The sequence below is a fragment of the Wolffia australiana genome, chromosome 10 (assembly GCF_029677425.1).
Source record: "Wolffia australiana isolate 7733 chromosome 10, ASM2967742v1".
NCBI classification, from domain to species: domain Eukaryota; kingdom Viridiplantae; phylum Streptophyta; class Magnoliopsida; order Alismatales; family Araceae; genus Wolffia; species Wolffia australiana.
Genome location: NC_135844.1, coordinates 3396250 through 3467629, shown reverse-complemented (window position 1 = coordinate 3467629; position 71380 = coordinate 3396250). Strand labels below are relative to the sequence as shown.

The 71380-nt window shown below is 37.3% G+C and overlaps 5 protein-coding genes and 3 non-coding genes across 11 annotated transcripts; 1 reads left to right on the top strand and 7 right to left on the bottom strand.

The window, feature by feature from the left end:
- Positions 1–936: 936 nt before the first annotated feature.
- TOP6B (topoisomerase 6 subunit B) lies at positions 937–9202 on the bottom strand. 3 transcript variants are annotated; one of them, XM_078582288.1, is made up of 19 exons: positions 8941–9201; positions 8752–8804; positions 8574–8671; positions 8284–8389; positions 8057–8194; positions 7248–7299; positions 7000–7064; positions 6295–6401; positions 6115–6217; positions 5552–5637; positions 5279–5475; positions 2892–3007; positions 2729–2814; positions 2354–2426; positions 2155–2246; positions 1933–2071; positions 1742–1836; positions 1341–1479; positions 937–1226 (listed from the first exon to the last, which is right to left on the bottom strand). In XM_078582288.1, the coding sequence occupies exons 1-19, from the start codon at positions 9041–9043 to the stop codon at positions 1077–1079; spliced, it is 1998 nt and encodes a 665-aa protein (XP_078438414.1). In that variant the 5' UTR covers positions 9044–9201; the 3' UTR covers positions 937–1076. The 3 variants fall into 3 exon arrangements, 2 of the variants coding, with proteins under 2 accessions (XP_078438414.1, XP_078438412.1); XM_078582286.1 differs by having other exon boundaries at positions 1341–1500; positions 8941–9200; XR_013582865.1 differs by lacking the exon at positions 937–1226 and having other exon boundaries at positions 1447–1500; positions 1742–1841; positions 8941–9202.
- A 10718-nt stretch (positions 9203–19920) lies between these two features.
- LOC144708708 (Thioredoxin superfamily protein) lies at positions 19921–22646 on the bottom strand. Its single transcript, XM_078582132.1, has 2 exons — positions 22470–22646; positions 19921–20558 (listed from the first exon to the last, which is right to left on the bottom strand). Exons 1-2 carry the CDS (start codon positions 22606–22608, stop codon positions 20311–20313), a joined length of 387 nt encoding a protein of 128 aa, XP_078438258.1. The 5' UTR covers positions 22609–22646; the 3' UTR covers positions 19921–20310.
- Positions 22647–26807: 4161 nt separating this feature from the next.
- LOC144708828 (transcription termination factor MTEF18, mitochondrial-like) lies at positions 26808–28994 on the bottom strand. 2 transcript variants are annotated; one of them, XM_078582271.1, is made up of 2 exons: positions 28673–28994; positions 26808–28509 (listed from the first exon to the last, which is right to left on the bottom strand). In XM_078582271.1, the coding sequence occupies exon 2, from the start codon at positions 28498–28500 to the stop codon at positions 26995–26997; it is 1506 nt and encodes a 501-aa protein (XP_078438397.1). In that variant the 5' UTR covers positions 28501–28509; positions 28673–28994; the 3' UTR covers positions 26808–26994. The 2 variants fall into 2 exon arrangements, with proteins under 2 accessions (XP_078438397.1, XP_078438396.1); XM_078582270.1 differs by having other exon boundaries at positions 26808–28994.
- A 9255-nt stretch (positions 28995–38249) lies between these two features.
- LOC144708472 (large ribosomal subunit protein eL6-like) lies at positions 38250–40274 on the bottom strand. The gene is made up of 4 exons (XM_078581829.1): positions 39949–40274; positions 39744–39850; positions 38592–38773; positions 38250–38503 (listed from the first exon to the last, which is right to left on the bottom strand). The coding sequence occupies exons 1-4, from the start codon at positions 40200–40202 to the stop codon at positions 38348–38350; spliced, it is 699 nt and encodes a 232-aa protein (XP_078437955.1). The 5' UTR covers positions 40203–40274; the 3' UTR covers positions 38250–38347.
- LOC144708973 (small nucleolar RNA SNOR75) lies at positions 38911–38994 on the bottom strand. Its single transcript, XR_013582922.1, has one exon. It is a non-coding gene; the product is annotated as a small nucleolar RNA SNOR75 (small nucleolar RNA).
- On the bottom strand, positions 39177–39260 carry LOC144708975 (small nucleolar RNA SNOR75). The gene has a single exon (XR_013582924.1). It is a non-coding gene; the product is annotated as a small nucleolar RNA SNOR75 (small nucleolar RNA).
- LOC144708974 (small nucleolar RNA SNOR75) lies at positions 39474–39558 on the bottom strand. The gene has a single exon (XR_013582923.1). It is a non-coding gene; the product is annotated as a small nucleolar RNA SNOR75 (small nucleolar RNA).
- A 5223-nt stretch (positions 40275–45497) lies between the features above and the next one.
- On the top strand, positions 45498–48164 carry LOC144708786 (uncharacterized). The gene is made up of 2 exons (XM_078582221.1): positions 45498–46796; positions 46905–48164. Exons 1-2 carry the CDS (start codon positions 45498–45500, stop codon positions 48162–48164), a joined length of 2559 nt encoding a protein of 852 aa, XP_078438347.1.
- Positions 48165–71380: the final 23216 nt, after the last annotated feature.

The window sequence follows — 71380 nt, the reverse complement described above, 5'->3', positions numbered from 1 at the left end:
CTTAACGTTATCGGTCGTCGAAAACTTAATCATTATGTAATCGATATCGTTATCAAACTTAACGATATCGATATCCGATATCGATATCTGCTTAACGATATCCGTTATCGTTATCCGTTTTCTATCCTTAACCGTTATCCGTTATCAATATCCGTTGTCGTTATCGGACACGTTTCGGACTTTTCCAGATAACGGACATCATGATATCCGATAACGGATATCAGATACGGATATCGTTAGAAAGACCCTAGTCGGTCGCCTTCAAAATCTAAACACATTCAAACAATAAGATAGATACACCACTTTTCTTAAATACAAGAAGCTGGGGACCAATCACAACCATTTAAAACGAATCGATGACCGCTAATGAACCAGGCAAATCAATTGGAAATAAGGACAAACTACGACGGATCCTGTTAGGTCATGGAGGATACTTAGTAGGGTTTAAGCTAACTAATGGGCCCGAGGCCTTGTACTCTGTAATAGCCTAACCCTAGGAGATATTAATAAAAATAACTACTTCAGGCCCAACATGGGCACTTAACTTCCCACTAAGGGCCCATTAGTGTAGGCCCAGTAGGGCCCATATATTAGGCCCAGTAGGGCCTAATATATGTTGGGCCTGACCACAGTCAGGCCCAACTCTCCAACGGCTGAAACCCAGCCGTTGGAGAGTCCAGCTGCTTTAAAAGCAGCTGGACCTCTCTGTTTCAAACAGTCATATATTCAAAATATATGACCGTTGGAAACAGGGAATATTCCTTAGGAATATTCCCTTTCTAACAAGTGAAGTTTTTCTTCTATAAAAGGGGGCCCAGTTCAGCAATAAAAATTATTCCTTCTTGCCCCAAATTCTTCTCTCTTCTTTTTTCTCTTTCCATTAATCACAGATCCATTATCACAGAAGCTTTTGTTATTATTCCATGAAACAATTCATTGAACCCGAAGAACTCTCAAATTTATTACATACCTGCCATAATTTTCAGACCAGAACGGTTGTTGGGTTCTGAAAGCCTGAAGTACATAGACCACATCATATGAAAAAGAAAGCACCAATAAAACTTGAATGGAGGGACTCATTGGATGAGCCTGAAAACAAAAACAGGCCCATCAAGTTGGACGGAGGCACCTTGGAATTTTTCAAGGGGGCAAATATAAATGGCCTCTCGAGGCTCTTCTCGGACTCCCTTTTGGGTGGCATACTCTAGAGCCATCTCATAATCAACCTGTATAAACAATACTCCAACATTCATTAAAATATCCATAGATGAAATGATGGTCTTCATTTAAAATTGACAGTGCAAGCAATATGTGGGTTTTGGGGGGTTTATTGTTTTTACCTGCTCAACATGCTGAGTGAGCTTCTCCCTAAAGTTTGACTCGGTCAGCTCGCCGGTTTTTACCTTCCTTATGATCTCATCATCCTCGAGTTGTCTCTCGTTCCCCGGTTTTAGTTTCTGGAGGACCTCCATAATTGCCCTTGAAACATCAGGAACATATCTGAAGATCAAGTGACATCATTCTTTTAACTAGAAGCAGAAGACTTCAACAGGAGGAGATGCAGTAAAATAAACAGAAATAACGTTCATTTAGATTAGAAAAAACTAACTAAGCATGAAGTCTGCCGAAAACCTGTCAGGGGTATTTCAATCTTTTGTCCTTCGACAACTTTTTGACAGTATTCCCAAAGAGGGGCTACAATTTTTTATAAAGGCTACCATAATATCACTCAAAGAATTACCTAGTTAAGTTTCTTTTCCTCTCTTGCCGCTCGCGAGCCTCAAGCTTCTTCACAATTTTTGACTTAAGCTGGAGACAGCATTGTTTTATAGCAGCCTGCACTGGAAAAAAAGTGTTAAGAACAAGCATGCATTGTAAATGGTTTTTCTTTTTTTAAAATTTTTTTTAGCAATACAATGGAAAATTAAAGACCTTCACAGCAGAGGATATCTCACTGATATCGTCCCCAATATATTCCTTCCCTGTTCCTTTGAAAGGTATTTTTGTGCTCACAATACTGACAAAAACCCCGATTTTGTCTTGCATCTGATTAATCTTGTAGCTGTTCCAGCTGAAAATAAAGTTCAGAGTTTCATTCCTGCAAACGAAGATTCTAATGATTTTCTGAGAATTAAGTCTTGGATCTGAACTGACTTGATCCTCTTCATAGCAGTTCTAGTGACAACGTCTGCACCCTGCTCAAAGAGAAGTGGAATCCGGTTTCCAAAGCGGAAAATATTCAGACCCTGAAGAAATAAAAATAAGAATTTTCATTCAGGGTTATGATCGTATAATCGGGTAATAAAATGCATCAAGAGATTATAGAAATCAAAAGAGCAAAACATTAACTGACTTGTTTTACATCTTTCCCTCCAAGGCTGACCCCTGCTTCCACTATGAATGGGTGGCCTTCAAAAACCTGCGGGCTAAGCTCAAGAAGATACAAATCACATTGTTAGTTCTCTTTCTCTTTCTCGTAGTTCTCTCCTGTCTTAGTTCTCTTTCTCAGTCTTAGTTTTCTCTCTCTTGATCTCTCTTGTTATCTTTCTCCAGTTCTCTTTCCCTGTGTTAGTTCTCTCTCTATCCAGTTCTCTTTCTCTGTCTTAGCATTCTCTCTCTCTCTAGTTTTTTTTCTCGGTCTTAGCGCTCTCTCTCTCTCCTCGCTCTTCCAAGTTTAGACCCTGAATTTGTATAGGTTGGCAATTGTAGTAGAAAAAAAAATAGAGACCTGCTCGCAAAAGTTGCAACCATGTCCGGATGCAGCTCTTTTATAATCCCAAGACGAAGATTGTACTCCCCAGCTGGGCTCAGACACTGTAAGATAACCTAAATTTAATAGACGAATGTGGAATTAAAAAAATAAAATATTAAGAACATGATTAAGCCCTCACATCGCCACTTGGATCATCAAACTTTGCTTGACGGAATAATTGGTGGATGCGAACAATTTGCTGAGACGTAAGACCTTTGACAGGCATCTTGGCGCTAAAGTCTGGACCCATTTCTCCTGCAGAACAAAATGATGCACACAGACTCCAGTAAACTGATAGAAGCCTTGACAGTAGGGTACAGCAATCCAGATCAGATCAGCATTGAGCTATCCAACAATAAAAAAAGTCGATATGTAGTTCGATCGATCATTTAAAAATGATCATTGTTTTGATGGTGCCTGGATTCTGATCGTGTGATACGGGCCTTCCTCGGACCTACCTGGAGAAGAGGAAGAAGAGAAGAAGCCTAACCGCTGCCACGTCAGACAACGTGTAAGGCTACTTATAAGCGGAGATCCGCACCTATAAATAAGGAGGAAATAAGTCATTCTGACACTTCTTGAAGTCGTTGGTGGCAACCAAGGCTGAGCGGGAGATCCTCTTCCTCAGAGGTGGATGAAAGCGATCCGCCTGGTCTCCATAGTTATCTTCCCTTTCAATCTACTCTATCTCTCCATCTCTCTCACTCTGCTGACGGAAGCTACATTGCTGGTGGATCAAATCTCATCGATTTGATCCTCTGGATATTTCTGGATTCGCTAACTTTTGGTATTTTCTTTAAAAACAACATCATACATCTATTAAAGTTTCGTCATACATCGATATTCTCCGGAAGGATCATATCATCATGCCTATGGGCTGATCTGATATAGTCACAACGCTTGGCCCTAGATTATTGATCAGATCAAAATATTCAATAGGGTCCATCTGTTAGTGGATTAAAGCAGGAGAAGTTAGTCCGATGGAGCACTGCCATGTGCCAAGAAGGAAAATAAGGCGGTGGAAATCAAAGTGGATACCTAAAATATTTCCCTTTTCACAAACATTTCACGTGGCTATGGCGCCCACGAATTATACGGTCCAATCTGATGATATGATCCACAGTTGTATTGCCTCTCAATTGACTATCTTGATTTATCTACCTGGCTCAGTCGAGATAGACAATCAACCCCATTGGGGCCGATTTTTGACCGGACTGTCAAAATACCCATTGAGATTGATAAGCACTTCGGCAAAGCTTATCAAAGGAGGAGGTACAGACGGATGGTAAAAGAAATGGCACGTGCAAATCAGAGGCCACAGCACTGGGAGAAGCAGTTATGTCAGAACTGGAGCAGTCGGAAGGCTAATTACCCACTGTCAGGAGATCTGGATCAGATCTCCACGTATTTCCGTGTCCGCATCCATTCGTTGGACGATTTCTGGAAAATATTGAGTTCAGTATCTCTTTTTCTACATCAATCGGTTAGGAAGCATTTCAACCGGCAGATCTTTCTTGTTAAAGTGCACACTGTAACAGGGATCTTACAAGAATCAAGAAAGAATAAGAGGAAAATAGGAGGAAGGAAGAGAAAAGGATAAGATAAGAAACTAGAATCACCTAGACCTCAAGAACTTCCGAATCGGGAATTCTTGCCCTCACGAATTGCCGATACAGCTACTTGTGCCAAGAGAACCGCAAATTTATCATTCATTAAAAGGTAGGTCTAATGACCTCACAAGGGGTATCTATAACCCCGAGATTACTTTCAGAATAAGTTATTCTCAGGATCTTCTGACCAGATCTTCTGTTGGACCTCCTATTAGGATCGGCAATAGATCCATCAGATTAAATCAAAGAAACCAAAGAACATGACTTGATGGAGATGTATATAGATGAGAGAGTTTCCTAAGAGGAGGTATGGATCCATCAAGGATGATCCAGCTGAAGTTGACGAGCCTTCATTGTCCGCATCATTGGTCTGTGCCATAATGAAAATAGCACGTAGGAGGGCAATGGCAAAATAGTCATCCCCATCTTCGTAGCGGATGATGACTAACCAACAATGATGAAGATGGAGGGATTAGCTTCTCTTGTTAAAGTTGATGAGATGAAGATGATGAATCATCATTGAACTCATTATTCATCTGAACCTGGATGATGATGGCAATGACAAGATCATCATCATCATTGTTACTCTTCACGAATATGATGACAACAAAAAATCCCACAAGAGCTTGTGATGAATTTTGAACAACGGTGACGACTTCATCCAGGGACCGCAGACACTACCTCCCAAGGAGGAAATTCAAGAAAAGGACATCAGATTGTCCCTTAAACTGATGGAACTCATATCTTTCTAAAATCATGCATTAAAAAAAAAATCTCAAACATCAAAAGCAGCAAGATTTTGTTCATACGAATGAGTAAGGATAAAGATGGACCATTAAAGAGTAAGAAAGCAAACTAGGAACTATGTACAAAAGCAAGCTCTGGAGATGTGATTAGTGATATATCAGGGACGTACCAATTAATCTCTCAGCATGGGTTTTCCCAATATTCACAAATTCATGTTGCAGAAACTGCAGAAGATTTTGTTTTGAAGTCTCTTGAGTAAGCTGCTTGATAAGCAGGATATCAACAGCAGATGGATGATACTTTGTTTCCATCGGAACTGGAGGCATCACATCAGTTCGACGAGCAAATCTTATTGAGATATTCTTGCTGCAAATAAAAAATAATATGAAACTAAGATAAGGAACTTATGTTGAATAGGAGGAATCTAAAAGTCAGACCTTACTCTTCGGTTTCAGCTATGAATCTAAAGACGAACTGAGAATAGGGCGTAATCACAGCCAGCTGGCGCATGTAATGGAGAATCTTTGACTGAAAATAAATCATAAAATGGTTAGGTTTCGTGGTACAAAAAGGTATGGTTCGCTGTCTCAGGACAAGCTGTCATCGTCTTCATCACAAGAGTGTATGACAGGGATATTTTTCCAGTGAAAACAGGATGAAAAAGACAAGATGACGAGTGGATAAAAAACAGAGACAGAGAGATGGGAGAAAAAGGACTCATGGGAGGAGCGATGGAGAGAGAGAGAGAGAGAGAGAGAGAGAGATAAAGGAGAGAGGATGACGACTGGGTTGACCATGAGGACGATGGGTACAACATCATCCTCATTGCGAAAGAGTGATGATGATGATGATGAGTTCATCATCATCATAAAGTTTTGAAGAGTGACGAGGAAGAATATTCACGGCCCCTTAATCATCATTGTCAGGGACACCGAACACTACAAAAAAAAATTGTTCCATAGTATTTGGAAAACTCTATGAAACAGATTGCAACAGTCAACCCACACGATATGTGGTCCAATTCCCTTCAATGATAACTTGGATCTCTGCCCCATGCCACTGGTCCTTGTTTTCTCTCTTCTCGTGCGCATGAATATGTGGAATGTTTCTGAAAAAGATTTATTGATGTTGAATCAAAAGTAAAAGAAGAAATAATAAATCGTATAACTGCAAGAATGAATTAACCTGTGGATATCAATGTCCAATCTACAGAACGAAACATAATTTTGGCCTCTTAGTGAGGATGAAATCTCTATGGGTAGACCCGTACTCATCTTGGACCAGATTAATGCCTGTATCAGACTGAAGATAAATCCCGTGAAATCTAACAAGGGCAGCAATAAATTAAAGAACTGGAGACACCAAAAATAATGAAGAACCTTCGGATGGGCAAGAAATGATACCATATATGCAGTTTGCATTTGAAAAATAAGACAAAGTCAAGTATTGAAATAGTTAAGGAAAGCCCAAAAAGAAAATTCATTATTTTAGAAGGAAACCTCATGAAAAAGTTTAAAGCTCTTTGTTATAACTCTCAGCCACGGAATTCTAGTTTTTAGTTTTTTATTTATTTACCCCATATGTTAGTGTTTTTGTAAAAGTGCCTTTATAAAGCACGTTGTTTGTCATATTATGGGCCCACTTAATGTGAGCGGCTCATCCTGTAACCCTACATATCGTGAGGACTTATCTTTGAGTTTATTAGTTCTTTTGTCCAAACCTCATTCCTTAGCTAGGGTATCCACGTGTCGCAGCCGGGAAGGTTGCAGAGGTTCTACGCCCAACAATAACCCTAATGCATAAATGGTACTAGGGAAAACAGGAATGACCAATCTAATACAAAAAAAGAAATAGGGGCGCCAACAATAATGAGAAGGTCGAGCCTCTAACCATTTTTGCTCCTAATCCAAATTTTCCTCGAGTCTGCTTCAAGCCGTATTTTGTCCCAGAAAGAACTGGAAACGGATAAAAAAGTTTTTACTCAAACATTAAACACGATAGAAAGATTAATTAACACAAATCATAGCTGGAAAAAAGAGGAAACAATCAAGCATAAAACTGATCCCATCGCCATCACGTCTGATCATTATCGGCATGGAGATTCATTAATTAAAAATAAATTGGTGCAAAATACACACCTACGCCAAACATATTAGGGATGTCATCATGAGCCATTCCTCTTCCATTGTCCTACACCAATGCAGTCAGAATCCGAGTCAATGTGCAATATAAATGACGCCCACCACATTAATCAAGGAGTTCTCAAATCTTCACACGTTCATTGTTAAAGAAACATTTTCAACGTCACCAATTATTACATCACGAATGGTGAAACCTAAGTTATGATCTTATAAATGCTCAAATGCATCAAAAAACGAGCACGTTATGTCATTCATTCTCCATTTCCACATCAATTGTAGGTTTCGGTACAACCCAATGATGTTGATGTGCCATAGATGACAACATTGACAACTCGTCAATTTGCCGATGATGTCGTCAAAAAAGTTGTCAATGTCAACGGTGTGATCATTACTGGTTGACACCGGATTGTCTATTTGAGCCATCCTGTTGACACTGGCATTGATGCCATTTTATGTGACATCGAATTTAAGTCAACTATCAACGTCAAGCGTTCAGAACATCCAGTCCCCAGCAACCACCTTGGAAGCTGTAAACTTCAACAGTCAACAAGAGTTGATAGTGTTTACAGGCACCGAATCATAATCGTATGGCATTTCTTGATTTTTTTTAAGAATGTAAGGAAGACCACCCGGTGCAGGTGATCAACCTGATGCTATTAAAATATTAAAAAAAAATCATACAAATTGTGACTAAATTGATCCTCTCTTCACCCCCCTCTAAAATGGTATGACATTCATGTCTTCACATCATGGATGACACTATCTGTTGATGCCGTCATGATGAATTGATTTTTTTTAAGTCTTACCTTACAAGAAACTCTGAAGAAAGAGGCACCTCCTCGGCCTTTTGCCCCTTTCCCTTGCGGGGTTTCTTTAAGTTTTTTCCCCAATTGTGCTTTCTTAGCTTCAATTTCCATGGCACGCACTTCTTTTGCGAGACGTTTCTGAGGAAAATTGAACACGAGAGAGAAAATAATTTCATTCTGTTCCTGAGTGATTGAAATTTGACGATAAACGATCCAAGGAGAAGTACCTCACGAGCTTTGGCAGACTCAAAATCATCATAAAGTTCTTCGTCGACACGTTCACGGTCCACAAGACCAATCATGGAATTGTATCTACTCTTACTGATCTCTTCTCTGTCGTGAAATATAATCAAAGCAATGGAATTTAAAAGCACCATCCAAGATCATGAAATGGTGATTTTAAAATGTCATGTTGCTATTTCCTGAGATCTAAAAAATTTTCAAAAAAAAAAAACATTTTTTATGGAAATATTCAAGAGCTAGAGATCAAGAATCAGGTAGAAACTAGACCGCATACATGGTAATCTCTATTTCGGGAAGAACAGATATGGACTCTGCTGAATCGAGAGCGTTCTCCACGAGCTCTCGCATGGTAGTGTAGAGCGACTTCCCTGGCTGGATATTACCATACAATTCAAATTATACCACAACATCAGACGATTGAGTTGATTTCCGCAGTGGAAGAAAAGGCTCACATTGTCGAATCCAGCGATGTTCTTGTTCTCAGCGAAGAACTCCGCCGGGGACTCTGAAGTTGCGGCAGATAAATCACCAAAAATTAAAAATTAAAAAACATCAACTTGCGTTTTCATCTTCAACTATTTCAACCAAAATGCAACAACAATTTCAACGAGATTCACCGATTGAGAGATGAGGAAACTTACTCTGTTTCAAGACACTTCCCTTCCCTTTCTTGGCGGGCTTGGAATCGGATCTCTTGCGCTTCTTCTGCTCGATAGGACTCTCGTCATTGCCTTCCGAATTCATGAAATTCGGCAGAAATCAACAACGATCAACAGATCGACAACACTCAACAGATCAACAACGATCAACAGATCAACAACAATCAGCGGATCAACAACGATCAACGAATTAACAACAATCAACAACGATCAACGAATCAACATCGAGAGATCAACTCGCCTCGGTAGGGTTCTTGGAGGGTTTTTCTTCTTCTCGATTTGGGCTCTTCACGGCCCGGCCTATTAAGGCCCATTAACGCCCGGATGACATACAGAACGGGACGGAACGGAACGGATGATGGACGGGACGGGACGAACCGGATGACAAACGGAACGGAACGGGATCCAATCCGTCATTCTTCCAGGTTCCAGTATTAGAAACAAAAATCCCCGTCCCGTTCAGTTCCCTTCCGTCATCAAACCCCATTTAATTAGACTAACTCCTGTCCATTCCGTCATCCGATACTTCCGACCTCTCCGATGACAAGCCAAGAGGCCTGTTGAGTATCATTCCATCCGTCATCCGCTCCCAAACCTCACTTCGAGTTAAGCTTTAAAGACTAGGGTCTGGTTCCTGTTCAGCTAGAAAGACCCGTAAGTAGACTAAGTTATTTTTCTATTATTGGCAAAAAACACGATGCCAGGTACAACCAACCCCAAGGTTGTGCCCGCAGACCTCTCCAGTCGTGCCCTGGACGCCACCCAGGGGGTTTTTATCTATTAAGTGAATTGTTCTTCAGCGTTTGTAGGCTTGGAGCGAGCGTAAGTAGACTAAGTTAACTCTGAGTGGCTGACCAGATCACCCTACCCTAGGGTTTATGAATGGGACGGGACGAGTTTTTCATCATGACTTGTCTCGTCTAGGTAATGGGTTGCTAGAGTTAGGGAGGAATGGTCTCCATCTCGATCTCGGTCCCAGTCTCACATTTAGCAAAGACCTAAACCTAAACCTAAAGATCGGCCGTATCTTTATAGAACGCGGCAAAAAAGGATGAGAAACGTAATGGAACGGGATCCAATCCGTAATTCTTCCTCGTTCCATTATGAGAAACATAACTCCCCGTCCCGTTCAGTTGCTTCCCATCATCAAACTCCCTCAATTAAACTAATTCATGTCCATTCCGTGATCCGTTCCATCGTCCATCACTTCCAACCTCTTGGATGACTAAAGAAGAGGCCCGTTCAATATTGTTCGGTTCGCCAGCCTTTCCCAAACCTCACTTCGGGTTACGCTTTAGGAACTAGGATCAGGTAGTCTAATCAGCTAGATAGACCCGTGAGTAGACTAAGTTAACCCTGACCAGCTGACCAATCACCATACCCTAGGGCTTATGAATGGGATGGGATTAGTTTTTCATCACGAGTTCTCTCTAGGGAATGGCACGTTCGGGACATGACATCTCGGACATAACGGAACGGATGATGGTGAGTGATGGACGGTGACGTGACAATATGTTCGCCACATCACAGTCACGTCACGCACCCCAGGTTTTACAAAAAAAACCGTCACATACCCGTCACGCGTCCCTCCAGAGTCGTCCCATCACGTCACCGTCACCGTGACTGCGTCACAGTCACTGGTGATGGAAAATAGTTTCAAAATTAGAGGTTCTAAGAGCTTACCTTTTCTAAAGATTCCCCGCCAGGTCGAAGTCGAACGCTCTTCTCCAATCTCCATTGATTTTCCATGGAGCTCTTGCCAAGTTGAAACGCTCTTGCCACCTCGAGAGAGCTCTTTCCAGGTCGAGCTCTTCTTTGAGTTCCTTCTTCTCCATTGATTCTCCGTCAGTCGGGGACCGCTTACGTTAAGAGGAGCTTCTCCGTCAAGCAGTAAGTCGTTGATGTCGGACGTTGTCTAGGACGTCGTCCTGTCGACACCGAATATGATGGTTCGGTGTCGATAAGAGACGATGGTATCTAACGTCGACAATATCGTCGTCCGACAGATCAAAACCCTAACGGGTCAATGTAACTACGATGCGCAAATGAATGTCCTACATGTCGTACGTGCGGGCTCTGACTCGAGGGAGGCGCCGAGCTCCCAGCTTGGACGGGGTTGCCAGCTGATGGCGACGGTGATCTCTCGAGCCTCGTCGGAGCAACGAAGGCGTCTACGACCAAACAGAATCTATTCGTAGGGCTCGCACGTAACGGACATACTCGTCCGTACCGAGAAGACACTCAAATGTTGTAGTTTCTCTCACACCTCTTTCACCTACCTAGCCCGAGCACGTTGGACTCAAGACGAAAGTACACTGCATAAGTAAATAAATGAATGACGAGAGAGGATGGCGTACCTCGTCGTCGGCGTGGCCCGTCGTGCAGGATCGTCGACGGTCGGCGATGGTCAGAGCGGGTGTGGCGAAGAGGCGCCGGAGAGCTAATGGCGGCTTGACAAGCGCGGTACTGGAGCTGTACATAAAGGTCGGAGGAAGAAGGGGGGGACGTGTGGCGCTCGGGGCGACAACCCTTCGGGGCTGCGAGGAGTGGCACCTCGGGGTGACGTCCGTCGAGGCGTCGGTGCGAGGAGGTGTTGGTGGCGGCGCGAAGTCCGATGGATGCGACCGGTGTTGACGGTTGTAACCGCCCAAGCGGCGGCGGCTGCTCCGGCGGTGGCGACCGCTCCGGCAACTGCGGCTGCTTGGCGATGGCGGCCGCTCTGGCCGCTGCAGCCGGTCTGGCGGCCGCGGCCGCTTTGGCAGCTGCGGCCCGCTCGGGGCGGCAGCGGCCCGCTCGTGGCGGCTGCAGCCTGCTCGAGGTGGCTGCGGCCGGCTCAGGTGGTCGCGGCCTCCCTTCGGCGGCTCTGCGGACGCCGATCGGCATCCAGCAATGGCGCAGCAGCGGCGCGAAGCCGCGAACACGGGGGCGACTCAAGATCATGGACAAGAGAGGGGGTCGGCGAGGAGAGAATGTTCGACGGTGGTGACGGTCTCCTGGAGAGCGGCTCCGGCTTTGGGGCAGCCAGCGGCGGCCGCCTAGGGCTCCGACTACGGGCCCCGCCGAACGGAACCCTAGAACGGGCGCGCAGGCGGGACGGAACAGGTGCAAACCCGACCACATTCCGTTCCGTCCATTCTCTCTCCTCTCTTTTCTTTCTTTTTTTTCTTCCTTTTCTCCCTTTTTATTTTCTAAATGGTGAGACCAAGAGACTTACAAACACGATTTTCTTGAAAATTGTTGATTATGAATTTTTATGAATTTCAAAACATAGAGAATAATCAAGATTTAGGTTTTGGGTAAAAGAGAAATAAAAATATAGTTTAGTTTTTCAAAATGCATAAGTTTCGATTTTGTGTGCCTAGTTTATCATAGATAAAATAAAAATGTTATTATGGTTAGAGTTGCAGGAATATTTTAGAAAAAGAAAGAAGTAGGCACGAAATAAATAAAATTAAAATAATAATAATAATAAGAAAGGTAGTTGGTCGTGAGTGGTGAAAAAAAGAATGAAATAGAGAAAAGTAGCGGGATTTTTTAAGAAGCGGGAAAACAGAAAAAGCTTGGTGATCTTGTGCTCCTGGGAGAAAAAGCTTGGTGATCTTCAGCTCCTGGGAAAAAGCTTGGCGATCTTGAGCTCCTGGGAAAAACAACTCAGATTTCAGGGAAACGTGGAAGACCTTGTGCGGCGACTCAGATCATTCTTGTGATCTTTGACGTTGATCAAAATTGTCAAACCTGAAGATCTTGGGTGAAGGTTCTAAACGGCATTGGCATCATTGGTAAGAGTAACAGATTCTACGACCTCAGCATTCCTGGTAAGAACAGAACATTAAATTCATTGACATTTTGAGTTTCTTTGGCGAAATTGAATGTTAGAAATTCGGAAAATAACAATTAAGCTTGCATTCTGAATGAATTTTCATTACTACTGAAATCGAGATTAATCTTCTTTCTCATTTGCAGAATAAAAAAAAATTGAACGAATTTTCATTCCTGCTGAAATCAATATTAGTTTCTCTTTTCATCTGCAGAATTTAAACTCTGAACAATTTAGAATTACCTGCTGAAATCAATATTAGTTTCTCTTTTCATCTGCAGAATTTAAACTCTGAACAACCTAGAATTACCTGATGAAATTGTTGATTAAGATAGAAAGAGATCAAGATTAATCTCTCTTTCCATTTGCTGATTTTAACACTCTGAACGAATTAGAATTACCTGCTGAAACCATTATTTGAAAGGAAAAGAGAATTGGATTTCTATTTTTTTTTACTGTTGAATTTCAAATCTGAAAAAGGGATCAGATTTTCAATTCTCTTCTTTTGAGAGTCCTGATATCTTAAGAAAGTAGTATTATCACAGTATCAATCTTATTCTTTAAGTTTTTTTTTAATAATAAGGACTTGAAAAATATTCATAAAATAAAAAATTAATTACATTGGAATATTTTTGCTCTTGAGCTAACCTTTCAGGTAAATCGAATACAAGTTTTTCAATATTTTCACAAGGTCTTTCAACACTTGTGAGAATAGAGACAATATTTTGAGTAAAGGAGTTTTTGGAAGCTGAGAAGGACTGGAGGGGTCCCTTGGAAGTAGAAGTGAAAGCAAGGATACCGTCAAAAAGGCTGAGGGGGCTCAAGGTCATTCTTGTTTTTCAATTTCTAGATAGGAGGTATCTGTGTATCCCTATTACCAGGCTGTTTTAGCTTGGGGGGCTATAAACTTGGTTAGGGACATATTAAAACTCCGGATGGATACCCCGGGACAGGATTAAGGGATTAGCCCTAACCTGTATAAAAATTCTGGGTATCCACTTTTTCTCTCTTTATAATTAGGTAATAGGTAGAGATATCAGGAAAATAATAATACAAAAAGAAGAAAAAGGGAGTGGTCTAATTCACCCCCCCCCTCTTTGACCATTCGTAGGATATTAATCCAACATTTCTTTCTTCCTGGTCTGCCTTCTCTAGGGCGCCCTCTCTTCCCTTATAAAGGGGAGAGGTCAAATGGGCCCCCTAGATGGGTCAACAAAAGGGAGAAGGGTCCATTAACGGGGCCCTTATAATTTGGGCCCCCCATTACAAAGAAACAAGGGGAAACTAACAATATAAAAAGAAAACAAGGGAGGCAAAGGGGTCCCTCCCGTGATGATGACGACGGGCATGCGGACACGTCGCGCACACGACAAAAACAAAATGATGAGAAGGGGAAAAGACAAAACATGCAAAAAGAGCGATGAAAACAAAAGCGATAATCAAGCATCTTTCACCCGGTCTCTGACGTCGAGGGCGGGCGGCGCTGACAACGTCGTCAAAGAACTTCGATGGCGTGCGCCATCAGTCATCTTCTCCATTGATTCTCCATCATTTTTTTTGCAAATAGAATGTCTCTTTGATCTAGCATCAGTGGTTATCTGAGTTAACTCGAATGACATTTTGGAGTTGATCCGCATATACAATGTTCGCGACATTGAATCTCCCTATTTCTCTATCTCCCTAATTCAATCTCTCTATCTCCCAATCTCAATCACTCTTTGTTCTCACTCTCTCTATCTCCCTATTTCTATCTCTCCATCTCCCTATCTCCATCCCTCTCTGCTCTCCCTATTTCTCTATCTCCCTATCTCAATCTTTCTATCTCCCTATCTCAATCACTCTCTGCTCTCACTCTCTCTATATCCCCCTATTTCTATCTCGCTATCTCCCTTTCTCCATCCCTCTCTGCTCTCCCTATTTCTCTATTTCCCAATCTCAATCTCTCTATCTCACTATCTCGATTACTCTCTTCTCTCATTCTCTCTATCTCCCTATTTCTATCTCTCCATCTCCCTATCTCCATCCCTCTCTGCTCTCCCTATTTCTCTATCTCCCTATCTCAATCTTTCTATCTCCCTATCTCAATCACTCTCTGCTCTCACTCTCTCTATATCCCCCTATTTCTATCTCGCTATCTCCCTTTCTCCATCCCTCTCTGCTCTCCCTATTTCTCTATTTCCCAATCTCAATCTCTCTATCTCACTATCTCGATTACTCTGTTCTCTCATTCTCTCTATCTCCCTATTTCTATCTCTCCTTCTCCCTATCTCCATCCCTCTCTGCTCTCCCTATTGCTCTATCTCCTATCTCAATCTTTCTATCTCCTATCTCAATCACTCTCTGCTCTCACTCTCTCTATATCCCCTATTTCTATCTCGCTATCTCCTTTCTCCATCCCTCACTGCTCTCCCTATTTCTCTATTTCCCAATCTCAATCTCTCTATCTCACTATCTCGATTACTCTCTTCTCTCATTCTCTCTATCTCCCTATTTCTATCTCTCCATCTCCCTATCTCCATCCCTCTCTGCTCTCCCTATTTCTCTATCTCCCTATCTCAATCTCTTTATCCCCCTATCTCGATCACTCTCTTCTCTTATTCTCTCTATCTATGTATTTCTATCTCTCTATCTTCCTATCTCCATCCCTCTCTACTCTCTCTATTTATCTATCTCCCTACCTCCATTCCTCTTTAATCCATCTGTTTGTCTATCTTCTTATGTCAATGTCTCTGTTTTAGTAACTCTATTACTTCTCTATTTTTTTCGTTTCCCTTCCTATGTTTCAGTCTCTTTTTCTATCTACATATATACCGATATTTCTTCATGTCTATCTGATTGTACACATGTGCATTTTTTAGCCATCTTGTGTGATTGATTGATTATCTAACAGAATATTTATCTCCATAATTGACATGCAATTTTTTGGTACCGACTTGATTCATTATCTTCCATCTTTTAATGTACTCCTTAATACTTCAGACTTTTTTTGTTTGGAGTCTTTAATTGTTGTTACATTCACCTTCCATTCTTTTCAACCACTTCTTCAAAAATATAGACAAACTGTTGAGGAGGTGTTTACATATCTGTAGCTATTTCCGGAGAGTTTCCATGGAGGAACTTAAATTTTTTTTTATATTCTGAAGCTTCAATAATTTTTTATTAGTCATTCATGATGCTTATCTGGCAGTTTACGTCTTTTCCTCCACCACTAATGGCCAGAATACTTGTCTCTCATCGATCTTCCTTAATCCACTTTTGACATTGTTTTAGAGATCGAATCGTCTTTAAAACCTGTTTCTTTGAACCAAAGTTCTTATATTATCTGTTTCTCCATGCCTATTTTTGTGTACTGTTACTATTTAAAAATGATGTTGACGATGTTTATATGAATGACATACTCTTAGAAAATGGTGTTAACCATTTTTGTGTGAATGACACTCTTAGGAAATGATGTTAATCATGCTTTTATGAATCATGTACACTTAATGTAGTTTGAGAAAGTAATGTTAACCATCTTTATATGAATAATGTAGTATTAGACAATGACGTTAACGATGTCTGTATGATGTCTCAGATGGAACCGATGGCACGTGAGACATTCTACGCAGCTGGCCCCAGAGTCTCTCTATACTCCATTGCAACAAATTTCCTCTAATTATCTCTCTGAGAATGTTTTTTGTTATATTATGCATGAATTTCTGTCTGGAATGAATGCTTGTGAATGGACATGAACATGATCATGTTCCCGAAGCATTAATTTTTGTCTGATTTTTGGGGGAATCCCATGTGGGCTAATTTAGGCGGGCATGAACATGATTATGTTCTCGAAGCATTAATTTTTGTCTGATATTGAGGGTAATCCAATGTGGGCTAATTTAGTTCGTGCAATGGCCAGCCAGTCATAACACTTTCAGCCCCTCCTGGCCCCGCTCGTTTCTAAGATAAAAAATTCTAAAACTTACCAGTCCAAGAAAAATTGCAGAAATTTCATCCAAAATAGGGTAAAGATATGCTACTTTTTTCAATCCCTGGTTGTATTTAAAGGTATGTTATTTATAATTTTCCTTCCGTAAACTAGTTATTAAATTTTATTTAAAAATACATCACTAAATCCTTAATTTATCCTTCAAGAAATTAATTAATAAATTATTTATACACATTTTCTGTCAGAAAATTAATTACTAAAAAGAATTTAAAAGAATCAATAAAATCCTTAATGTTTCCGTTACAAAATTAATTATCATATTCATAATTTCACATTCAATATAATAATTAATAATTGTTTTCAAGAAAAATCTCCCTAAATCTTTAATTTTTCCATCAAGAAATTAATTATTAAATTAATTATATTCACAATTTTACATCAATAATTTGATTATCTCAATATATTAAAATGAAAGGCACTAATTCCTTAATATTTCAATCAATATATTAATTTATTTATTTCATTATATTCATAATTTTTAGTCACTAAATTCATGATTATAATGTATTAAATAAATGTCACGGTCATCATCCGTGACGGACATTTCGTCAGGTCACACAACCATGGCTCCCCGTCACCATCACATAAACCTCATCACGTATCACCGTCACCATCACTACCCCTGAATTCCGTCACCATCACGTTTCCGTCACGATGACGTGTGACATGACAGATGGTGATTGCCGTTCCCTACTTGTCTCGTATGGGCAATGGGTTGCTAGAGGTAGGGAGGAATGGTCTTCGCCTCGGTCTCAGTCTCAGTTTTTAGCAAATACCTAAACCTATATTAGCCCGATCTTGGTCTGCTCTCAATCTGGTCCAGTCTAGTCTTGGTCTAGTGGTGAGGGCCAAGCTTGTGGGCCCCTGAGCGAGTGTGCAGCCTGTGGGTAGGATGGGAGCATGAAGGGAATTTTTTAACTTTTCTACTTGATATAATATAATGATAATAATAAGTCTGATCTTTAGTCTGGTCTGACTCTTGAATTGGAACCGAACCAAAAAGGCAGACTGATGGCCTCGGTTCCATCCAGTCTGACCAAATTTCATTTGCACTGTGATGTTCCCTGGCGGGAGGAGATGAAATCTACTGTGAGGGATGATGACAGAATATGAGGATGACCCATTAAGCCCACCATTAAATTTCTTATTTTTATGTTTATAGGTTCAATGTTAAATGCAACATAATCAGATGTTGTCATCAAACAACGTATAATAAAATGTAGAGTATAGTTACAAATATTGATATGGGTATCTCATCGCGTCTCAAGTTTTAGATAACAACACATATAGCATTGTCAAATACTGGTATCAAATACCCAAGTGTCTTAGCCTTACCCAAAGTCATGCCAAATACTTATAAGAACTTGGTTCTCGATATCAATACAAAATCTCTAATAAGAGACCACCATGTCACATGAGTCTTTTCTATCAACATGAACCACTAATGTGTGAGCTCAGTACAAGATCCCAATACAAATTTATCTATTTATTTATGTAGTTTTTCACCAAACATGTCTTAAGCTGACCAAAGAGAGAAATCTACATCCCCTCTAAATCTCTGTATCTATCAAAAACTTTATTTCATCTCCCAGATTATATCGTCAAAATGCTCACCTACACCCCATTGACTAAGTCAACTCCTCCCTTTGTTTATTAAATATTATATACTTTTGTATACTTCTTGTTGAATTTCCTCAATTTTACCTTTGAGAATACCCTGGAAAGTCTTTCAAGCCTACCTCATTAGCATCTAAATTGTGTTATATAGGGCATTTTATCTTTCTCTCTCTCTCTCTCATGTTACAAACTCTATGACAGTATTGAGAACAATGACTCATAGTTCGAAGGGACGGATACAAAAAATTCCTATTATTTGAGGCAAATAAATATATTGAATTTATTATAAATTATTCGTGGAAGTAATGGTCTTAAATTTCCATTTATCTGAAGTGAAATTTATTAATTTCTCGCCACTTTCTTACAATTTTGTTTCTTTGATATGCGACATGAAACTATAAATGATGAAAAACAGCTTGAAAATCAATTATTCTAAATATGGATTTAAATATTTCAATCAACATAGCTTTAAACTACAGTCAATCTCTCCAATCCAAAGGCAGATCAAATTATAATCAGTTTCTCCAATGAAGATGGATAGATCTTTAGATAATCTACACATTCAGTAGACAAAAATTTCCAAAGAGAAAGCATATTTTTCAGCTTCAACTACTAGCCATGAGTCTTGCTCAGTTTTGGATAGATGCAAGAATGTCAATGTAGATGCTTCTCAAATGTCAAAAACCTCACGAATGACGAATCCTGCTAGATTTTCTTTATTTTGGTTCTAAAATCAAACTAATATCCCCTGAGAACCCTACTGTATTTTACACAAAAGTTTGTCATTACATAAATAAATTGAGAAATTTCAATGAAGGTCAATGTTTCTTATTTTGTTTTGATAATGCTATGTGTGATGACCCTCTGATATCTATATTATCAAGGCGTTTCATTAATAAATTCTTAATATCATAAAAAAAATTCTAAAATTTCACAGATCATCTAGGAAAAGTCTCACTTCTCTAATCTTGTTTCATTCTAAATTATTTTCCTCTTCGGAAATAATTAGCAAAATCTGAAAAAAAATCTCTAAGCCTATCTAAAACAGATGCATGCCCTCTCTCTCCTTGAGCCATGTTTATTGAACCTCTCTTTAAAAAAATAAATTAATATCAATGTTTCAAATAATAATTCACCAAATCCAGTCCTAAAATCTCTAAGTATACATCCCGTCTTTCCTCTCTAATTGAATTGTTATTTGAATTCATTCTATAATGACATTGTCTTCATTCATTCTCCTCATCCAAAACATGACTATCATCTGTTTAAAATGAGTTAAACCTTCCCCCTTTCTCTCTCTACACATCTCTCTCTCTATCCACCATTATTAACTCTGGGATGTTATTTCACTAATCCATTCTTCAAACATCAAACTTTTTTATCATCCATATTCTCTCCTATTACTATAATGAATTAAACATTAAATTTAAGAACTGCAAAAGAATTTCTACACTTGATTCATGCTAATGCAATGCCTTCATCGCATGCATCAATAAAACGACTTAATTCCTATTCTCAATCACTATGATATGGTAAACCCAAATGAAGAGATAAATTCCAACATCAGATATAAAACCTCTTAAAATTAGTTTTTTTTCACAACATATAGCCCATCCATACCTTCTCTACATGGATCCTATGCAAACTATTCATACATCCTCAACAGATTATTCATACCTTCTCGACAGATAAATTATTCATACCTTCAGAAATGGATCTGACCAATAGGATTTTGCCACGTCATCCCCCTTCTACCTATCCATCTCTCTCTACGATCAGCTTCCCCTCCAAATATCCCATCACCACATTTTCAATTGGTCAACTCTCACATTTTATCCCAACCAATTGCATACTGCCACATCATTCACATCCATGTCTCTCTCTATCTATATATGTATATATATCTATGTCTCTCTCCATCTGGAGAGATAATCTAGACAAGGAGGGCGTCGATCTTACCTGGACGATGGGCCTCATAGTCCTCGAGACGACCGGCGATGGCGTCATTGTCCCAGAGGATCAGCGTGGGTACCCCCTTGATCTTTAGAACCGGATCCTCTCGAAATGGATGGCCAGCGCTCCGCCACGTGGGACGATCCCCGACGAAGGCCCTCAACATAACCACCTCCTCCGCCGTCGCCTCCAGTTTCTTGTAGATCACCGGCTCCGCCACATTACAGTCTGAAATAAAATCATAAACCTTGGTAAAATTGTTGATCAAATAATAATTTACGTCATTCGATCCTATGCAATAGATCTTTATTCGGCAAGTCGATATGGAATCGGATTTCATCAAGGAGGAAGATCTGGGCGATGATCTGCAAGGTTTAAGATTTGCGACAATTTTACATTGCAGTCTGCAAGGAAATGGGATGAAGATTGGGATGATGATCCAACATCAAAAGTTTCATCTTAAACCTTGGTGGGACTGTTAATGAAACAAAATTCGAAGTCATTTGATCATATGCAATAGATTTTTGTTTCACAAGTCTATATGGAAGTGAGTTTGGCAAAGCAAAGTGGGGTAAATGATCGGTCTATTAACACCCAAATATGGTGTTAATTGATATAAAACCGTTAATATTGAGATGTTAGAATGCCGTGGATAACAGGACGAACGGAACGGATCACCATCACTCGGCCACAGAATGGGACGGAACAGAAGGCATGAAGGCCAGGACAGATGATTGACTGATAATGGTAAGGACGGAACGGATGGCGGCTCGTCATCCATTGCCAGAGTTTAGATGTGATTCTAATTCTATGTTTGATTCTGACCGCTAGATTTGATCCTAATTTGAAGTTTAATCCAGAAAACAAGATGAAGTTGATAAAATTTAGTATGATTAACCTCAGGAGAAGTTAAAACCATGATGAAGACATTTAATACTTGATCTTGACGGATTGATGACCTGCAACAGTACAATTTGAAAGATATAGGAAGAAAATTCGAATGTACATAGGATTAGCATAATTTTTTTAACTAAAATTTGGAGATAATCGATAACACTAATTTTGAGGTCATTTAACTGAATGCTCCACGGATTTTTAGCCTAATTGTGATCTGCAAAGTCCACCTAAAATCTTAGAAATTTCAAGAGAAATAAAGCCAAATCCCATCCCTAATCAGAAATTATTCAATATCCACAAGCCGATTACGCACGGATCTTGCTTCCGCGGCCTCAGAACGACCTCTTAGAGAGATTCAACATCCCACAGAAGATGATCCTATGATCATTATCCTCACAGAAGACAAAAAATCAAAACGGATCAGAACTAATCCTCATCGTCCGATCCAAGAACACCGCAGGCAGCTAAGATCGACCAGATGTAGATAGGATAGGCCTAAATTTTCATCTAAATTTTGGTGATTATCTGAAACACTAATGTGCAGGTCATTTAACCAAATTCTCCACGGATTTTGGCCCAATTGTGACCAGTTAAGTTCACCTAACATCTAAGAAATTTCAAGGGGAAAAAGCCACAACTCTTCCCTAATCCGAACTTATTTCATATCTTGCTTCCGCGGCTTCAGAGCGACCTTTTAGAGAGATTCAACATGCGACAGAAGATGATCCTCTGATCATAATCCACACAGAAAACAAAGAATCGAACCGGATCAGAACTAATCCTCATCCTGCGATCCAAGAACACAGCAAACAGCTGAGATAGACCAGATGTAAACAGGATAGCCCTAAATCTTCATCTAAAATTTGAAGATTATCCAAAACACCAATGTTCAGGTCATTTAACCAAATGCTCAGATTTTTGGCTGAGTGTAACATGACGAGTCCACCAAAAATCTAAGAAGTTTCAAGGGAATTAAGCCACATATCATTCCTAATCCGAACTTATTTCAAATCCACAAGCCAATTTCACTCATACGCACACGGATCTTGCTTCCGCCGCCTCAGACCGACCTCATAGAGAGATTCAACATTCGACAGAAGATGATCCTCCGATCATAATCCACAAAAAAAAAATCGAACCGGATCAGACCTAATCCTCATCCTGTGCTCCAAGAACACCGCAAGCAGCTAAGATCGACCAGATCAAGCCTACAACAAGAACAGAAACGGAAGAAAATTATACCAGGACACCAACTCAAATTGGAGACCGGATCCTTGTCGGCCAGAAACAGCAGAAACTTCTTCCGAGATCTGTCCGCTTTGAATCTATCGAACATCGCCGCGAAATTCGCTACGGAAGCGTCGATCGTCGTTAGAGGCATCGTTATTTCTCCCTAATTCTCAAAAAATATAAACTCATATCGGCCGTATATATAGCCCTGGATCTGATCACCGTCGGTGAGTATAGTGCCGGATCGTCCCGGAAGTGAGACGGAACGGTTTTTCGTCCCGTCCGACGTCCGGTTTCAGTTTAGGGACGTGGACGGGATGAAATTTTCGTCTGATGATACTAAAACCGTGCCGTCCAGTCGTCCCGAGATGAATTTCCGTTCCGTCCCTTGTCCCCGACAAAAAAATCCAATAAAAATAGTTCCAGGGTGTCATTGAATTAATATGGATATTTCTAAATTTTTAGTGATATACAGAGGAGAGAGAATGCTGAGGAACATATGTACAATTAACTTTTGAGCGACGTCAGTTTGGCGCGCGTAAAAATACAGGGACTTTGATGCAAAATGTCATAGCAAGGCCACGTGACTAGATTTCAACCCTTGGATCTTTTCGTCCTTCTCTGACCGTCCATCATCCAGACAGTCAGTCGTCCCACGGGACGAAAACCATCCCGTCCGGTCGTCCCAGGGACAAATTTTTGTCACGATTTTTGTACGTAACCTTGGACGGGATGATTTTTTCGTCCTGGATGAAAAAATTGTCCTGTCCTCGTCCCTGCACTATACCGGTGAGTTTAACTGCTAAGCTTGGAATAATGATTTTTTTTAATATATGACTGAAATCTAAAATTCCAACTTTTACAGAAACACATCAAAACAAAAGATGAGCACAAAAATGCATTTATTCAGGGAGATCACTTAAATTTTATTAAAAGTTGAAACTGACAATTTGAAATGAATTAAAATTGTTTCTTTATAGTATGGTATCCTCTAAATAGGAGAGTATTTTTTACTACAAAGATTTTAAAAATACTTCTTTAATAATATACATAAATATTTTGTTGGCAAAATTTGTTGCCAGTTGCAACCCTACCAAAGGGTTGTCCTATGGACGCCACCGGGGAGGTTTTATATTTGTAAATATTTAGTGTTTGTGAGAATTTGAAGGCGCGGAGCGATGGAGCGAACGTACATATTCCAAATTACACGCAGACTCCACTTGCCCGTGCACACGACAAAACGTGACTAGTCACAATTGTGAGACCTCTCCTGCTCGGTGAGGAATCCTCTTGTCAGAAGCTGGTACTTATTCCCCTCGGAGTCTTCAGACGTACAATTTATACGGTAATTACATAGAAGAAAAGATGAGAAGAAAAATGCATCTATTCTGAGTCTTAATTAAATTTTGAATTAGAAGCTTGGAATTAAATTATTTTATTTGTTCTATGATTTTTGACATTCAAATGAATGCCATTAATTATAGAGTTTTAAAAGATATTTTTAACAATGTAAATAAACTTTTAAGTGTAAAATGTTTGCAGTATCACTACAAAAGAAATGATGAGCAGAAAATGCAGCTACTCAGGGTTTTTCATTTAAATGGTTTCTTTTTACAATGGTATCTCTAAGGCAAGAGAAGGCTTTTACTATGAAGTATGGAATAATATAAAGTAAAATTTAAGTGTACAGCTATTGCCAGTGAACAATAGAAGAAAAAACAAACAGAAAAATCATCTGTTCTGGGTTCTTGATTGAAATCTCATTGAAAGTAAAACCGAATTAAAATAGTTTCTTTGTGTTATGGTGCCATGAAAACAAGAGTTTGTCTTTAACTGCATATTTTGAATTAGTATTTTTTAGTAATATATAAACTTTGAAATGTAAAATTTTTATAGTAGCACCACAGAAGAAATTATGATAAGAAAATAAACATTTAGTCAGGGGAACCAATAAACATTAACTAAAAGCAGAAACTTGGAATTCAAATAGTTTTGTAGCATTAAAACATGATAATGTTTTTTATAGGGTTTGAAAAGCTATATTTGTAATATAAATAATTTTTTACATGTAAAACTTAGAAGACGATCATTACTATATTATTTGTAATAATTTTTTACATGTTAATTTTTTACACAATCATTACTATAGAAGACGAGCAGAACAATGTAACTTCTCATGGTTATTAGTTTACATTTATTGAAATTAGAATCATGGGATTTACATACTTTCTTTATACTATCATATCCATTCAAACGAAGAATATATATAATTACGGAGAGTGAAAATGTAATTCTTTTAATAATCGAAAGAAACTTTAAATATAAAATTTTCACAATACCATGACAGAAGAAAACGTGATCAGAATATTGCATCTGCTGAGGGTGTCAACCAAAATTTATTAAAAATGAAAACTCTGTAATGGAACTTAAAAGTTGAAACTTGAATTAAAATAGCTTTTTTATACTGCTGTATCATTAAATGGGGAGACTGTAATTACTTACAGAGAATAAAAGAAAAGGGACTTTCAAATTTACATATTATACTGCAGCGCCACAAAAGAAAAGATGAGCAGAACAATGCACCTTCTAAGGGTTATTAATTAAAATTTATTCAAAAAATAAAATAGTTTCTTTATGCCATGATATCATTAAAGTGAGTATATTTTTAACCAGAGAGTTTGAAATAGTATAACTGTTAATAATAATCAACTTTTAAATGTACGAGATTTAAGTAAGACCACAGAAGAAAAGACCAGCAAAAAAATACTGCTCGGGGGTATTAATCGGAATTTACAAAAAATGGAACTTGGAATTGAAATAATCGTCTTGCTTTTATTCCCTTTCTTTTATGCTTCCTTTTAAGTAAAAAAAACTCACAAGATAAATTAATTGTATTGCAACGTTAGGCCATAAAGATTGTTGGTGCCGAATGCAAAGAAAAAACCATGATGAGAATATTTGTAAGACAAAAGCCAATAAAAATTAAACATTATTCGCCATTTGTGGTTTCATTGCCGGGAATGAAGCCAGAGTTGGCGGATGACAAAGCATTTGCCATCGTTGTCCTCAGCCAAAATCTTCCTCATCATCATTGTCTTTATCTATGTTAGGCTTGACTAATGATGATATTTATAAGACAAAAGCCTACAAAAGTTAATCGTTAATCTCAGCCCGTGATTTCTTTTACAAGAATAAAGTCAGAGTTGGTTGATGATGGCACATTTGTCATCATCATCGTCAGCCAAAAAACTTCATCTTCGTCATCATCATCATCATCCATGTTAGGCTTGACTATGATGATATTTCTAAAACAAAAGCCTACAAAAAATAAGCATTACTTGCAGCTCGTGATTTCCTTTACATGAATAAATCCAGAGTTGGCAGATGACGACGCAGTTGTCATCATCATCGTCAGCCAAAAAGTTTCATCAGCATCATCATCATCTATGTTAGGATTGACTACGACGATATTTATAAAACAAAAGCCTACAAAAAATAAGCATTACTCGCAGCTCGTGATTTCATTTACATGAATAAATCCAGAGTTGGCGGATGATGACGCATTTGTCATCGTCATACTCAGCCAAGAAATTTCATCATCATCATCATCTATGTTAGGCTTGACTAATGATGATGATGATGACAACGACAATACCAACCCATGGATGACGATGGCTGCTCTTGGAAACAAGATGACTATGACGATAGCATGATTAAATGTTTCGTCTTTCCTTAGAAATCAATGGATGAAGATGACGGCTCTCCCAGAGATTGGATGATGACGATGATGATAAAATGATTAAATACTTCATCTTACATTGGAAGACAATGGGTAACGATGAATGAAGATGACTACAGTCCCAAACTTAATCGCACATGAGAAAAAACGAAAAATGATAATAAGCTGATAATTTCCAAAGCAAGAAATAATACTCGACCAAAGAATTTTCATGAATTATAGACGTCATAAACTACTTGCTACATCATAAAATGTACATCTCCGATTGGAAAGAAATCGGACTGATTAGAAATTCCATGTGGCTTCAAGGATTGCACATTTTTCTCATAAAAATACATATTTTCTCCAAGAAGTATATTTTTAAGTATCATACACTAAAAAAGTAGTGGGCTCCAACTGACTAAACTACCAAATCCTCCGCATAATGTGATAACACAAAGGTATGTGCATAAATTTAAGCTCCTCACATGGTCATACAAGATAATCAAGAAACAAGACTGATCAAATATTGACACCATCAAATAATAAGTCAAGGATTTTTATCAATTGCATCAAGGATAGTTTGACATCCATTAATTATTTTTGCATGGGCAACCATCTGCATTTGCATAAATGTCAAGTGACAGATCCTGAATTACACGGAGAACAAAAATATTTTATCCACATACGGCATTATACAGTAAGATGGAATAATGCCCAGAACGAATTTTTCATGGTTGGCTGCAAATTTTTATATCAACAAAGATGTAAAAAAAATCAGCCCACATGGTAGAATAAATATACCGAAAGTGGAGATGATCAAGACTCCACCTGTTTCTTGAGATTCTCCCAAATCTTCGGCCCCTCGGGATGTCGCCCGACAAACCGCTTCAAAAACACCTTCTCCGCTGTCGCAAGAACCGTGCTCATCGCCAAATTCGGCTTTATCCTCCCTTCTTTCTTCAGCCAATCATACATCAAAAACCGAGTCGTGATCCTCTCCAAAGTGAAGGACATGAACGCCGGAAACGTCACGAGGCAGTCCAACGGGTACCCCAAATTGTTGACCAGAAAGTCAATCTTCCTCTCAAGAACATCCTTTGTCTGATTCAAGATATGTGGAGCCAGTTTAATCATCTTTGTGACATCAGATGGCCTTAAACCAGCCTCAACAAAGCAATTGTACCGCTCTTCGAGCTCGTCTCCCTTGCCTCTAAACTTCATAACAGCCCTCTTCAGATCTTTCGAGTCCTTTGCAAAGCCCACTCTAATAAGAAAGTTTTCCTTGTGCTCGAGCAGCGCGTCATCGCGTCTACAGCTCGGGAGACGATCGATCTTCGCCCCAAGAACCCAATTCTTGAACTGGAGGGGATCTTCTTTGATGATCTTACATAATCTCTTCTGCCCAATGCTCAAAGAAGTAAGAACACTGTAAGGGGTCTTGAGAGAGCAAGAACCGAGGAGAAGTGGGTGTGAACGGATCACTTCCTTGATGTGTTCTTCCTCCATCTCAATCGTGATCAGAAACTGAAGACTGAATCTCAGGTTTTTTAGAAAAATATCCAGCTTCATTGCAGGGAAATTCAAGAACAGATCGGAGAGATCGGTCTTGGAGCTGCCCATTTTGATCATAAGCACAGACACTGAGAGCGATGTTCTTCCAGAATTATCAAGAACGAAGCCTGGATTTGTTCTAACTAGATCCCCAGCTTTGATCTCAGAAAAGTCCAATTGCCTGATGAAATCCAAAACCAAGAGCACTCTTCTCCAAGAATATGAATTTTCTTCAGAGATGTTCCTCCCAATCCACTCTCGATCAATGTTCATGCTCTCTAGCCCCTCCAAAACATTCACAAGATCGCTGCTAGTGTCTCCAGTCAAGAGAGAAGGTACAGAGGCGATGATCTTGATAACACTGGTCTTACTCAATCCAATGCCCTCGTAAGAACAAAGCTTAGAACTGAGAATTCCTTCCTCACTGACCAAAATCTCCGTCGCTTCTCTAAAAATCTTCCCAATCTTCGATCTTGGGATCCCGTAATTGACCAAAGTGTGGAAATTACGAAGCAAAACGCTGTCATCGGAGAGGAAAATCAAACCCCGAGGAAGATGCCGGTTGATTTCAGAAGGAATCAAGCCCAAACTCTCAAGAAACGGCTCGAACTCATTGATCGGATGGAAATGAAGAAACCGGGTGATCGACCGCCTCGTGTCTTCCCCGTTCTTCACTTTCTGCAGAAGATTTCGAAGAAAAACAGGCGAATTCGCGCTAATATACTCCGCATCAGTGAATTGCAAGCTTCTCGTGTAGTGAAGATAATCCATCAGGGCGGCCTGCGCCTCGGTGATGACACGACCCGATTGAGATTTCTCGGAAGAAAAGCTTCTAAATTGGGCATTGAAAGGCACAAATCGAGGCGAAAATTCATGATTTCTTGATTCAAATCTCGAAATGGATGACCCGTTTGGATGATGAGAAGGAATCGAGTTGGCGTACCACCAAGAGAAGATCTTGCGGAGATGTCTCATGCGGGAGGTTGATCCAAGGTTTTATATGGAAAGCAGCTGAGAAGAAGAGGGCGAAGAAGCAGGAATGGAATGCTCATCGCTGGTAGCCGCCATTAGATAGAGAGATGTAGAGAGAGAGAGATGGGTTTGAGAGTCGGAGGGTTTTGGAGAGAAGAGAGAGATGGGTTGAAGGGTCGTAGGGTTTTGCAGAGAAGAGAGGGATGGGTTTTGGAGAGAAGAGAGGCGTGGGTTTTGGAATTTGGAGAGAAGAGAGAGAGAGAGAGATATGGGTTATGGAAAGGGGAGAGAGAGAGAGAGAAATGGGTTTTGAGAAGGAGAGAGAGAGAGAGAGAGAGAGAGAGAGAGAGAGGGGTGTTGGGAAGGAGAGAGAGAGAGAGAGATGGGTTTTGGAAAAGAGAGAGAGAGAGATGGGTTTTGGAAAGGAGAGAGAAAGAGATGGGTTTTGGAAAGGAGAGAGAAGGAGATGGGTTTTGGAAAGGAGAGAGAAAGAGATGGGTTTTGGAAAGGAGAGAGAGAGAGAGATGGGTTTTGGAAAGGAGAGAGAAAGAGATGGGTTTTGGAAAGGAGAGAGAGAGAGAGATGGGTTTTGGAAAGGAGAGAGAGAGAGATGGGTTTTTGAAAGGAGAGAGAGATAGATGGGTTTTGGAAAGGAGAGAGAGATGGGTTTTGGAAAGGAGAGAGAGAGAGATGGGTTTAAGGGTCGCTGGGTTTTGGGGAGAGAGAGATGGGTTTAGGATCGTAGGGTTTTGGGGGAGAAGAGAGATGGGTTTTGGAAAGGAGAGAGAGAGAGAGAGATGGGTTTAAGGGTCGCTGGGTTTTGGGGAGAGAGAGATGGGTTTAAGGATCGTAGGGTTTTGGGGAGAAGAGAGATGGGTTTTGGAAAGAAGAGAGAGAGATGGGTTTAAGGGTCGTAGGGTTTTGGAGAGAAGAGAGAAAAAGAGAGAGAGGTGGGCTTTGGAAAGAGATAGATAGATAGATGGGTTGAAGGGTCGTAGGGTTTTGGAGAGAGAGAGAGAGAAAGATAGATAGATGGGTTGAAAGAGATAGATAGATAGATAGATGAGAGGTGGGCTTTGGAAAGAGATAGAAAGATAGATGGGTTGAAGGGTCGTAAGGTTTTGGAGAGAGAGAGAGAGAGAAAGATGAGTTTTGGAGAGGAGAGGCAGAGAGAAAGATGAGTTTTGTAGAGGAGAGGGAGAGAGATAGATGGGTTGAAGGGTTTTGGAGAGAGAGAGAGAGAAATGAGTTTTGGAGAGGATAAGATAGATGAGTTTTGGAGAAGAGAGAGAGAGAGAGAGAGATGGGTTGAAGGGTCTTAGGGTTTTGAAGAGAGAGAAAGAGAGATGAGTTTTGGAGAGGAGAGGGAGATAGATAGATAGGTTAAAGGGTTGTAGGGTTTTGGAGATAGAGAGAGAGAGATTAATTTTTTTTTTGAGTTTTAGAGAGAAGAGAGAGAGATGGGTTTAAGGGTCTTAGGGTTTTGGAGAGAGAGATGACTTTTGAAAGAAGAGAGATGGGTTTAAAGGTCGGGTTTTGCAGTGAAGAGAGGAGACATAGATGGGTTTAAGGGTAGTAACATTTTTGGGAGAGAGAGAGATATGTATTTAAGGAACTAAGGGCAATATGTCTTTGAAGAGAGAGAGATGGGTTATGGGTCCTTAGGTTTTGAAAAGAGAAGAGAGAGAAATGCGTTTATGGGCCATAGGGTTCTGAAGAGGGAAGAGAGAGACATCAGTCTTGGAGAGAGAGAGATGGGTTTCAAGGTCGTAGGGGTTTTGGAGAGGGAAGAGAGACAGATGGGTTTAATTGACACAACATTAGTACATGAAAAATGTAAGAACATTACTTGAATCCGCAAGTCTTCCTCTGCTTGAAGCAGCCAAATCTTAAATCTACATAACTAGTTTCTTTGACGCTTGACTGCACAAGCACCGAAGCATTCTCTAGCAAAGAGAACATTCAGAGCGGATAAACATGAGTTTTATCAAAACAATAAACTTCAATTATGTCCTTCAAGTGTACATGTAGTAGGGTCTTTCATAAATTACAACAAGTACACTGTCGTCCATTATGACAATACCCATGAAAAGAAAACAACTCTGGCAAGATAAAACAAATGACTAACATCCTGAGAAACCTGGGCAGATTCGGGGCAAAAGATATTGTGTGGCTCGAGAAGATCCTTACATGCAAAACAGAAGATATGCACCTCTGACAAGCTGTAGTAGAGATATTATGCAAGACTTTGTCAGAGAATAATCTATCTGAGGATTCTGTTAGAAATAAATCCGTGAAAGGATTCTATCAGAGAAGAACATGTGCAAGGATTCTGTTAGAGGATATGTTAGAAAAAAAATCAGTTGGAGGATATTTCTGGTATCTATATATTTTAAAGCAAATACTGTCAGCTTTTAGAAGGATCTCCTTCTTGGGCCACCCGTTCTTAATGAGCCTCAATAAGTGGGCTTTTGGGATACATCATTAAGGGGCACATGGTTTTGGAGAGTGAAGAGAGAGATGGATTTTGGAGGGAGGGAGAAAGATGGATTTATAGGTTTTAAGGTTTTCAAGAGAGCAGAGAGAGATGGGCATATGGTTCTTAGGGATTCAAGATAGAGAGAGAGATGGGTTTGAGTGTTTATTTAATTCCAAAATACTTTTTAGGATTAATTTTTTTGTGGGGTTTAGAGAGGCAGAGGTTTAGAGAGTTATAGTTCTAAGTTATCACATCTAATTAAGAGCATTTGAATGATTAATTATCCTAACATCGCCAGATAAATGAATGAAATTCCATAATCACTAAATAATCATGATTTTCCAATATTCAGTCCTGAATCCTCATTTTGTGTTAATTATTGAATATAAGAACTAACCCCACTTGGCTTTCCAAGTCAAGTGGTGAAACATCTAATTATATCTCAAGTGTTTGTGTATAGTAGGATTTAGGAATATGCATAGCAACCACTTCAATGGTGGCTCTAAAAATAGAAGGAAAGAGGAGAAAATAAGAGAAGCCCAAAATACTTAAATGGATGGACGTCCTTCCATTGTTGTTTTGGGAGCTGAAAGCTGATTGGAGGAAGCCTTGATCACCTGGATTCAAGGTCCCAAACGTAAATCTGGTCATTCTTTCCATTTGAGGATCTAATGGCCAATATCAACCTAACTTCCTCTACTTGCATATTTATTCTTCTCCTGTAAGATTGTCTTGATTTTTATGAAAATTTTGTTGGAGGTTTTTGTGAAGATCCTGAGCCAGAGCTGAGTGAGGAAGAACCCCCTAGAGGGACGGAGATAGCTAGAAAGTGAGAAAGCCACCCTTGGAGATCAATAATCCCTGGTTAGGTATGATCCCAAGAGAGTGAAAAATACCCCTTTTCCAGATGCCTCTTCTCCCCTCAAATATTCTTGGATTGAGATCTTTTACTATCATTGGAAAGGTCTGTCTCTCCTCTTTCCAACATCACCAAAATCGCCCCAATCAGAGCTCTGAGCTTGAGTTATGGTGGCTTAAGTGAAGCATCATCTGCCTCTCAACAGCTGCTACCGCCTGAACGCCCAACGGGAGCGTCCTTCACCTTCAGTTCCGTATTTGGCCAAATTTTGGATAAGTCCTGAAGCAACTCTGTGCCCACCGCTGACCGCCGCTCGCCCACGCTTGACAACCGCGCGCCTGCGTCCATCTGCCACCGCTGCACGGCTGGACACCGCCGGTGCTCCAATGGAGGTACGTGTATTTGTTTTTACTATTTCTCTAATTTAGAACTTCAATCATTTAATACCTAGAAAACTCTGAAGATTATTTTCCACATTCTAGATATACAATAACTATTTAGGTTAGTTCTTCTCAGCTATAGTTATTTTCTGCTTAGGACATTAAAGAGTAAATAGCAGAACCTATCTAAAGATCCCAAAAAAAATGTAAATCAAATGAAATTTCTACTTTGTTAATTCCTGCTTCATGTGGATCGACTTTTCACTCCTGCTATATTTTTCATATAAATTTCATTATTTAAATCCAAATAGTAACAACGGCATCTAAACCTATATTTGGATCTATCAGAGAGACAGATGGGAATGACATACCTTTTTGGGAGGACATTCCATGGATGATTTATTTTATACATTCTACTTTTTAATGTAAGTCTCTTTTTTTATAATGTTTGATCAATGAATGGTCATATTAGCCACACAATTTTTTCATATAAAGCAAGGGTAGACACTGGTATTCTATTGAAATATTTTGATGTCCCTCTCAGACACAGTAAGAATGTCAATTTTTTAGAATATATTTTTAAAATTAGTAAACATCGTAGTATGATCCTTCATAATTCACTCAACATTACAAATATCATTGTAATTTACTATGATCTATATTGATGAACTCAAAGGAGACATGGAAGTGTGACTGGGTTTTGTGCAATATAATTTCATTAAATGATAAGGGATTTTCAACCCTGGTCCATTCACCATTCAAAATATCTGGGTTTTGCCACGAGGAATACCTCACGAGTCCTAAAATAAATGTTACAATATAAAACGTACGAGTAATTCTCTCAATCAAGTTCTCAATAACGTACTTAGTTAGATCTTTTGAAAAATCACAACCACTTAATTAAACTAAGACAATTACATATGATTGATTGATTTTCTACCAAATAAGAAATATTATTTTATTTTAAAAAATATTGATAATAAAATGTCAGATTTTATACATCAGTAGTGCCTAATATTGGTAGTCAACGGGTTAGACTATTTATAAAAGGTCTTGCCTTTTATTGGTAGCCAATGGGTTAGACTATTTGACGTTTATTAGAAGTAGTGTTACTATGATCAGGGAAAACCTTTACTCTTTTTTTTAAATAGAGTTCGTGTGTCTAGCAGGTCAGTCCCTTGCCAATAGATCTATAAATATAAGAAATATATATATAAACTCTACCTAATTCATATCTCAGAGAGGATTACGAAGAGCATTGATTGCTACATTGATAATGCATGAATTTCTTTTAAAACATTAGTATATATACTATTCACAGGCAGCAATCAATGCTTTGGGTAATCCTATCTAAGGTGCAATAAGGTCATCGATGAGCATTGAACATCGAAATACCTCAACAGTTTTGTCTACCAGTCGTTAATAGTTTCACTTGAAGAAGAACCCTTTATCATATCCCTAGAAAACCAAAAAACAAAACTTAACTTTACTATAATTATAAAAAATATTTATTACCCTTTCTGTTTAACTGCTGGACAAAATACTCACCACATAGCCTTCCAAAATAATTATATTAAAGGTTTACCATCTACAAATGTCAAATGCTCTGTATTAATGCTCCAATTATTGGAGCCAAAGCAACTGACCAAAATATCGTACATTAAATGGATGATATAAAGTATATTATTTATGTGGACGTTGCCTAGGTACTCGGAATGATATCTTCAAATGATGGCATAAATTAGATTTTGACAACTTTCCATGGTTTGAGGCACACACAACAAGAATACTATTAATTTATGCCTTTAGGGATCCATCATTTCATTATTTTTCAGTATGATGAGGGGCTACACAATTCGAAAGAGTAAAACTATTTGTTGAGTTTGTGGTTGTGGAAGTCAAAGAGGAGGAAATTTAATATTTACATTGTTGGGTTATCGAGGCATGATTTTGTGATTGAGAATCCCTTTTCAATGCAACTGAATAGTCGGTTTTTTCGTAAGTGAAATATAAAACAAATCCAACTCAGCTTACCATGTGGGCAACTTGTTCCACCTGTGTCTTGCTATTTGGGATAGTATCTTCAAGCCATTCATATGCCCTTCCTCTAGACACATCCACACAATTAAGACCTTCTAGGTCAATGTATCAATCTAGTCAATTATGTTAATTGTGCATAACATTTATTGGCCAACCTTATTAATTAGTTATGTTGACATGTAACTTATATAATCAAGTATCGATCGAACCCAATCTATAGGTTATGTTCCCAACTCTTGGGTGCCAAACTAAACCTTATGGTCTAGAAGATACTGAGTAGTTTTCAAACTTTCTCATGGAACATTTACCGTTACCGTACATGTATAATCTTCATCCATGCTAGACTCCCAAATGACTTAAGGTATAGTTAATCATAAAACCCTAATCCTACATTCATTTAGTATTGAGGTGTAATGGGGATCATTAGAGAACACCTTCTCCACTGTCCCAATTTCCGTAGCTAGTGGTTTGGTCCAATTTCCGTAGCTAGGGATCATTGGAGAACACCTTCTTCAAGTCTATCCCTTTTTATACTAAGGGTAGAAGATCCCTCTAGCCTACTTAATCACATTCATATACTTGTTGCTATGTTCAGGCTGAGACATTTTGAATCCCATGGTTACAGACTCGTACGTGTTAGTTAAAACATAGTCTACCATACACAAGATGTCCTTGGTGTCTCCGATCAATGGACCCATTATATAGCCATGACATGAATCAACCTCATTGAGGTTTATGTATAATACCACCAAGGACTCATACATATCACTTCAGTGAACTATTTCTCTAAAGAGCACCCCATCTATCCTTAGTGTCCTTGCACTAGTGGCCATAAGATCAACCATGCTTATCGTATAGCTAGGATCAGGTAGCTCGATGTCAGTCTCGAGTATCCAACAAATAAGAATAATATAATATTTGCTTAAAGATGTGTGATCACAAAATAGTATGACATCCTCATAATTAACCAATTTAGTGAGCGCATTCAAGGACCTCATTATAAACATCACACTACAATAACAATTAATAAATCTTTATCTCGATTAACTTAAATAAATCATGAAAGTGTGATAGGGTTGGCGGCCACATAATATCCATCCGACATTTATTTTTTTTCCAGGTACTATTTTTTAATATAGATTTTAGTTTACAATTTTAATCACCATGAATTTACCAGGTTATTTTAGTTTCAAACTATGAAGCACAACATGACTTGAAGATGACACACAAATGACTCCCACTCATTAGCAAAGCGATAATTGAGTGGAGCCAAGGCCAGTTTGGCTTTAACATATAGAGCCAATGGGGGCCGTGTGTGGTGACACTCCTTCAAAGGATGCTTTTATATTTTCCTAAAATGTGTGAGCCTATCTGCATATATACTAGTTTTCTCCTGGAGGTATTCTATGGAAAATTCGTGTTTTTTTTAAGTGATTTACAATGGCAAATGAATGGACCAAAACGCAGAACTGGCTTCAATGGTTGTCTTTTAAAAGTTTCAAATATTTATTATGCCACTGACTTTATGGTTTTGATATCAAGATCAAGCAACAGATAAGAAAAAAATTATTGGTTTAATCAAATCATACATTTATTTGAACGTAACTGAAGATGTTGACTTAGTCATTGGCTTGAGCTACATTTTTCCATATGGTTGAGTCAAGACCCCTCTCTCCTATCGTAGCTCTGTCTTTCAAAATTCTCACTGGATTTCAGTGAATTTTATATTATATAAATTCATTTCCGTGTATTTCATGAAGCTCAATTCAAACTTCCAGTTAATGTCCCCTATTTTCATCATTTTTCATTGTATATTGGGGTTGAATTTCATCAAACTTTCAAATGCAGTAACATTCATTGTGAATTAAGAGTCAAGTCCAGTCTCCTCCTCGACCAACCTGGTAGACCTATACAATAAAGTGAAAGAATGAGTAAAAAGTTACAAGTTTAAAATTTGTATTATGATTGGAGGTCACAATAGAAAATAACAAAATTTTGAGGCTAATGCTGGAAAAAACATATCGAGTAAAAATATATTGTGAGTACTTATAAATAACATATTACATTTGGGAAGAAGTCTAGTCGCCTGATTTAGAGAAAGAAAGAGAGCAAGTTTTAATTATCGAAGGTCTATTCAATTTTATTCCTAGTCGAGTCTAAGAAAATGAACCACAGTGCTTTGAGGTGGATCCCATTGAATTTGTGGAAATGAACCTAATCTGGTCCATACTTCATTAAATTGGTGGAAATAAGTCTAAAAGTTGCTGTTTCTTAAGACTGGTGTTTTGTTTTTCATTTATGTCGATATCTTGAACTGATCCCTACATTGAATTTGAAGTTGAGTGACTAGGATTGATTTTATTCCAATAAAGGGTGAAATATATTGAAGTTGTCAGAGAGGCATTGTGATAAATAAAATAGATTAATTTTATTCCACACATGAAGAGAGATAGTAATAAAACTGAAATTAGAAAAATATTAGAGAGATTGGAGTATTGTTAGGCAACATTTCTAACTATTGATGTAGAGCCCCTCCATGTCATGGTCGTTGATGTAGGGGCTCTACATCAATAGTTAGAAATGTTGCCTAACAATACTCCAATCTCTCTAATATTTTTCTAATTTCAGTAGACACGGTCAGTTCTGTTCTTTTGGTGCGAATTTGTGTGAATTGTTCCTTTTGTTATGTTTTTCGAACAGAACAAAAACGAATTCGAACAGAACATCGAACTGACCAGCGTTCTGTTCTTTTGTTCGCTTTGTGCGAATTTTAGTCTGATTTTGTGAGAATGTACGAATTTGTGCGAATGTACGAATTTTGTTCGTCGTTACAAACGATCAGAACAGAACGACCCTGTATACTCCATGTTGACATTAATCAAGGGTGTCAGGTTATGTTCTAGATTTTTGGCTTGTAGTATTATTATGATACTGCTAGTGAAATTGAGGAGATACTACATGTAAATACAAAATAGATATCTTATGAGGACCTTAAAGCTGAGTGACTTTGACTGTCAATAATGGCATTCATCATGCAAGAAAAAAAGTTTCTTCCTTGACATGTCGCCTACAAAGTTCTCAGATGTTTACTTTAACAATTTCTAGATAGAGAGATTGTAGGTTTACACAGGTCACTTTAAATTCTTTGTAATTATACTGTCAGGTAAATACTTCGATTATTCAGTATTGATTTATGGGTTAACTTTCATTACCCGGCATTTATCTTGTATATCTTTCTGAACACTAATCTATACAAACTTTGATTGGACATGGTAGAAAGGCCTATTGAAGTAGAATCAACCTTAGTCAATTCAGTATTGGTTTATGGGTTAACTTTCATTACCCGGCATTTATCTTGTATATCTTTCTGAACACTAATCTATACAAACTTTGATTGGACATGGTAGAAAGGCCTATTGAAGTGGAATCAACCTTAGTCAATTCAGTATTGATTTATGGGTTAACTTTCATTACCCGGCATTTATCTTGTATATCTTTCTGAACACTAATCTATACAAACTTTGATTGGACATGGTAGAAAGGCCTATTGAAGTGGAATCAACCTTAGTCAATTCAGTTAATAACATGACCATATAGATTGGAATGAATACAACAGAAAATAAAGGACCCAAGTAAAAAAATTGGATGAAATGAACCACAAAGTTTGAGCAGAAAAGTTCAAGGATTGAACAAAGAAAAAAATTCATAAAGATTCATACTCAGCCCGTCGGCTGCAGATTGAACCTCTTCTGGTTTAAACAGACACCATGCTCTTCGTAGACAAGTGCAGTAAAACTATAAAATCAAAAATACCATACTCCTCTTTGCAAAACTGAACATTTGAGTCTGAAATACTTAACTTTCTGAAAGAACCTACTCCCAAATTGTCTAAAAAACAAGCTCATGAGGCTTCATGCCAGACCTTAGTGAGAATCTAGAGCCCAGATAAGCCTTCAATTCAGGAACTGCTTCAATAGCCTTAATGAGAGGCGCATCCACAGCCTTCTGATCTTCCTTCTTCTCTGCTGGCAGCTCCTTAGTCTCCTGTAAAAGGGAATAGGAAAGAAAAGAATAAAGATAATATAATAAAAAAATACAATATTGAACTATAGAAGAACTCTTCAAAGCTAACCTTCTTCTCAGCCTCAAAGAACTCTCCTTCGGTCTTCTTCTTGTTCTTCTTCACTTCTTTGGTGAAGTACTTGTCGTCGAACTTGTCAACGTTGACACCTGAAATGTCAACCTTGGTTGAAGTTCCAATGACGTATGCCTGATTCACCCTTCTCAGAGGAACACCGTTGACTTTGAAAGGCCCTGCATTGAAATTCAGTAATCTTAGATAATCGTGTGATTATTAGGTTGAGGAGAATATAATTAACTCTAATCTAGTAGTTTTTCTATTTACTGGATTGAAAGATGAAAAATTCGAGTGATTTTGATCTGTTTGACTTTCCCCTCAGACAAATGCCTCAGTGACATCAATTGATAGTGAATGGAATTTCTCAGACTCGTCATCAAATTCTACATCACTGGGAATAGTCGGACATGATCAAATCAGAAAAATAGATATTGAATCTAGACTCCGAAGCATTTCAAATGCTAATAAATCAAGATAAAAAACATTAAATTATAACTGAGACGTGCCGAGAAAATCTTAAGAATAGGAAAAGATAGAGTTCAGAAGATGAAATTAAACATTTTGAGTTGGTCTTGACTTCCCCCTCAGACAAATGCCTCAGTGACATCAATTGATAATGAATGGAATTTCTCAGACTCGTCATCAAGATCTCAATCACAGGGAAAAGTCGGTCGACGTAAATTTAGTGCTTGAGGAATGAGTTGAAAGCATACATACAGTCACTAAATCAAGCTTAATTTGTCAAAACCTAAATTTACAGTAACGCAGACCCGAAATCGAAGCGAATTTGATAAAAGAACGAGTGAACGATCATATCTAAGAACGGAAAGAAGAACGATTAAAAATCATCTAATTCAAAATTCAAAATGCCTTATTTCCCCATCAGACAAATGCCTCAATGACATCAATATATAATGAATGGAATTTCTCAGACTCGTCATCAAAATCTACATCACTGGGAATAATCAGGCAAGATCACGCGGAGAACAAACCCACACATAAAACAGGAGTAATCATATCTTCGTTCCGAATCAGAAATACCCAGATGAACGAAGATTCGGCAAGAGAACACAAGACACCAAAATCAAGAGAACGAACGCTAAAACAAGATTAAAGAACTCCAGAGTAATCAAATGCCAAACTCACCGGTAACAAGAAGAAGACCAGACGGGAGCTGCTTCAAGAAGACAACTCTCTTGCCCATGAATCTTCCAGCCAGAAGAATAAGAACACTGCCGGGGCCAATGTTGGACCTGATTCAACCCCAAAAACCCAAAAAATAACCATCAAAACGCAAGAACACACCAAAGATTACGCCCAAAAACAACAAAAAATCAGCAAAGCCGCTAACTTGAGCTTCGTCGGCTTGTGCTTGCGCTTGTTAACCAGAGGCGTCTTCACATCATCAGCCGGGTAGAACTTGGGGGGCTTCTCGGCGGGCTTAGACTCGATGGGTTTCTTCTCCTGCTGAGGAAAAACTCCTCCGTGCTTCGCTTTGATCGCCCAGATTCCTCTTTTGTGGTACATCTGCGATTTCGACACCTTCCCGATCCCTCGAACGATCTCGGGATTGCGCGTAACCCTTGATTTGCTCTTCGGCGCCATTGAAATCGTTCTTCTCCGGGGAAGAGCTCGAAGATGGAGAGAGGCTACGGCGCTGGAGATTTGATCTCAAACCCTAATCTCTGGTGGGTCTAATAGCCGCTGCTCTCCGCTAGATTGTCGATTCAAGAGATCCTGACCGTTGGATTGAGATTCATCGCGGATCCTGACCGTCCGTTTTGGATCGAATCCTGACCGTCCGATGGGTTTCTTTAGAAGAAAGTTTTTCTTATTTCTCCCTCCCTCTTATGGGAATGTTGGAAAAAGGGGAAATATTTATTTATGATTTAAATGAAAAGAGTTTAATATTGTAGTATTACCAAGATGGAAGAATTTACTCATATATTTTGTTTCAGAATGGAAATGAAATGGACTTCTCTCTTTCTCTTCTGGGGATGTTTGAAAAGGGGGAAATATTTATTTCTGATGAAATTTGGCTAAAATGCAAAGAATATGATGTAGCATTACCAAAATGGAAGTATTTTTTCTCATATTGTGTCGATTCAAGAAATCCTGACCGTCCGATGGGTTTTATTGGGCCTCATTAGGAGAAAGCTTTATTCTCATTTCTCCCTCCCTCTTATGGGGATGTTGAAAGAAGGGGAAATATTTATTTGTGATGGAATTTGACTAAAATGTCAAGAATATGTTGTAGTATTACCAACATGGAATAATTTTTTCTTATATTTTGTTTCAGAATGGAGGTGAAATAGACTTCGCTCTCTCTCCTCTGGGGATATTTTAATAAGGGGGAAAATATTTATTTGTGATGGAGTTTGGCTAAATGCAAAGAGTATGATGTGGCATTACCAAAATAGAAGTATTTTTTCACCTATTGTGTGGATTCAAAGATCCTGACCGTCGGATTGAGTTTCATCGCGAATCCTGACTGTACGTTTGTGATCAAATCCTGACCGTCTGATGGGTATTATTGGGCCTCTTTAGGTAAAAGCTATATTCTTATTTCTCCCTCCGTCTTCTAGGGATGTTGATAAAGGGGAAATATTTATTTGTGATGGAATTTGACTAAAATGTCAAGAATATGTTGTAGCATTACCAAGATGGAAGAGCTTTTTCTTATATTTTGTTTCAGAATGGAGGTGAAATGGACTTCTCCTTCCCTCTTCTTGGGATATTAGAAAAGGGGGAAAATTACTGATTTTTAAAAAGGTGTTTTTTATTTCTCCCTCCCTCTACTAGGATATTAAAAAGGGGGGAATATTCAGTTGCGATGGAGTTTGGCTAAAATGTCAAGAATATGATGTAACATTACCAAAATGGAAGTATTTTTTCTTATATTTTGTTTCTGAATGGGGGTGAAAGAGACCTCTCTCCCTCTTCTGTGATATAAGAAGAGGGGGAACAATATTGATTTGTGAAAGATATTCCTTATTTTTTCCTTCCCTCTTCTAGGATATTAAAAAGGGGAAAATTATTGATTTGTAATGGAGTTTGGCTAAATTTCAAGAATATGATGTAGCATTACCACAATGGAAGTGTTTTTTCTTAGATTTTGTTTAAGAATGGGGGTGAAATATGCTTCTCCCTCCCTCTTTTGGGATATTTGAAAAGAGGGGAAAATATTGATTTATGATGGACTTTGGCAAAAATGTCATCGCATTGGTTAAAATGCCAACAATGTACTGTAGCATTACCGAAATGGCTATATTTTTTTCTTATGTTTTTTTTTTGGAGAAATCGAAGGCTATGTGAAGAGATTGTAGGTCACTTTATACTATTTAATAGTAGTTACAGCCCAATGGGTTGTGTGATGATAGCTGTAATTACATGTTACTCGTCTAGCTGTAGTGAAAGAGATGAGATAGGCTGGCCCTAAAATTTCACAAAATATATGAACCGTCAAAGAATATTAATGAAAATTTCTGAATCTAAATCATAATATTGCAATGAAAATTATTCAAAGTGCTATAGCAGCAGAGCAAAGTCTCTTGCGATGAGAATTATTCAAAATGTTATCTTCCAGAATATTTTTATAGCCTCATATAAAATTTGAACAATTTCATTTGATCAGGATCGTTTTTGGTCTCCGGTTAAAACATAAAAAACCAACATTTAAATGTGATTAGTATCTGGTTAAAGCACAATTTTGATCCGACTTATGTTTATAATAAGAAAAAATATTATATATTTATATTTCTGATAAAATAAAATTTTAGTCACCTCCTAGCCAGTTAAGATGTTGGAAAGAACTTGTCCCTTATCTCAGCCCAAAAACATTGAAGTGATAATATTTTTTCAATAAGTATAATGATCTCTAATATTTCATTGGGATTACACATATCTGATGTTTGATTATTATTTTTAAGAATCTCAATGATATTATTTTATTTTATCTTTAATCATTTTATTACAAAACCAAACTAGAATATGGTTATATCCATTTTAGAGTATATCATAGAAATTAAATTGATTAACATACTAAATGGGGAAATCTGAACTAGAGGAGAAATTAAATTTAATCATGGAAGAATCAATATATGTATTTCCTTAAAGTCTTAAGTGCTTTGATTAATAATCAAATTATTTACATGTTCCTTAAATCCCAAAATGGACTTTTCTGAGTATTTAATGCCAAATTATTTGTTCTAGAAAAGTTGAGAACATTATTTTGACAAATATTCAACATGGTCTGGTAAAATCTTGTCCAATGGAGTTTTACTAGGGTAAGCTCATTATCAACACGAGAAGAGGTCTAAACCATTTCAATAATTTAGAAAATGAATAAAGGACCAATTTTATATTATAACATACAGAGTTAATATTTAAACTTGTCCTAATTTTTTACGTGAAGAAAAAATTGTCCATATGGAATGGTCGTTTTGGCCAGTCAAACAACAATATTAGTGCTCAAATTCATGTTATGGTTCATATGAATACATTTATTTACATTTTAATGTAGATAAAAATGTTGGTAGGAGGATCTAATAAACCGTGATATTTTGGATTTCAATTTAAGGATAACGTGATACATTTACTTAATTTCTAATGGTCTCAATAAGGGATGATAATTGTCTTGTGAATAGAATATAAAAGTCTATGTTGACCTTAGATACTTTTTCATGAAATCTCTCATGTAAAAAGAAAACCTTTATATAAATATAACGAAAAAAGGGTAAAATAATCACTATCTGCTTAGACCATGTTCATCTCTAGTGAGGAATTTGATTGCCCGGTGAAGCTATAGAATGGATCCAATGCCATGATAGAACTATATGTAGTCACCAAGCCTATCACACATGCCAGATCTTGTTAATTATTCATTAATATGACATATTCATTATAATTCATGCATAATGCTTATAATTAAGTCTATAAATACATGATCCAACTTTCTGAATTATGATGATATCATCATAATGATGAGGATGGCCTACATTATTTTGGGATTCATATGATTTTTGAAAAAGTTGTTTGAAATGTCAATCCATGATTAATCTAATAAAAAATGATGCCATCCCATTAAAACCGATAATAAAAATTGAGATTTTCAATTTATGGGGCATAGATTATATGGGCCATTTCCACCATCCTTTGGACATGAGTATAAATTGATGGATGTGGATTATGTGTTCAAGTGGGTTGAGGCAATACTCACTAGTAAAAAACTATCATAAAGTAGTATTGAAATTCTTGACTCAATATATATTCTCGACATTTGGATGTCCAAGAGCAATAATTAGGAATGGTGGATCCCATTTTAACAATAGTCATTTCATATCTTTACTTAAGAAATATGGAGTACATCATAAGATGACCACTCCATACCATCCTCAAGCTAATGGCCAGATTGAAGTAAGTAATAGAGAAATGAGGAAGTTTATAAAAAAAGATAATACATCCTGATAGTAAAGATTGGAGTGAGAGATTACTGGATACTTTGTGGGCATATAGAACAGCCTATAATGGTACCATTGGAATGTCCCCTTTTAGACTCATATTTGGAAATGCGTGTCATCTTCCTGTCGAGATTCAACATCGAGCTTATTGGGCAATTATGAAGTTGAATCTCACTATGGAAGATGCAGGGAAAAATAATATGTTTCAGCTTCAAGAATTCCAAGAGTTAAGAAATGACGCGTACAAAAATTTGGTAATTTGCAAAGCCAAAATGAAGGTATTTCATAAAAGCAAATTAAATAGAAGAAATTTCCATGAGAATCAAAGAGTACGGCTTTATGATTTCTGTTTGAAACTATTTCCAGGGATGCTTAGGAGCAGATGGGTTGGACCATTTGTTATCATTAAACTATTTGATTATGGAGCTGTTTTGATTTCAGATCCAAAGACAGGTCGATAGTTTAAAGTAAATTGACAAAGGTTGAAGCCATCCCTAGAACCAGTGGTGGAGACAAGGGGGGGGCTGGGGGGGGCCCAGCCCCCCCTAGCGAAAATGACCTGAAGAAATTTAGTAGGGGGGGCCCACCCCCTATTAAATTTATTCAGGTCGGGGGAGAGCTTCTCTGTTTCTCTTTAGAGAGAGAAAGAGAGAGAGGGAAAGAGAGAGAGAGAGGAAAGGAGCGCCCGCCCGAATCCCCGCCAGAGCCCTGCTGAATCCCCGTCAAAGCCCTGCTGAATCCCCGCCACGGCCCCGCCAGATCCCCGCCAGATCCCCGCCAAAGCCCTGCCAAATCCCCGCCAGGGCCCCGCCGGATCCCCGCCAGAGCCCCACCGGAGCCCAGCCGCAGCACCCCTAACCCCTCTCTCAAGGTATCCAAAATTATCCACTGCATTATTAATATTATTATATTCCAGTTTTTTGTCAAATCGTCATCCAATTTCATTTTGATTATTCTATGCGAGTTCAATTTTGAACTATGAATCTCATTTGAGTTGTCATATCAATTATTTGATTTATTTCATCTAATTTTGTTTCTACTTTGGTTTAATCTCCGGTATTATCACTGACAAGGATATTTCTTATATGTTTTGATTTTTTGAACATCTTAATATGATTTTAAAATTCCAATTAAAATTTGAATAAATTTGAGACAAATTGTCTTCTACTGGTGAAGCCAATTGACATTCATACTTGGATATTGAAATTGAGATCCAAGTCACTGGCAAAATTCATTTTATTGAATTGAGAATATTTTATCTTCCTCTATAGGCCTCCTTCCTCTTCTTTTCCGTCCATCTCTTTTCGAATATCTGGAATTTTTAAAAATTCTGACTGATTTTTCCTTTGGAATAGGAGGCTGAGAGTCACTCCTCCCTTACTCGTCTCTTTTCGAAGTCTCACACCTGATAGCTGCCTCGCTCTTGCTCTATTATGTTGCCATGAATTCCTGCAGCCTATCTCAAGAGGAATCACTAATTAATCTCAAGAAAGAGTTGGACGATCTGGGATTTGATCACAACAATCTCTTGTCTTTTGCTTCCGGCCAGCCTGACGTTTGTCAGCATGCTCTCACTTTGATCGACTCTTATCTTGAGAACTTCAACAATTGCGGCATCGCCTTACTATGCAAAAAGCATCTGCGGACATGTTCCCCCATGGAAAAAGGAAGGCATAGATCAGAAAACAGGTTGCAGTCCTCAATCACTAGCTTCTTTTTCAAAGGACAGAAAACGGAGCATCCTTTGGCACCAATTACTGAAACACCTGCCGACGGTGCCACATTGCTGCCCACTGCGGAATCAGAAGTTGTTGTTCCTATCTCTCCCATCGCCTACAATCCAATTTCAACCGAAGATGGCTTGGAACGAGATCCTGGAATGAGGAATTTGATTCACAGCCAATCAGTCAGTGAAGAGACTCTTATTGACAAGTACCTAGAGCTCGGCCCCTTCCAGCCTCGCTTATCAAAGTATCCGGTCGACTTGAAGACATGCAGGTCTTTTTCTGCGAGTTGGTTTCAGCGCTTCGCGTGGTTAGAGTACTCCATTGCTAATGACAACGCGTTCTGCTTTGTGTGCTATCTGTTCAGTCTTTCAAAACAGACAGCTCGCTCAAGCTCTCAATTCATCACATGTGGTTTTAAGCAATGGAAAAACGCTTTGGAGAAAAACAAAGGCCTCATTAAGCACAACAACTCTATCGACCACACCGATGCGATTGCCACTATGGAAAGACGAAAGGCTAAAGTCTTACCCTGCATTCTAAGTCGCTTAGATGGTGACCAGAAATCAGCACAAGCTGCCCAAGTTGTCGCCACTGCCAAGGTTGTTCTTCATCTAGCATTACAAGGCCTGGCCTTCCGCAGTCACCAAGAAAGCCACGAATCTTTGAATAGAGGCAATTTTCTTGAAACATTGGATTTCTTGGTACACAATGAGTCAGATCTCCGAAAGTCAATTACATGCCTGCCTAAGAATGCAAAATATACATCTCCCGATGTCCAGAAGGAGATGACAAAAGCTGTTGTAGATATTGTAAGACAAACAATCAGGGAAGAGCTCGGAGATGGATATTTCTGCTTGGTTGCTGATGAAGCCAGATGTGAGGCCAGGAAGGAATGGATGAGTGTCGTTCTGCGTTTCGTCGATCAGCATGGAGAAATTTGTGAGAGGTTCGCAGGCGCCATTCACGTGGAAGATACAAGATTTGAGACGTTATTTCAGCATCTTCTGGGATTCGTTCACTGTTTTGTCTTGGACATTAAACGTCTCCGTGGGCATGCTTACGACGGTGCCTCGAACATGAGAGCTTAATTCAATGGTTTACAGACCCTTGTTCGATCTCAGGTTCCATTTGCCTTTTATGTTCACTGTTTCACTCACCGGCTGAACCTTGTTATTGTTGCCGTGGCGACTGAGGTTCATTCTATCGCCCAGTTCTTCTGTTTAGTCCAACATATCTTCAACATTTGCGGAGCATCATGCAAACGGAACGATGCGCTTCGGAGCTCTCATGCCGAATTTATCCAAAAAGCCATTGAATTAGGGGACGTTGTTATTGGCAAGGGGCAAAATCAGATGAGAAGTCTTGGTTCAATTTCTTCCACGAGATGGAACTGCAGATTGTCGGCATTGAAAACCATCGCTAATTTGTTTTCTGCAATCTGCGATGTTCTTGAAATGGTTGCTGAAGATGCTGTTGCACCTGCAAAACGTGTCGAGGCTGATCATCTACTAGAGAAGGTCTCATCATTTGAGTTCGCATTTGGTTTGATGCTGATGACAGAAGTTTTGACCGTTACCAATACGCTCTCAATATCGCTTCAGAAGAAAGACCAAGACTTAGTGAATGCATGTGCGATGATTAAGTCTGCAAAGTTGGAAATTCAATCTATCAGAGATGAGGGGTTCCCACGCATTCTTGATAGGTCGGTGGCATTCTCCTTTTTGCATGGTATCGTAGTCCTGCCATTAGATGAACAGTGGCAACCATCTGGAAGACGCATGCGTGGCAGACCGCCTCAAAGTCGCGAACTATCCTACAAAGATCATTATCGGCTGGAGGTTTTCATTCCAGTTCTTGACCAACTCCGTTCTGAACTTGATTGTCGGTTCAGTGAGACTGTGGGTGAGTTAATGGACTTAGCATCATGTCTACAACCGAATGACAACTTCCATCGTTTCTACTGCCAAAAAATCCTTCGCCTTGCAAAAGTGTACTCAGAAGATTTCTCGGACGTTGATCGCCTGGGTTTGGAATCAGAACTCCGTTCCTTTAAGTCCACTCTCATATCCCATCCGGATTTCGGAATCGAACTTAAGTCAATCGCTGATCTGCTTCCCATCGTCATCAAGAGCGGACTTAGTGTGAACTTTCCTCTCTGCACTCGCCTTATTCGACTGATTCTTACATTGCCCGTCTCAACCGCCACAACGGAGCGAACTTTCTCTGCTCTTAAGATTGTGAAAACCAGGCTGAGGACATTGATGGGTGATTCATGGTTAGTTGATCTTCTTACGATCTACATAGAAAAGGGAATTGCCCGCAACATCCCCATTGATAGTGTCGTCAGTGGATTTAATGCAATGAAATCGCGAAGAGTGTAACTATTCATTCTGAAAATACATTATCTCTTTTTGAATTTTTTGGGTGAGCCCCCCCTGGTACAAAATCCTGGCTCTGCCACTGATTTATAGGTGTAACTTATGTCTGGTATCACACTTTTGATTTCAACATCCATAATATAAGAGAAGAGAACAATAGATAACTCCGTTGCATGGTCTTCACGCCGAGATGGCATGCGCCTTCGGTGCCGCATATTTTTTTTTATCATGCATGCGAGGAAAGATCACGTCCGCTGGTTGGAGAGCTGGCCGAGGATAGTGACAGCTCTTCGAAAATAAAAGGGACAGTTGAAAACAATTGTCGAGTGGGGGCAAACGGTGGCCCTCTCTTTTCCGCTTAGAAATTTGATTTCGTGTCGAGATGGTCCAGCCTCTTTAATTCATGAGTGATTGTTGACTCTAAGTTTGTATTGATCATCGTAATACAATATGTTTTCTCCTCTCTCTTATCCTAAAATACAAATCATATATTGTGGTCCTTCCTATATTATTGTTATCCAACATTTCATTTATGTACTTATAAATATATTTGTGGACTCTTTGTCTCGTTGTATCGTCACCTTCTCTTTGCAATTATGTACTATTCTATTGTAGAGCAGTACTACTATATTATTATTTTGTCCATATATTTTCTTATCGTCATATGAAGTATAGTAGTTGTTGCCTTTAAATATTCTCCATATCATCCGTATCAATTTGGACTAGCTCTCTCTTAGCCACTTATTTCGTATCTAATGCTAATCTTCTATTAGAAATCTCTCCCTTGCTCTGATTTTAAACAAGAAAACTTACTATTCAAATTTAAGGTCCTGCTAGCCGCCACCTTTTTTTTCTCAAAAACATATATTAAAACTATTTATATTTTTAACATTAAATATCGTACTGTTTTTATAGGTCAAAATATTCAATTCTTGACCAGTTATACAGTGATTTATGATATACAAATATTTTTGTTATTCTTCCAATACTCTGGATGCAATATTTTAAATTTATTGTAATTTGAACTTTTGTAAATATTATGGGTGTTATTATTAGTATATTTCTTTGAATCAGCTGATGACCTGGTATTTTGTAACTTCCCATAATATTTCAGGACTAAAATACAATTTGGGAATGACTTAGGATTTCTCAAGACTTAGTGACTGACCAAAGAGAGAATTTTTATGATAACTTTTGATTTTTCTTGGGTTTTCCCCATAGTTTATTTATCCAGAGGATGTTGCGACCCTTCCAATTAAATAATAATATAAATATTTCATATGTGGCAGATATACCTGAAATTAGGATTAAAATTCTCATTTTAGTTCTGATTTATGTGACAAAATTTTGAATTATTTCCTGAATAAGCACAGAGAAAACACCGGCTTCAATCAAAAGAGAACCTGTATTCGAAAATTGAATTTTCAGTTAAAATGTATTTTATGATCTTTAAAAGCTTTTCAGTATTTTGGGGTATATTTAATCTTTCTCGATACGGAATTCACCACCAGTTAAAAAAGTATGGAAAATCAAGGTTCCTCATTTGAAATATCAGTGGCCAGCTTCAGGATATTTCCTCCTCTTTCAATAAACTGAAAAAATAATACAGAAAACTTTTTGAATAACGTTTCCACCTAATCAAGAGAACCTAAAGAGCATTAATTCATTCCTTGATTTTTCTTTGACTGCATTTCCCGTACATCATCCCCGCAGTAGGGTATTTCCTTTTCTCTATGATTTCACAACGCTCTGCTTTGTTCCCCTGAAACTTTTATCATCATGCATCAAATAGCGGGATACAAGACAATATGTATTTCTAATTATATCAGAAATAACTCTGGTTTTGAATGAAACTTCAAACAGAGTTCTATATAGCCTCCAGTGGCGATCTTCATTTGAAGATTTCTGATGATCCAAATAATAATTCACAGTGTTTACTCCCTTTTAGTTTATTCAGTCTTGCATAAAATAGATCTATCCTGTATTATATGGATTTTTACAAATGTGATCTGGCTGTTCATTCGAATTTCAAAAACAACCATAAAAATATCCAAATCTTCATACAACGCTTATTCTAGGTTTCAAAATTGTTATCCTTCTAACTTATTCAACCTATCATCAAAAAATAAAACTCCAATTATTGAAATTGTTCTACAAAAACTTCATGCAAATTTATTGAAAAGGTGAGATCTGATGCTTGCTCTTTTTACTTCACATGTTCCCAAGAGGGATAAGTAGAATTTATTTAAAACTAGGTGTAAATCTACCTAAACGGGCTTCAAAAGTGAAAGGAAAAATTCTATGATTTTTTAAACCCAAACAGTACAAATTTATTTATTATGAAATTAGAAAATAATTTAAAATAAATTCTTTGATTTAAAGTAGCATAATCGTAACTCTGCCATTCCCTTCACAAGCCATACACACATATATTCAACCATTGTATTTCATCCATTAACTGAACTTTCAAAACATGCTAAACATTTCTAGTGGATATATGAAATAAAATTCTTAAAACTATTTTAATAAAATAATCCATCAATTCAAATACAATTAACTGATGAAAGTGGATAAGTTCCTGTTGATAATGCTTTTTTACTGGCCTAAGTTTATTTCATCAACTGGAGTATTAGATCAAAGATGTAGGACCTAGTTATCGACATGTTCAGAATTACAAGGAGTTCTAAATCAATAATGTTTCCTGTTGATCACATGGCCAAACATCACATGCCATCATATACATTAAGGCTGTCATCCAATGCATGTATGAGTCACATTTTGAACCATATGAACTTGGCTATCTACATACACCTAAGTCCTAATATGAATAAACGTCTGAACTGATGTAAAACTATTGACTGATGGTTGACTTGGCACAAATAAATTTATAATCTTAAGTGATACACACACTTAGGGATTTTAATAAAATTACCACATAAATATAAGTTTTCCTTGTGCTTTATCCTTTTTCAAATGATAAATTCAATTACTTTATGACATAATTCTTATGAACTATTTTATGGTATCATTCACCATTTCATATACAGTTAATGATTGACCCATACATATTATGAATGGGATATATTTTAATATCATGTTTTATTTGGATTATACTTATTTGACGAATAATTTATCCAAAATACTACGAAATAGCTATTTCTTACAACCCTTCTAAGGTTAAAAACTATGTGTATCAAAAAAATCAATTTTATAATCTTAAAAATATGGACAAGTCTTCACTTGAAGAAAACCTCGTAAGGTTACATCACTAATGAAACATTAATTCTTTTTAAAACAAAATGGATATATTATGAAAGCCACAAGAGGATTTTAGTGGAATCTCCTGGGCCGATGTACTAGACTAGTTATAATTCGAATGCCCTAATAACATTTGTTCCCCAACCTGAACAATTAAATGTATCAACATACTTAACCCGATCAATGATTGATTTAACTTGGTCGATAGGTTGAGTTCCGGCATTTGCAGTGCCATACTACTTGTGTTTCAAAAGAGACAAAGGAGTATTGATACCTTGCAAAATAACATGATTAATTGATGAATTTTACATTATATTTATGTGTTTTAATGACTATATTTGCATGTTATCATATAAAAATGAAGATAAATCACTTACACTTTGATTTTATTATTATTTCTATTTTTTTATCATTTTACATGGTATTTGACCTCATTTTATTGAAGAAATATTTTTTTACAGGGCTTTAAATACTTGGCTAAAGGTTGGTAAGGGCTTTCCTAATTTTTCTGGAATTTTTCCATATTTTTATATAACTTTTTGACCGTTATGTAGCTAAGAAATGATTTTTATATATTCAATTAATACATATTTAATTTATTTGGCATTTTATAATATATATATATCAAGGGGCATCCACGTCATTCTCCCAAAATTCAGGCGAATAAGTGGATGATTATTATTAAATATTAAGGAGAGAAAAGGAAATGAGCATTATTGGCTCATTATGGCATCGCAAATCGCGATGCCATGACGAGCCAATCATTAGCTCATATGCGGCGCCGAAGGCGACAAAAGAAAAAAATAAAAAAGTTTTTATTAATCTTCGTGCAATAAATGCATATGGAGATTCTCCGCGTGCATTTATAATCTATCTTAGTCGTTAGAATCAGCGTACATGCGGCATCGATTTGCCGCATGCATTAAATGCACGCAGAATCGACAATGCAAATGTCAAAAATTGCGGCTAACTTTGTCGTTTTCTGCCTTTTTTTTTTTGAAAAATAAAAGAGAAGGGTGACGTGGCATCCTCTCAACCATTCAAAAGGACATTCAATCTCCAATGATTGCGCGCTGACGACGCGGACAATCACATGTCAGAACGTGATCCGAGAAGGCGAAAAATGAGAAAAATCATGCGTCAGCCAATCAGAAAAATAGATTTTTTTTTTAAATAACAAGATGATCCAATGGCCTATATTAATCTGTAGTAAAATGATGATATCTAGAGATCTAGATGTCCGATTGGGCTGAAATTTTGAGGGTAGGTTCGTCCTTTCTCCCTCTACAATCCAGATGTTGCATCTTTAAATAGAGGTCTGAAAAAGGGTGAAATTCACATTTTGAAGCTCTCTCCAAGGGTTTGGCATGGAAGGACACAAGAGTTGCTTTAGAAGTTGACAGTTCTTGATTCTGCATTCAAATTTGTAAGTTTCTGATTTGTATTTCAAACTTCTTCTTGAACGATTCTAAAACGCCAAGGCATGGGCGAAATGTACATGCCCTAGAAGTGGTTTTGAATGAAATTAGCACTGAATTTTGATTCTGATTCAAGATATGATTTTTAATCTTTAATTCTACATCAATTTTGAACATTTCTACATCATTAGATTTTTAATTTAGGATCGGATTTTACCTTTTCCCCAATTTCTTCACTTTCTCTCTCTAGGTTAATTTGTCTAGTTTCTCTCTCTTGATTTCAATTTTTATTGTTTGGAAATTTAAAATATATAAAAATCCTAAAAACAAAGTTTGATTAAAAAATTCATTCATCTTGAAGTCCAATTTAAAAATCCCTTTCTTGATTATTAAATTCCCAATTTTAATTCATAAAAATTCTCTTAAAATTTTATAATAATTGGGAAATTAGTAATCCAAATTAATCTGATCTTATAATTGAAATAATTTTATCTTGAGCTTTTTAACCGAAATATTTAAAATCAAAATTAGGTTTTTACTTGATTTTGCTTAATTAAAAACATTATTAAGTATAATTAAGGTTTATTAATTGTAAAATTAATTCATCTTTGAATTAATTCATTAAAAATTGAATAAACATTCTTACTTGCTGCCTCCCTGTGGTTCGACCCCTTCCTTGCTTTATATTCTATATTTAGTGATTAAGGGTACTTATAAATTGTATTGTATATGTCTAAACGTCAAATCAATGACATATTTACATGCATTTTTAGGCTTATCAAGTATATCAAACATCTCTTGGAACCCCACTGTCAACAGCTTCCATGAATGTATAATCCCTCATTTGCTTGAGAATTTTAATATTCTATTGGTATGGTCAACTGTCAAATCTAGTTGGTCATCCCATTGGTACTGATGCATTGGGAAATCATCACACAATTGTTCTCCAATATTCCACTACATTATGAATTTACTACATCATGTACATTTTTCTGTCTTCTCTTACACCAAAGATGGACAATCCCATATTGACCATTGAATCAACCTCATAATCATCTTCTGACATCTGATTTAAGATAGTTTGGTATTTCATGAAGTCTTAGGCCAAAGAAGTAGATGCAATATATTTATAGACGCCATTAATGGATAATGCAGGGAAAAAAAGAGCATGTAGACTACTGTTTTATTCTCTTATTTGTATCTCCTCTTCAGTCAATTGCATGGATCACACACATGGCAACAAATCCTCATTTTTTCCTAAATATTGTGCTTTAAAATCCACCTTATTCTGGTTCTGGTGCATATCCTGAGAGTCACAAAATTTCCCATGATTGGTGTGAAGATTAACATTGATGACTTCAGGCCAATCACATTTCATCACATGTACATGAATAAATATTAAAGTAAAAGATAATCGTATTTTAATTTATTTTCTCTCATTAGTGAATCATGTTTTGTACTCTATATGGCCTTGTATAATGAATTTGGTCAATCTATTGCCAATTATATCTTGTTTTTTCCCCATGTTCCCTTTTCACCATATCAATTTCATGTAAAAAAATTCAATAAAAATACAAAAAAATCTGTAATGTAATAGTATTATTATGAAAAATTAGTATTCATATTTTGTATTCTCATTAGATAGGTAGTAAACATATATACATGTGATGTTACTATAATATTACCATGTTATTTATGATTATCAAAAAAGTCTCCCAATAGACTCATTGTTTGTCCCATATCAATGTCCACTAGGTTCTTCTTAGGTCATCCTTGAAGATAAATAACATGATCATGAATTATTAAACAAATAAAAAAAAGACTCCAAATGAAACTTTAGCCTCTTATATTATTAGGAATTAGTAGACTGAACCCTCTTGGGCTGCCTAGAGCTATCTGCCCAGAGCATTTAAGCCTAATTATCATCAATTGTGATACATAAGCCCTAATTTTTCTTACTTCACACTTCAATGTGGTGGGGCTCATGTCTCTCACAAGCAAGATCATTTTCTAATAGTTGGCAGCTACTAGGTGATGGTGTTCCGACTAACCTTATTCCTACCCGCAAGTAAGAAATATGTTTCCTTTTTGACACAAGTGATAGTAAAAAATTCTAAGAAGGGGGGTTAATTTGGATTTCAGTGACACAGAAGTAATATTGAAAATGGTTTATCTTGTTCTTTAGGTAAAACATATGTATCATTGAAGTTACATATTCCATTACTACTCTTTATACAATAATCTCATGACACTCTTTTAAGTATTTCTTGAACGGGGGCTTCTTCAAATCCTTCCATTGAGTCTTGTTTGTGAGCACCTCAAAATACTATGTTCTTCCTTTAGGATGTTAAAACATATATGACTAATATACATCTCCATGACTTATGAAAATGTTTCATAGATGATTATTCCAAACGTTGTTAGTTAGAAGTGAACCTCAGTACATTATTAATTCCGAAAATTATATATTTACATTTTTAATAGAAAATATATTTTTAGGGTATTTATTAAAAATTAGATAATTCAATTTCAGAGTATTTTTAAACTATAACTTCCATAATGTGAATGGTTTAATTTTGGAAAATTAAATTCAGAATAAAAAATATAGTTCTTAAATATATGTTTTGTACTCAGATAAATAGATCTTTTGTTGAAACCTTTTAGTTTTAATGTTGTAGAAAGTAACACATATCAACTGCATTCAGTAGTGTGTAATACTTGAAAGAATATTCTGAACCAATAATAGAAAGAATGCAGAAAAGTATTGGAGTTGTATAGTTCATGAATACATGAAGTAATTTGAATTGCTAAAAAAATAAATGAAACTAAAATTTAATTTTGAGTAGGAATTTGAAGAGAGTGATTGAAATTTAAGATATCAGAAAATGTGGGAGGTTACCATTAAAATAGGATGATAGTATTTAGGTCATAATGCCAAGCAACATAGTGCATGTTAACAATTTAATCCAAACTTTATGTACTTTTCCGTGACCTAGATTATGAAAACATTTAATTCCACATTATTAATGTATCTTAAAATTGTTTATTAAGGAAATCATTACAAAGCTGATTTCATGATTTATCCACTAGCCAGAATACGAGATTGATTGCATCTTCATTCCTTGAGTATTTCTCTTTTTCCTGAGGGCTGAAAATTTATATCTTGACCACAGAATCCTACTTGCAAAATGGTTATTAGTTCTGATTTAATATGTTTTGGAACCACAAATCTAGAGACTCATTGATCATTAACAAGGTGTCTTGGTGTATCGGCTCGAAATACTTAGACAATTATTTATTCAATAAACCTGAGTTAGATTTACATAGAAACTAAGTCATACCAATTAATTCAGTGAACTCTTTCTTTGAAGATCACTCACTATACCTCTGTAATGTCTCTTGACCAGGTTTTAGAAGGTCACCCATCCTCAATACATATTTAGAAAAATAAAGGGCTATTATATATGAATAGGTTGATGTCTCCCTCAAATATTATATGTACAAGAAATTATAGGATAAAATGGTTAAATTAAAATAACCACTTATTATGATCTAGAATAATTTTGGATCATTTCACATATCAGCAGGATTCATTTTAACATGTCAATCATACAAAACATGACCAGTCTATATAGCTTTTACGGGAGAAAATGATTTATGATATGTTTGTAGAGATTATAATACCATATCTTGTAAATCCTAGTATCTCTTTATTCATATTTGAACCTAGCAATCCTTACAGATTCAAGGCATTCAAAGTTTCAAGGATTTTACATTTTCAATATATTCAAACAATTGAGACATTAAATTATCAATTTATCCAAACATTTCAGGGATTATTTTTCAATGTTGTAAAATAGTGAGGAATTCGAGCTCTTCAACGGAGTCAAAAATGCAAAAATGCATAGTTGTCAGGCTTTTAATTCTGTAGGAAATTTCAAAGATATTAAATCTTGAATGTAATGAAAGTTTATTGGAAAAATGAAAACCTCTACCCCAGAAAAATAGTTACGTATAAGTTAGCCAACATGTAGGCTTGTCTGACGAAGAAGTGATGGTGATGTTGGCCTTCACGAGTCACTTATCACTTCATCGTGAAATTAAAGTGCATCATACATTAGACTAAAAAAGAGATAAATTCATAATTGAAAGAGTTAAAAACCAATGAGTAGTTACTCTCAATCTAACATCATTTTTGTTTGATACAGGTTCATGTTAGTGATCGAGGTTTTGATCAAATCAAATCAATCAAGGCTTGATTGAAAGGTTTGATAGATTAAGTAAACATTCAATTTGACCATATCAAATCTTTTGATCGTAAAAGAATTTAGATCAAGTTCAAAATTTTTTTAATTGATTTAACTTCTTCAATCAAGTTAGATAAAAAATTGTTCCAATTGTTAAAACAAGATCAAACAGTTCGGTATAAAATGAAATGTGTGAGATCGAAATTACATCTTAATAGACCATAATATGAGGAAACTCATACTCTATGAAAATTATATAGAATGAGGTACATAAAAAATTATGTTGAAATATCTTGAAAGAATAATGAATGAGTTTGGAAGTAAGAATTATTGGAGACTAAGATAGAAGAAGATGAGTTTGGAAGAGAGAGTTATAAATCATTACCAAAAATATTACATAATTATAATGATGAAATTATGTTTAAATTTTTTGAAATGATTGAGACGAAGTGACGTGATCAAGTCAGACAGGACCGGACCATCGGTCAGCCTTTTTAGGGCTGACCGAACCTTCCGGTCCCGGTCCGGTTCGCACGTCGAACCGGACCGAAGACCGGCCCTCTCTCTCACCCTCTTTCCTGTCTCTTTCTCTCACCCTCGCTCACTCTTCCTCTTTCCTTCTCGCTCTCTCTCTCTCTCTCTCTCTCTCTCTCTCGTCGTGTCTCCCGCTCTTCTGCTCGTTCTCTCCCCCTCTTCTGCTCGTTCTCTCTCTCTCTCTCCCGGTCGTTCTCTCTCCCTCTCTCTCTCACCCTCTCTCCCGCTAGTTCTTGTTGAGGACAAAGATTCATCAGGTATGGTTTCTAAAAGAAATAACGGCTCCTCTCTTCCCCTCTCTCTTTCTCGTTCTCTCTCTCACTCCCTCTTTCCTTCTCTCTTTCTCGTTCTCCCTCTCTCTCTCGCTCCCTCTCTCCCTCTTTCTTTCTCGTTCTCCCTCTCTCTCTCGCTCCCTCTCTTCCCCCTCTTTCTTTCTCATTCTCCCTCTCTCTCTCTCGCTCCCTCTCTTCCCCCTCTTTCTTTCTCATTCTCCCTCTCTCTCTCTCGCTCCCTCTCTTCCCCCCCCTCTCTCTTTCTCGTTCTCCCTCTCTCTCTCTCGCTCCCTCTCTCCCCCCCCTCTCTCTTTCTCATTCTCCCTCTCTCTCTCGCTCCCTCCGGTAAGAATCCATAGATTCTCAAGAAGCTCCTCAAGAACAAGAAATAAGAACGGAGAAAGAAGAGAGAGAGAGAGAGAGAGAGAGAGAGAGAGAGAGAGAGAGAGAGAGAGAGAGAGGGAGAGAGAGAGAGAGAGAGAGAGAGAGAGAGAGAGAGAGAGAGAGAGAGAGAGAGAGAGAGAGAGAGGAGAGAGAGAGAGAGAGAGAGAGAGAGAGAGAGAGAGAGAGAGAGAGAGAGAGAGAGAGAGAGAGAGAGAGAGAGAGAGAGAGAGAGAGAGAGAGAGAGAGAGAGAGAGAGAGAGAGAGAGAGAGAGAGAGAGAGAGAGAGAGAGAGAGAGAGAGAGAGAGAGAGAGAGAGAGAGAGAGAGAGAGAGAGAGAGAGAGAGAGAGAGAGAGAGAGAGAGAGAGAGAGAGAGAGAGAGAGAGAGAGAGAGAGAGAGAGAGAGTTGAGGTGGTCTTTAGATCATTGAAAATCCACACAGAAATACATTCATCGACATTGGTTGTTATTTATATTACCATATAGTAGTTATAAGTTTGTTTATATTGTTTTGATCGTTTAAATCATGTCCGTTATAATGGTTGTAGCTTGTAATGGTTAGTTAGTTTGTAATCGTAACCGTTGATTAGTTGGCCTATCTAAGTGAAATCCTGACCGTCTATGTATCATCCTATTCTAGATTGAATCCTACCCGTCTATGTTTAAACTTATGTTTAACCCTATCCGTCTATTTCTCTTAACAGAGTATAGGATACATATTCAATTTTTACTACTATACTCTTTGTTAAAAATCCTATTAGATAGTATCCTCTTGACGTGAAGCCCCTTGCTGACTTGTCTCTCCAAGTTGTTCACTCCTGTCTTCGTATTCTTCTTCTTTATCCTTAACTCCTCCCTCCCCCCTCTCCCTTTCTCGCTCTCTCTCCCCCCTTCCCTCTCTCCCATAGTTCCGGTCACACTCTCCCACTACCTCCATCCCACTCACTCTTTTCCTCTCTCTCTCTCTCTCTCTCTCTCTCTCTCTCGTTCTCCCTCTCTCTCTCTTGCTTGCTCTCTGTCCTGCTCTCTTTGGCTCTCTCTCTCCCTCTCTCCCGCTACTTCTCTCTCCCTCTCTCGCTATCTCTCTCCCTCGTTCCTGTTTGCTCTCCCTCCCTCCTTCCCTCTCGCCCTCTCTCCTTCTCGTTTTTTTTCCCTCTATCTCTCTCCCGCTTTCCCACTCCTCTCTCCCTCTCTCTCTCGCCAGCTCTCCCACTCCTTTCTCAAGGCCCTCTCTCTCACGCCCTCTCTCTAACCCTCTCTCCTGCCCTCCCTCTCCTCCTCTCTCACCCTCACGTTTGCTCTCCCTCTCTCTGTCAACCTCTCTCCCGCTTTCACTCTCCTCTCTTCCTCTCGTTCTATGTTTGCTCGCCCTCTCTTTCCCTCTCCTTCTCTCCCTCTCTCATTCTCTCTCTCATATGCTGCCCCTCTAGCCTGCTCCCTATCCCTTTCGCACTCTCTCCCTACTGAACTCTCTCCCTCTCTCATTCTTACTTCCCCTCTCCTGCTCTCCTTCTATCCCTCTCTCACTCTCTTCCTCTAGTACTATCCGAAACCACTCCCTCTCTCCCTCCATAACTCTCGCACTCTCTCTTTCACTCTTGCCCTCTCACTCTCTCACTATCTTACTCTCTCCCTCTGGTATTCTCTCTCACTCTCTCCCTCTCGCATTCTCACACTCTTTCACTCTCAAATTATATTCCTCTCTTTCTCTCTCCCTCTCTCTCTCTCATTATGCAACTCTGCTTCTGCTCCGGAGGTGACATTAGATGCGGCAAGATGGCCAAGTCAACTTAACATATACTTGCACATTGACTAGTCAACTTGACCGATCGATAACCGGACCGGACTGAGACCGAACCGAACTTCAGGTCTAGGTTTAGGTTTTTGGTAAAAGCAGGCCGAGACCAGACCGTGTCCTTCCCTACCTGACATCGCATGTCGACGACGTTGTCGATCATACCAATGGACAACATCCCAGTTTGAGACCACATAGATACTATGACCCAACAAGACAACACGAGATGATTGAGTGAGAGGATATCCCTGATGTCTCATGCCAATGATATCACCAATGACGCCAATGGATACCATCCCCGCTTGACATCACATCAATATTGTGACCCAACAAAATGTTGTGATGTGATTGAGTGAAAGCACGTCTGCGATATTACATGCCGAAGGCGTCGTCAACTAAGCCAATGGATAATATCCATGTTTGAGACCATGTCAATACCATGACCCAACGAGACAATGTGACATGACTGAGTGAGAGGACCTCCCCAACATCACATGCTGACAATGTTGTTGACCAGGCTGATGGGTGACATTACTGTTTGAGACCTTGTCAATGCTGTGGCCTGATGAGACAACATGACATGACCAAACAAAAGGATTTCCTCGACGTCACATGCTGAGGATGTCATCGACCGTGCTGATGGATGACATCCCCGTTAGAGAACAGATAGATACCGTGAGCCAACAAGATGATGTGAGATGACAGAGTGAGAGGATGCACCGACATCACATATTGATGATGTTGTCGATGACATCCCTGATTGAAACCCCATCAATACATTGAACCAACGAGACGACATGACATGACCGAGTGAAAGGATGTCCTTGATGTCGCATGTCAATGACATTGTTGACCATGCTGATGGACAAGGGTCCCGTTCGAGACCACATAAGTACCGTGGCGCAATGAGATGACACACTGTGTCCGAGTCACATGTCGATGACTGAGATCACATACGACCAATAAGAATTTAATTGAACCATCTTATTATTAATAAAGTGAATGATGAATAAAAGTTTATTTCATGCGACAAAAGGTACATTGTATTTTTTGGTTCCTTCCATCTCCAAATTTATCAGTGAAACCTTCCCTCCCAAGTGGCTTACCCCATTCTCCTACATTGTCTCTTGATCCATCCTCCCGTGTAACACTATTTAGGGTTTGCAACTCCGTAATATAAAGATGAAAGAGTAATCTTAAAAATGATGAAATATGACTTACATGGAATTTGTTGGGGATGTTTTTGTGATAATGGTAGTTCATTGTCCCATAAATCTTTGTCAGTATTATTTTTTCATGCATGTCAATTGTCTTTCTATGGACATAAACATCAGTTCATAGTTCTCAACATTTCAATACGTTGTGCATTCAAATTGTGTCTCTTGTATGTGACGACAACCTAACTAGTAGAGAAGGGTAGTGAAATTGACAAAACTCTTTGGCTATCTTCACCAATGGAGATAACTGTATTTCTCCAGTCTTTTTCCACCAGGAGAATGCATCAGCTGTAGGATAGAAAGAAGCATGGATGTAGTCATCTGACTCATTTTTAGAGATTACTGACCCATGACCTGAATCATGCATCATATAGAGCTTTAATCCTTGCAAAAAAGTCAATCAAGATGCTTGACATGGATAATGATTTTGTTATGCGAAATTGGTATATGTCAATCGGGATGTGCTGTGAAATTTGTTAATATTGTGAAGGTGAGAATTGGCTTCAGATTCTCATTTTTCCACAGTTTGAAGCATATGGTGAACATAACTCAAAGACAATTGACTGTTGTAATTGATCTGTAGATGCTAATTCATAGAAGGATGCATCATGAATACAGCATTTACAATAATATTGCAGTTCAATATAAATGTATATTTAGAAAATTTATCACCATTAGTCTAATAGCAGCCAAGAGTGAAACATGTACCTATTCTATCAAGCTCCCACTTTAGTTTATGACATACAAAAGTGATCTCTCTAAGCGGACATTCGACAATGTACCAACACCTGCAACCATAGGAATTGTCAATTCCATTGTCCTTGTGGATGAGTTTGTGGCATTTTCAGATGGCTTCAAAATTCTTATGATCTCGCTGAGCATGTTCCACTCTTCATCATTAATATGGAGGTTTTGTTGTTGCGGATCGAGGAGGGCCATGGCGAACAAGGTCTGTCTTTTCTCTGCCTTTACTTCGAATATGTTGAGGGTGAAACTCCACCTTGTAGGCATGTTGAGGGGAAATTTGTTGCTATTGGGAAGCACAAGTGTTGCTCATATCTCCTAATAGTTTTTAGATCTCTTCGTATGCCCAATTCATATTTTTATATCTTGCGACACATCCTATCCAAGAGAGAAAGAATTAACACTTGTACCACATGACTCCCTCATTGGGTCATTATCTTGAGCCATCTTAGTATTTTCCTCCTCTAGGAAGGCCTGTTGTCAAATGAAAAGCTTTGATAGACAACTTAGACAACTAGGTTAATGACGTGGTCAAAACTTGGAACAACGCAGATGGTATGAGGCACAAGTTCATATCCACTGCTTTTTACAATACTTTGATCATTCTTCAATTTCACGAAGCATTATCAATTGTAATTACAACAACCAATAACACAACATAACCCATTATTTTACATTAAAGACCAAGTAAGTATTGGGGCGTGGTAATATCAATTAACATGAGAAGCAAGAAGAGATAGAAACTCAGAATACAGAAAAGTCAAAATAGCGATATAGAAAGTGAAGTAAATTGAAAATTAATAAAGAGAATGATGAGTTTGAGAAAGTTAATAAAAGGGGAATCAATTTAATTGAAACCTGCCATTTGAAAAGGAATCATTCCAAAATAAATTCCATAAAACATTCAATAAATGACAGGAATGATGAGATTAGTTTCAGAGATTTTGTCAAAAAAGGCACAACATGTTACGCGTTGAAGGAGAAACCGAATTCCACAAAACTTTAGAAATGAATGGAGTATCTGATCATCTCAGTTCTGATGAAGATTAGCTTTTGAATGTATACTGACTTGAAGTGGAGAACAGATCTGAACAGGAATTCAGAAGAGTGATTTTAGAAAAAAGAAAGGAACACAGAAGAGAGATGTGAGATTGAAAGAAAGAGATCAAAAGAGAAATAGGATTGGAAGAGATAGGAAAATGTGGGAAGAGGGAGAATGAAGTGAAAGAAATAGAGAGGAAGAGAAGGAAGGAGAGAAATTTCTAGGAAAAAGGAAATAAGGGGGGGAGGAAGGCAGAACGGGAGAGACAAAGATGAATTGACAAACAAGTAAGAAAGATAACGAAAGATGGATTAAAATACAAGAGAAAAAGAAAGACAAAGGCAGAACAAGAATGAGAAGGATGGACTGAAAAAAAGAGAGCGGGAGAGAAAGGCAGAATGAGAGAGAAAAAGATGGATTTAAAAACAAGAGAGCAAAGGGAGGGGAAGGCAGAACGAGAATGAGAAAGATGGATTAAAAAACAAGAGAGAAGGGGGACGAATAAAAAATGAGATAGAGATATAGAGGAAATCTTGAGCAAGACTGAAAAAGGAAAAAAACCTAAAGAAGCAGCAGTAGACAAAAAATGCTCTCAAGAAGGAGATCGAGTAGAAGAAAAAGGAAGAGAAATAGAGGGAAAAAAACCCGGGGGGAAATGTAATCAGAGATATATCTATAGAGATAAAAGAGAGGGAAATCTGGAATTGGAGGCATACAATGGGAAGAGAAAGAGAAGGAGATCTTAAGTTAGGGAGACCCAAAATTTGAGAGCTAAAGAGAGAAGTAGAGAGAGGTAAAATGAGTGAGATTGATGTCTCTTCTCCTCCATTTCTTTAGCGCTTCACTTCTTCACATACTATGACGATGCACTTCATTTGGTGGACTTGTTTTTGACAGCCAGTCTTCCTTGCTCTTATGAAGTTGTTCTTGGAGTTTCAAGGCCTTCCCTACAAATAAATTGTCCATTCATCCATGAATACCATAAATATGGTCACACATAAAATGACAAATTTAGTCCACAATTTATGAGATAATTGTGGTAGATAATAGCAACTTAGTAATATTTATATATAATTTTTATGCAATTATCAGATGTCCTTGCTTGGGGGTTGATGTACGTACCTACCTTGCATACATATTGCTGAGGTCTTGGCTTCCTGAAATACTGGAATACCTTTGTCCTTGGTGCATAGTGCATTATTACGGTCGACTCTTCATCTGTTAGATCAATCATCTTGGCTGGCGTACCATCAGCTAGGGATTCATCATTTGTTTGATTACCTGTATGTTCACCATCGTGATGCGAACCGGTAGGAGATGAGCCTTTAGATATCTTACTGTTGCTTGGAGACAAATATCTAAGATCTGAGTCTACAGGTCTATGAAACATTGTCTGGATGGAATCCATAACGTTTGGGAAGCACAGATAAATAACATCATAATGGATCACAATCATATTCCATCATGACAAAATCAACTATCCAGCAAAAAATCATCAATAAATCATGTCTGATCTATGATAGATCAGAGCACTAATAGACTTTCCCTTCTATAAATAATCTTTTCTATTGATGTATAGAAAAAATGACTTCAACAAAAGAGCCCACGTTGTTGGGATATTGTTGCAACTCAAAACACAAAACACATGACAATGCACTAAATTTGACCATTTTTCGATATGATAACCTTTAGATTCCATTCAGAACTTGTAGATTTATAATTCCTAAAGGTATAATAATGTTCCATCCGTTCCCTTTCATATGGGTACAGAAGGGTCCAGTTACCAGGGATGCATATTTTGTTTTCCAACGTCAAATGTACATGGTTTATCGATTAAAAAACAGCTAAGACAGAGAATTTTACTAGATTCACATTTCACTGTAATCTGAAAGACTCAATCGATTGAATGTATACTTAGGAAGATACTCCGAGGACCTGAATTCAACTAGTGAAAAGTATACTACTAATGTGACTTTTTTTAACTCTATTCTATAATATCTGGTGCCAATAAAGGCTAAACTAAACTAGGAAAAAAAAGTATCACAGAATTGTAGAAGGTGGTCTCCCCTATGCAGGAAAATGATAAGAACATCTAATCATTATTCATAGACACATAATATATTCGTTTGAATAACTTTGAAGGCAAAATAAAAGTCTTGATATCTGCAATTACCTACCTACATAACAAATAGGGTAAATTTTTTTAACATATATCCTCATGAGCAATTAGTATGCTGGAATGCATGACTATCATTTCAGGTCCCCAACCAAAAAGAGTTTTTAGTCATATCCCCAAAATTCCTTCTAAGAAAATGATGCCTTTAAAAATTCAATATGTTCTATATCTAGTGAATTTAAACTACGTCCAATGAAGAAAAAATAAAGAAAATATGCTGAAAAATGGTGGTATGCAGATTGGTTACCAAGCAATGCACAATCTTACTCCCCAGTTCAAATATTCATAAGTTTTTGAGTAACTTAAAGAACCCTACATACGTAATTTATATGCCATAAAACCCTACATAACTTCGTAATTTTATTCTTAATAAGCAAATGGCCTCTCATGGCAACCTCAACGCCTCACAGATATTCACTTATAGTATTTATTAGCCAAACATTCTTAAGTGACCACTAACTTTAGTTGGCCAGAATGATTAACGCAAAGAACTGGCCCCATAAAACTGTAAGGTTTGCCTAAGAAAGGAATATGAGGAATGAAACAGAAAATTAATTTATGAGAAAATCTAAGTCTATTCTTGATATAAAAGATATCTAAAAATAAATAAAGAGAACATCTAATGTTTTTATATGCATGGATCATTATAGTTCTAGATGCTAGAAGGGTCATAATTGAGTCCAGCTTTTTATAATTTTGATTCACTTTGTTCTTCAATGAATTTCTCATTAAAAATAAATATCCAAAGAAAGATTTATCAAAATCAATTTATTATTCTCATTCATAACTACTTCCTATTCAAAATCAAGGTATCCTAAGTATAAGAAAACTTATTTGTTTTGTTTCTCACCTCTACTCCCATTTTAGATTCAAAGCTCTGAATCAAAATACCCTGAAACATTTTCTCCCTTATTTCTCTACTTACTTTCTTTATGTTGGGAATTTTATTGTTCTCAAATTAAATTCTATATCTACATTATGCCTCCCTAAAATTTCACAAAAAATTTATTATTCTTCATCTTAATATTAAATTTGTATTTTTCTTGTTTCAAATATTCAACATGTACCATGAAAATTTTAAATCTAATATCATTGTGTTCTGCAATTTGATTTTGATTATCTAAAAATTCCTCATGTACTTCAGTTATGAATTTTTATGACAGAAATTAAAACCCATTAATTCTTATAATAACATAAAAAACCTTTTATAAATAATATAAATACTTCTATCTTTCTATATTTTCTATGATATCTTATTCAAAACAAAACTAGAGTTAGATTTCATTGATAGTTTATTACCTCTGGATCAAGCCCTTTCCCATCCTATATTTTTATATATTAATATTAAGAGATATTTAAAGATTTCATTGCACTAGCTTAATCATCAACAAAATTGTAAAGTTCACACTTAATCACATTTAGGCTCAACAGCTGTCAAAAGTGATGTATCAAATATATGAAGTGGAAGTATAGTAAATATATATCTGGGCTTTGGGATATTTTTTGGCCGTGTTATATCAATGCTTGTAACAATTATAATATCTTCATCCAATTAGGATAGCTGTAGGAAGCCATCAGTGCTACATTATGCGGATGATTAGTAGATTATTCATGCATACCTATCGATGGACAATAGAGATGCCAAGCAAGTCACATGATCAGCCATCCATTCTGCCATAGTTGGAGTTGTTTCCCATGACTTTGTCCATATCGCTTCATGTTTATTGCACTCAAGTTACTGAGCAATGTTGCAGGAACATTTTTATGAAGTGAAAAAGATGTAAACTCTTCAAAATCCCAGATATGCATTAGTATGTGTAGAGACCAATGTATTGGCTCCTCATCTGTGTATAGTAAATCTGATGAATAGATTAGGCCTCATCCCTCAGCCTATTGTGAATGATAACTTGCAACAGTTTTTGAAATTTCACCCTCTTAGGGCATACTTTTCATGCAAGCCACTGTACATCTCTTCCTACCGCATCTGGATACTCATCCTAAATCATAGCTATTCTTATTTTCCCTGAGGGATTTTGGGCGTTTGTGCATTGAACTCATTGATTATCACATGTTTCCTGCCAATTTATGTGACTCATAATTACGTGCTCATATTGGTCTAGTAATCAGTTCGTGGTTTATTGTTTCCCAACTATCGCAAGGTTGAAAATATGGAATACATGTTTTTTGGGGAAATTTCTATGGCATGCTGGCACCAACTTTGGCTAATTTGGCTACGAATAATCCATACTCATACTACCCAAATGTTTCTCGAGTATTTAAATAACACATGTGACTTATAAAACTGCTATAATATTAGCCGTTACATGCACATCACCATAGTGTACCCACTATGGAAGATTTGAGAAAGGTGAAACTATTCTCCCTTTTCAATTTCACCCATAGTCCAATGAAGGTTATTGCCAGTTGATCACGTTCTTACTGTGATACACTAGAAATGTGTAGAGCCCCATCCTGATTGATGTATCACCATTCTCTAACTGATCATCCACTAGCAATGAATGCCTTATATATTTCTTAAGATCATTGTGGGCGGTGCTGCAAATGAGATTGTATGACTGAATGGCAGAGGAAGCAACCTACGAGATCACCAACGAGAATCCTCTTCATTATTTACGATCGTTATGGACTTAAGACAAAGATAACAGCTAAATCTATGGCAGCACATGAGGGCCTGCTCCTTTCTAAGGAGCAAAATATGTATGATATTTATCATATAATATTACTTGATGACACACATGGGGATTATAGTCATTATGGAGCTCCTACGATAACACTTTTGAATGGTGAGGATGGGGGCATCTTGTTCACGCAGAAAAGCACTTGGGGGCAAGAACCATCACCTGGGATCCAAGGTATATCTGCAGACCTGCTGATCTATGACTGTTGTACACATTTTCTTGTATGTTTTCACTGACATGCACCCGTAGGGTATGTGTAAAAATGTATATGCACGCTCCCTCCATGTGTGCCAGATATTTCTTATACAAAACTTCTAATTGTATAAGTTCTTCCTAGGTGGCATCCAATCTTCAGATTGATCAGTCTACATGCAAGGCCACGAGGTCAGTCATACCTAGAACTATGTTTCTTGCTAATAAAAATTATTCTACAAGACAATGGGTAGGTCATAGATATTGAATGGCTACTTTGTCTTAAAAATGTTTCAAGACCTTGGGGAAATAATCATAAGGTCATCAACATAAATAAAAATTAAAATAGAATAATCAATATAGTTTGAGTGAAAAACAAAGTGTCTATTTTTTAAACTATGAAATGAAGAATCTGAATATCAGAACTCCATATATTGATCCAAGATATTCAAACATTTTTAATACCAGATTTTTTTTTAAAAATTAGAGATGACATGAAAAAATACTTCGCATCGTGTTTGTTGTTCCATATATGCAGCTTCCATTGGATGTCCATTTAAAATGTATTAAAAAAAAATACTGATAAGCTTTCCACGTACTAGCTTGTATTATTAAAATTATCTAGTTCTACTACATTGAATCATAGGAAAATATGTTTCTATGAAATCAAACCTTACATATCCATTCTCAAAAAGGCTTTCTCTGTATCCATTTGGGTTAGATTTTAGTTATACACCCATTTCTGCAAATTTCATGAAATTTTTGATATAAAAAAACAATGAAAATATTTATTTATCCATCATACAAATTATTATTATTTATTTATCCATCATGCAAATTATTATTATTGGATAAACATTGTTTCTTACAAAAACTTCACTGCTGTAGTATGACTTTATGACCTAGCATGTTTAATTACCCAAAAACAATCATTTACGTTTTCCTATTTTAGAGAATATATTGCACGTTCCTTAACATATTATTAAACATCTGGAATTTTTTTAAGTAAAATCTTAAATATAATTAAACTCATATAAAATTCCTAGTAGTGGCGATCCATAAAATTACTTTCAATACTAATATTTGATTAATCAGATTTAAATATTTATTTTCATAATTTAGTGTCAAAGGAATTGATAGATCCACTGAAAGTTATATTTTCTTTAATTTGGAAATATCCATAATTCTTTATCATATCTGGAAGTATCATAAATCAATTTTTGATTATTTTGTATTTGAGAGGCGCCAACTGAATAATCTACTATAGTATCTGGACAAGGTATACATAAACTAGAGAACTTATATGTTTTGAAATAAATTAAAATGGAGATCTAGTATTATCAATTTGAACATAGTATGAAATACAAAACATACATTTGTGTTAAGGAATGTGTCAACGACTAATATGTATTCATCAATATCTCATAAATACATGTTTTTTTATATTAAACATCTAGTACATATGGCCTTATGTCTGGATAACACAGACCTAAAAAAATATTAAATAATGTACTGGCATGAAATTTGAAAATATTTTTATATGGGTATCTTTTAGAAAAGGTGCCATCCTTCGGCTGACAATACAATGCACATGTTAGTTACATAATTTATGATGCATCCTAGCCTGGTCTAACAAAGAAGACACGATTTACTAATTCTGTATCTGTTATTCTAATTTGATATTTTTTATGGGTTGTAAGGATATGACAACCTGATGAACAATTCCTGTGAATTAAGAAGACCTTGTGAACATTTTTTATGAATTACTATGAATTAATCAGGTGAACATTTTTTGCGGGTTGATACTAGCCAAAAAAAGTAGAATGGAAATATTTACTTTTACTGGAGAATTTATTTTAAATTATTTATACTTTGTTAGTATATAGCTATTGATATATATATTTTAAAGGCCAGTAGATTTACTCATGTCATAAAACACGACATACAATGGAAATCCTGAATGGGAAATAAATCATCCTTGGTATCCTTATATCAAAATGTATCCTTGTGTGATCTGTAAGTGGGAAGGGAGTTTTATAATATTTAAATTTTTATCTTGATTTATAGATATACTGCTTACTGACATCCGTGACAGGCTGGTCAAATTTATTTTTTTATGCTAGGAATGACTGAATCAAATGCAAGTGTACCAAGCTTCTGATGAAGCTCTCTCTGAAGCAATGTTTTGTAATTGTAAGGATGAGGCCCTAGGTAATAGAGATCCTTAGTTCATCATTGGATTAGGGTTCTATTCATCCCCTTGTCCTTCACATGGCAACAAGCAGAATAAAATTGAACATAAACATCATTATCTGAGGTAATTTTCTCAATTAATAATGATGAAATAAAAATTTCAGGAACTATGGAAAAAAAGATGTGGAAATGCGGGACAGTTGTTGCAACATGAGGTGAGAGAATGGCCTAGACTATAATAAAAGAGTACAACTAATCTAGATGTTATACTCGTGATACATTATATATTTTTTTATAGTTTCTATTTTAATAAACCAGTAAGAACTTTAACAAATGTGGGAGAATCCCTCGATGAAGGGCATGTGTTTGATAAAATGCCTTACAGAGGCCATGTTAACAAATCCCGACGAAACTCGATCAATTTCTAAGCTGGATGAAAATCATTTAAAATAATGAAGTTTGTAACTGTTTATCATCAATGTAAATTAAAGAAGAGTACCAATTCTGCCCTGAATCTATGATAATGGGGTGGGAATGCTGATCGTCGCCCCCTAATGTCAGTTTTTTATTGTTTTCGACCATATAATTATTCTATTTTTTAAGGAGATGTATAAAATATTCAAAGGAAAATTATAAACATGGTTTTATATCACTTTTGTGGTGTCTACACAGGGACTTGAAAGTGAATGATCTGAATCCTTCTTTGGCTCTAATACTAGGGCATAACATTTTTTTTCTTCCAAAGCTGCATGCTTACCTAGCAGCCAGTAGACGTGGATGCTCATGTGGCACTGCCACATAGGTTAAATGCCTACCTTGCACTTCCAGGTAGTCCCACTTGCGTATGTGGCAGCATTACTCAGGTCGTGACACCTATATAGTCTTGGAACATAAGCCACATCAAAGGATAATATCTCCCATTTTGAGTTTGGGCATTTCTTGAGGAGTGCATCTCCATTTCTTGTGTATCCTTTTAAAAAATAAAAAAAATCTCGTAAATGATAAGAATACTCAGAGTTGTCACCTAATGATTCATCAAGTGCATCTTTC

What these genes read in the sequence shown, in the direction of transcription:
- TOP6B (XM_078582286.1), bottom strand. Translation starts at nt 9,043, where the DNA reads ATGAATTCGGAAGGCAATGACGAGAGTCCTATCGAGCAGAAGAAGCGC. An exon ending in TTGGACATTGATATCCACAG is followed by an intron (nt 6,218 to 6,294) that starts GTTAATTCATTC and finishes AATCTTTTTCAG; the next exon opens with AAACATTCCACATATTCATG. An exon ending in AGATATCCTCTGCTGTGAAG is followed by an intron (nt 1,837 to 1,932) that starts GTCTTTAATTTT and finishes TTTCCAGTGCAG; the next exon opens with GCTGCTATAAAACAATGCTG.
- LOC144708708 (XM_078582132.1), bottom strand. Translation starts at nt 22,608, where the DNA reads ATGCCTCTAACGACGATCGACGCTTCCGTAGCGAATTTCGCGGCGATG. An exon ending in CAATTTGAGTTGGTGTCCTG is followed by an intron (nt 20,559 to 22,469) that starts GTATAATTTTCT and finishes ATTTTATTTCAG; the next exon opens with ACTGTAATGTGGCGGAGCCG.
- LOC144708828 (XM_078582270.1), bottom strand. Translation starts at nt 28,704, where the DNA reads ATGAGACATCTCCGCAAGATCTTCTCTTGGTGGTACGCCAACTCGATT.
- LOC144708472 (XM_078581829.1), bottom strand. Translation starts at nt 40,202, where the DNA reads ATGGCGCCGAAGAGCAAATCAAGGGTTACGCGCAATCCCGAGATCGTT. An exon ending in CACAAGCCGACGAAGCTCAA is followed by an intron (nt 39,851 to 39,948) that starts GTTAGCGGCTTT and finishes GGGTTGAATCAG; the next exon opens with GTCCAACATTGGCCCCGGCA. An exon ending in TCTTTGAGGCTGAGAAGAAG is followed by an intron (nt 38,504 to 38,591) that starts GTTAGCTTTGAA and finishes TCCCTTTTACAG; the next exon opens with GAGACTAAGGAGCTGCCAGC.
- LOC144708786 (XM_078582221.1), top strand. Translation starts at nt 45,498, where the DNA reads ATGAATTCCTGCAGCCTATCTCAAGAGGAATCACTAATTAATCTCAAG. An exon ending in TTCAGCATCTTCTGGGATTC is followed by an intron (nt 46,797 to 46,904) that starts GTTCACTGTTTT and finishes GTTCGATCTCAG; the next exon opens with GTTCCATTTGCCTTTTATGT.